Consider the following 62375-nt stretch of genomic DNA (forward strand, 5'->3'; position numbering starts at 1 on the left):
ACCTAATTAGTTCACTCATGTCACTAATCAATCTTTCATTCATGTAATTAATTCGTTTACATTCGTTTCGTCCATATTTTATCGCTTTTATGACTCATTCACATGTAATTAATGTATTAAATCACTTTCATCCGAGTCATATATCGTGATCAATCATTAAATTTCACCCACGAATACTAACGATTTGCAGTTCCGGCTTCACAGCCAGAACTCAGCCTTGAAACAGACGCAGCAACTGCTGCGCCTCTTCCAGGTTGATTTTTGTCTCTGGACTCCCGTTCTGCCTTGACCTAGTTTAATAAGTTTACGTATTAATCTACTATTATTCGTATTATCGCCTAATTTCTGTTTGTTAATTTATGACATAAATCATTAATCCATTGTAATTATTGTATTTATTATTGTATTTCTTTTATCGCATTGTTTGTATGCTTCCACACGTAATTGAACTTAAATTCCTACTTCGACCCAATTGTATGATTAAATTAGTTGTTTCACCGACTTAGTCTAATTCTCACATGTTAGGATCAAAACTTGGATGTTGCATTGCATGCATATAATCGACAACATATCGAGTATAGACGATTTTCCCTAATCATTAGTAGAGGCCGCTATCGAGGCGGGCGGGATTAGGTGTTCGATCAAAATAACTTCCTAATACGTACCCTCACCCCTTATTACTCCAGATCTCTGTGAACATCCGTGTTTATTGGCATCCACGAGAGTCATTATAGACATAGAATTCTAAGGGTAACGAGTTCTTGGTGTTCATGTCACTACTTTGTGTCTTGACATGGCACGAGGTATTCGAACGGTTTCCAATTTTCCACAATAAGTTGGTGGCGACTCCACAAATGCAAACGCTTGTTCCCAAGCGCCCCCATGGCCTATGTCCACAGCGTGCCATCTCCCTGTTGAGATGGAACAAAAGGCATATTGGGCGGCTAAGGAGCTTAACATGGATCCGAAATTGAGTGGAGAAACGCGGTTATTGCAACTCAATGAACTTCATGAATTCCGATTGCAAGCTTATGAAAGCTCCCATCTCTACAAGGAGAGAACAAAAAGATGGCATGACAAGAAGATCTTGAACAAGTAATTTCAAATTGGTGATAAGGTGTTTCTATTCAATTCCCGTTACAAGATATTTTCGGGAAAGTTACGATCACAGTGGTCCGGTCCATATACCGTCACAAATGTCAATAAGTTCAGTTCCGTTGAAGTAATGACCACCAAGGGCGAAAAAATCAAAGCAAATGGCCATCGTTTGAAGATTTATCATGAGAATGTGATCGTTGGTGTGATAGAGGAAATGACTGTAACACCTCTATACTCCAAGTGCCTTACCAGGACTACTTAAGGTATGAGAATGCTACCATCTCAGTTACCCGAGGCAATGATAATCAAATGGACAATAACGAAACATACTTAAATAAGAATAAGTTTAAGTGATACAAGCCAAACTCCAAAACTAACAAAAGAAAATATAAAGGTTCTCAAAACTGTCAACTACTCCCTCCATTCAACAATTATCGCCCCATTTCTCTAATAAATGGGAGGAGTACTATATTGAAATGGGGTGATAAAAGTTGAATGGAGGGAGTAATAAACAACTAAAAGTGCTCGATACAATGGAAGACTCCTACAACTGCAACGTGGTGACTCATCCCAGCTAACCCATGTGCATCGTCTCATACCTGCTCAATAACTGCTCACCATCCCCGAATGGATCACCATAGTTTTTAAAACATTTAAACGGGGTCAGTACTAATTACACAAAATCAAGAGCTGCAATGAAACCATATTATAAACAACTCATATAGCACAATCTCAATCTCCACAACTCCACCCTATCTCCACATATCTGACTACACACCGAAGTGTGTAGTCCTGCCAGAGTACCCATCGCAACAAGTACTCCTCACCGCCAGTGGGAGACCGCAGCCGTTCCCACCTAAGCCCCGCTCATCTATGTCGAGCGATAAACCCATGTTCATTAATGTGCACATCCCTTCTGTGGCGGGTTCCACAGAAGGCGAATCAAGGGCGTGAAGCCACTCTCGCAAGTGACTCCACTCAGCCGGAGACGCACCCCGAAGATCACAGACAGTTACACAGCAATCACCTCAAACAAACAACAATTACCAACAACCAATACCAATACGATAAGAGAATAAACAAACACCAACAATGCTATGTAATAATTAATGAGTAGGAAAACCCTACCTGAAATGCAAACACCACAGACGGTCTTAGCATCTAATCAGAATCTCTCCTCAACGAAACATCCTCCTATAACATACATACATATATACAATTACTACCACAGCCATACAAATCACCCAAAACCCTCGCCAATATTACCCAATTAGGGTTTAACCAATCTTAACGAAACATCATAAAAATTATATAAAAAGCTTGCCCTCAAAACAACGATCACAACGGCGTAAAGAACGAGATGATCCGACACTCCTAGCCTTGGGGATTTGTTAAAAGTACGAGGAACACAACTTACGTAACTCCTTTTCTTCTCAAATAGGTTTTTAGAATGATAAAAGAGTTTAAGAAAAAGTGATAGAGCCGTTATAAACTAATCCCGCATTATTAACAAAACCCGTCAAAATAACCCGTAAAACACACTTACTCGATCGATTAAGTGACTTACTCGATCGAGTCCCCAACTTACTCGATCGAGTACCCTACAGGCAGTCTACTGTTTTGCGTCAAAAACTACTTACTCGACGGAGTAAGCCCTACTTGATAGAGTACCCATAGACACATAAAACCGTAATATTACAATGACCGTTCAACCTCTATCAAAGAAAGCTTAAACTGACTCAAGCTTTTACGTCGTGCGGGACGTTAAACCAGCGCTTCTTGGGAGGCAACCCAAGCTTTTTATTTGCTTTTATTTAATTTTTGTTTTTAATTTTCCGCAATTTACTGTTTTTTGTAGATTAGTAATAAAATACTCGACTTGACGATGTTTCTTTTTGTGATTTATAGGTGAAAATAAAGAAAGGAAACTTAGAGGAAAATATGGCACGCTTCCCCATACAAAAACCCGTTCGGGGACGTAGTTTTCGTAAAACGGGACGGAATTAAAAGAAATACGGAAGCAAGTCAAAAACGCGATGGGCTAGTCAACCCAGATCGGGGTTGCCAGCCCCGATCGGGGACGTGGTTCTCACGATTTATGGCTGATGTGTTACGGGTAATAAAAAAAAGAACAAATTTTGTCTATCACTTTGCAAACCCAACAGTACCATTTCTCTACTCTTTCTCCATTATTTTATTCATTTCTTCACCTACAATCACTAGGAAACATCTTGTTTTTCATCATTTTGTAAGAATCAAATCAACCATTAACATCAACAAGTAAGTTTTCTTCCCTTTTCTCTTTAATTTCATTCATTTCAATCAATTTAATCAAGTTTTGCAAACCCTAACTCAAATTGGGGGAATTTGATTTTGTGTATTTAAGTGCTAGAAATTGATTGTAGAAGGCTCTATTCATGTTTGTAGTATGAATTAGTTCACTAATTCGTTCTATTATGTTTATTTGGATGAATTTTGGTTTGCCTTAAGATGAATTTTTGTCTTAAATTTCAGAAAAATGGCACCAAGAAGACCTCCTACCCAAGGTGCTTCTAAAAGGAGAAGAGCTGAGGTGAAATCCTCCCGGGCTGCGGAGGATGTGCAATGGAATAGGTCCCGGAATGGCAAGACCCGGATTTTCCCAGAGTGATTTTCAATTCACAAGCACAATATAACAATTGGGTCATCCTAAGGAGCAAAGGTATGAAACCGACTAAATTTATCAATCAAGCCTCTTTAAACAATATTGGAATTGAGAAAAATGTTAAGGCATTGTTTAAAAATCTTGGTATGAAGCATTGTTATACAATGGACTATAAGACCTTTCCTGAACTCACACTTGAGTTCTTAAGCTCTTTTGAGTTTCATAGGTCTAATAAACCCGGTTTTGTGCTTTTTGTGACCTTCCGATTGTTTAATGAGGACCATAAAATGGACCTAGCGGATTTCGCTAATATCTTCCAATTTCCCCATAAGGACTAATTACCTACCGAATCACCCGACTCTTATAACCCCGTTTTAACATGGAATGCCATTTCTCATTTCCCTTTTCAAAGTTGGGACCATTGCCCTCATCAATATATACATTACCCCGACATAAGGGTTTTTGGCAAAGGTTTATAGGATGGACTTTTTTGGAAGAAATGAGCCTCACTCGGTGAGGAAGGTTGAGGTGGAGATTTTGGGTGCTTTCTTGAATGTTAATGGTGATGGTAATTGGGGAATCAATATCCCCTACCACTTTGCGGTCCACTTAACCAAACAATGTAACCCCAAAAATAGTTGTATTGTCTTAGGAGGTTTGGTTACTAAGATTGCACGCCACTTGTGTAGGTTCAACCAAGAAAACACCACCTTGAGACCATTGCTAATGTCTAGTGAAAAAGGGGTTGGGCTTGATTATGAGTATTTTCTTTCTTGCAATTGGTTTAGGGATGCTTACCCTAACATGGTTTGGAATATAGGTAGACAAGACTCCATTAGTCTACCCGAGGAAAAGAAAGAAATTAAGGCTTTAGTCCACACTAAGCCTTATCATGGGAGTGCCCCTTTTACTAGACCTACTTACCATTTGGATCTAAGAGGTGAGACACGTACCACCGTTGAGCGGCATGAGGGAGGTTAACTCTCTCAAGCACGTCGTTCCACCTCTAGTATTCATTCACCCTCTAGTCTAAAAATGATGGATATTATACGAGAATTGAACTTAAGTGTTAATACATTTCGTGATTACCAAAGACTTGCATTACATCCCATATATGATCATTTTTCTAGGCAATGAATAATCCAACCCGAGAGGCCACACCCTTCATTTTATACTTATCCTCCGGGTGGATTTCCTCCTCCCATTACCATTCCCACTCCCCCTCCTAACAATGATGCAGGTACTTTTACTATATATGCACCCGGTCCGGATTTTTGTGGTTCGGATTATGGTGTTGAGGCATTACAAGGAGGCTATGGAGGCTATGGTGGACATGGAGGGTATGGTGGTATAGTAGCTATAGTGATGGTCTTGGTAGTGGCCAAAACATTGGTGAGTATGTCACTCCTCTTCAAGAGGATGATTCTAGTTCAAGTGGTCAACAAGGTGAAACAAGTGGTAGTGGTAAGAAGAAGAAAGAAAGGAAGGGGTTCAACTTTTGGCCCTTTTCTTAGATGATTGATGAAGAAGTCTCCTGAATTCATGCTAGCTTGGGGGGGGGCTAGCCAGTCGAGTAAGTTTTATTTGCTTTGCATTTTAGTTTAGGTCTTGCAACCCATTAAACATGACCTTTAGTCCTTCTTGTTTTGTGCTTTGAGCCTTTTTTATTATTTCGTTGGGTAGTTTAATTGTGGCACATTGAGGACAATTTTATGTTTAGCTTGAGGGGATATTGCATTTGCATATAGAGTAGATTGCATGTAGTGTAGAAAATTTGAAAAAATTTGAGAGAAATTTTGTGCTTTTTGCTTGTTTGTCACCTACTTTCCTCTTTGCTTATCCTAATGATAGCTTTTGGCTAATGATTTTTTCTTATATGATGGGATAATAGCTACATGGGAATGTCTTAATATAGTAGGTGGGAGATGGGAAATGAAACGAATAGGACTATTGGCAAGCTACAAATTGGTAAGGTTGAGCCTCTTTAGACCGATGCATCCATATCTGGTATCTCTTAGGTGAGTGTAGGTATCTCCTTATGATGTGTGTTTCATCAAAACGCACAAGTATGGTTCTCATGTCATCTCTTTGTAAACATGCATTCATTTGTTATAGCATTTTGGAACCATTCACATGATTATATTTGCCTTCTTGGCCCCTTCACAAACAATTTTCCCTAGCTACATTATAACTTGCCTACCTTGTTGAGTTAGTAGCTTGTTTGGTCTTGTTTGGGTGCTCAATTGGGATTTGTTTCAAAGTTTGGAATATCATGTGAGTTTGGTCTTAATGCTCAAGGAAAAAAAGAAAAAGAGAAAAATGATGAAAAGTTGAGGAAATAAAAGAAAAAATGAATGAAAAAAAAAAGCATGAAATGAAAAAAAAAAGTATGAATTGAAAAAAAAAAAAGAAGAAGAAATTGATGTGAGAAACTCTCATGCATTTTCATATATTTTGGAGAGTTTTCTTATGAATTGAATTGCAAATTGGGTTAGAATTGGGATTGAGCATCCTTGCATTTGGTTGTTGCTAGCTTGACATTAGCTCCACAATACATAATTCATTTGTTCCCCCTTCTTACCCATTACATATTGCCTTCTTTCTACCCATTTGGCTTCTTTATCATGCTTGAATTTTATTGTTTTGGCTTACTAGTTTTGATTGATTACCATATTATATTTCGGGCACATTGTTATAAGTCGGGGATAGTTGAGTGTTCATTCACAAAATTGTTCTTTCACATATAAAAGAGTTTGAGTGCACCGTGAGAGTCCATAAGTCAAAAGATCATGCAAGATCTTAAAGGTTCATTCAAAGTTTTCCATGCTACGCCGTCGTGTAAATCTCATCCATGTTTTGCTTTATTTCTTGCCCGTGTTGTTTCGGGTTTCTAAATCATTATGCATAGCTTGGCTTGGGATATTGCAATTGATGGGATGTGGTTTCTTGCTTGGGGACAAGCAAGGGTTAGCTTGGGGGAGTTTGATAAGTGCATATTTTATATATTTTTACCCCCTTATATTAGCTCCATTTTACATGTCATTTAGCACTTATCATAGCGTTTTCAGTTAATATTTGTTATTCTAATTGCAATTGCTTGTTTCAACATGTTTTGTAGGAGTTTAAGCTTTTAGGAGCCAAAATCCAACAAAAAATGCAAGCTAGAGTGCAATGGCTAAGCAAGACCAAGTATTCGACTAGCATGGAGTATTTGCATGGAGAAAGTGATTGATTAATGTGTGTAATGCAAATGTTGTCAACAATCAAAGTCAAGCCCAAATTCAAGTCCAAGTCAAGGTGCAAAGCATAAGATTCCAACATACATAGGATGCTAAGGATTAAGGTCTTAACCGGGTGATTAATCACTCAATTAATCACCAACATAGAATTCTCCAAGCAATTAAGTGAGGAATCAAGAGAATTAATCCGGATAACCACGCCCCCGATCGGGGTTGGCAACCCCGATCGGGGTTGGCTGTTTGTAGGTGGTTTACGTTTCACTTCTCTCCCCTATATAAAGGGGAAGCACTTCATAGCTGAGGGCATCTCATTCTCACGTCTTTCATACTTTACAATAGCCTTAAGCATAATTTCTCTCATAGTTTTCATATTTGTTTTCAATATTGTCAAGCTTGTAGTTCTCAAACATTTGATTCTTAATATATTTCAAGCATTTGGTTCTACTTTGTTTCTTACATACAAGTTCATTTCCACTACAATATTTCTATTTCTAGTTTACGATTTTACATTTCTATTTAGTTTACGCATAGTTTATCATTAGTACTTTATTTTCATTACACTAGCATTATATTTTTATTACATGTTATATCATTTAGTTTATATAATTCATACAATCATGTTTAGCATTTCTTACAACAAAGTTTATAATTTACATTTCACCATGAGTAGCTAAATTCCTTAGTTTAGGGGCTAGGGAAGCCATGCAATATCAAATATGTAATGTTAAAATAGGTTGATATAATATTGTCTAATTTTTTCTATCACATGTTTGCATCGTCACGTTTAATCTATGTTTAAAAGGCCTTATTCATCGATTAAGTTTGTTCATTCGTTCTAAAAGTCGAGAGACATGGAATTGAATTAGACTAAGCATGTGTAGTAGGACGGCCTAGTCATGGACGAGAGTTTCTCTAGGACCCGGTCTATGGTTGACACTAATACCGTAAGGTGGGTGTCTCTAAGCCTAAACAATTGACAATGTTATTGATATCGAGTTTAACATGATCATATATTTACCTTTGCATGTGTGACCCGACTCCCCTAGACGCCCTTTTATTATATAGTTTACACCATAATCTATATTAGTCATCAAACCAAACAAAGAAACCCAAAACGAAATCGATCTTGATAGAAATCTTCCCATAGCATTTCACAACACCAATCTCGTCTCCTTGTGTTTGACCCCTATTGCTACATTAATTTGTATCTAGGGTAATTATCTTTGCATAGGTACACGATAAGCCTATCAAATTTGCTACACATTTACTTAAAATAGTAAATAATAATATTCAATCTATTTATATACACAATATACTCAAAATTAAATAATCAAATTAAATTAAACTCGCCACAACCCGGACCTCTAACACCCACTAGCAACCACCACCTCTGTAACCACCACCACCTCTGCAGCCACCACCACCAATAATAACTGAGTCGTTCACTTTGGGATCTCCATATAAAGCTATTCCAAAAAGTTTGCTATCCACACCATTTTACATTTTTATTTGTAGTGAATGATATACTAATATATTGAACTTTTATTGAATTCGTTCTATTTTTCACCTGATGCACTTTTAAGTCAGACTAGTCATTGGTCCGCGCCCTAACGGGCGTGGTGTTCTATTGGGTTATGTTATCGTTCATCTTCGATTGTATTAATGTTAGTGTCTAATTTGTGAAGATGAGTGATAATTCCTTCTTTTTTTTTTTTTGCTTAATATAGTATATGACATATCACGTTTATGTGTTTGCCTATGGGGATTATTTGTGTGTTTTTTTTCTCAATCATTTCTCTCCAAATTTCACCACACTTCCCTCCAAATTTCCCCACATTCCCTCCAAATTTGTCTATTTAATTCCTTTTGTTTCTTATTTCCCTTTACACTCACTTTACAAATTCAGGCAAATATATAGCTTAGCGTATATACGGTGCCCCAATTTGGGTCGTCGTTCCCGATGTTTGGCTAAGTTTAATTTGAGCATCCAAGTTTTAAGCTCATCATATGCCTAAGGAACGCTTAGTTACCATATTAGGTAGTATAGTAGATGTTATAAACGCGAAAAAAATATAGCTAACAGTTCATTTGTCTAAGATGAGAAGATTTAAGACTACCATCTTTATACATAAAATTCAATAACATTCTCGTAGATTCGTAAATAACAATATTTAAGGCATACCAAAGTACATTAAAGTAAACCAATGATTACCAGTTTTTCTTACATGACACTTTGACGTAACAAATATCATGCTTCTTGTCTCTTAACATGACATACTTTTTGTCTCCTCGTAGTTGCCTTCAAAATCCTTCACGATTATGTAATATTCTGACCGGAGCCCTCCGTATGAACATCTTTAGCATCTATTGTACAACATACTATGTTAAGTAAGCGTTCTTCGTTTCATATACTATATTGCATAATATGTTCAGTCTTCGCTCTAAGGCATACAATGAGCAACACAAATTAGATGTTTCCATTACTATAAGCGAAGCTGAACAACATCACAAATTGGGACACCACGACGAAATGATAGTGTCACTAAGACATAGGCATTTGTTTTTTTGGCAAACACCGAAATAGCAAATAGCCTGATAACAAATTAACAACACGATAATACAAAATGAATGCTCACTAATGAAAACACGACATGCTTAATAATGCTTAATCTCACGCTACGCTAGCACGCCTCAAAAACATTTCAGGGGTAATTTCATTTTTGTTTTTGGTCGAGTTTTCCATCTCCCTCTCCCTACCTCTGTTTCTTTCCCTTGGTCTCTTTATCAACCTCCATCCCTTTCCCCTTCCCTTCATCCGCATTCTTCTCTTTCCTCTTCTCCTCCTTCGACTTGTCTTTTTTTCCTTAGCTAGCCCTCTTTCTCTTTAATGTTGCCACACGCTTATCCTTGTCCCTCTTCTCATCCTCCTTGTCCCCTTTCCTATTTAAGACCATACTCTTTATATACTCCCAATGACAACAATTATTACCGTCATATTTACAACCTGTTAGAACACATTGTGTTGATGATGCCAAGTCCCCTTTGTTATTTGATTGTTTGCTTTTAGTTGAATGATTAGTAATTGAAGCAATCAAATGGACTTTCAACAATGATTCAAGATGATCAAGATAATCAAGATAATCAAGAAAGTCAAGGCAATGATATTTTCTAAGCCTTAGTCGAAAAATGTAAGAGTAAGTGTAACATTCTCATTTAAGTCAAGTTATGGCAAAACCATGCAACAGTACATTGTACTGTGGTTTCTGGTACTATCGTATGGAGGATGTCTTTCGACAAAATGTTTTAAGTGTTAAAACTTTGCAAATTACAAACCTTAAACATTTGAATTTTCAAAAGCTTGAAAAACAATCTGAAATTTTTGAGTCACAAATCCACTTGACTAAGTCTCTAGATTTGTGCAAACACCTTTTACTTAAATGGTAAGAAAGACTTGTCAAACTTTTAAAGTGAGAAAAGTTTTTTGCCATTTTGGTAAAAGGTCACATGTTGAGTGTATTGCTTAAGTTTTCTGATTTCTTAAGCCCCAAGCCTATAGTCTAACACTTACCATCACTCAAAGCTACTATTTTTATATTGGATTTAATTTTCCTAAGTTGTACTTACCTAAGATTAAATCCACTATAAATAGAGTGTCTTAGTCTCATTTATTTCCAAAGACTTTCCAAAGCATTTATTGTAAAACAATGCAAATCATTTGTGCATTTAAAGCTTTGTTCTTCAAGTGTTTGCAAAACGGTTTTCAGATTTTAAAGTCTTCATTTGTTTTCGAAAAAAACTGTAAAACCTCCAAGTATCAGTTCACTGTACTATGACATAATGAGTTTGTTCCTTGATTCTCGTGTTAGATCTTAATTGCGATCTCCATGTTCATTTAGTGAACTCTTGAGATTCAAGATTCTGTAACACCTTGAGATATAACCCAAAAACTCTTGAAGCGGAGTAGCTTTAAGTTTGAGTACAACCGGAGTAGGTCGGCGAGTTTTTTCATTGTAAGGGGTTTTAGTAAGTTTGAGTAAATTTCTAGACAAGCAATAAAATAACGGTTGGACGTAGGCCTCGGAGTAGAGGCTGAACCAATTTCTAAAATGTCGTTTGTTTGTTCATTTACTTTTACGTTCTTTCACTTTGCTATTTCTCACATGTACCTAATCAAGTTCTGTGTCACAGTCACCTATACTGTGACATAGAACTGCTGTACTTTCTTGTGAACTTACATTCAATTAAGTTTCTCAAGTCTAGTATTTGAATATTCCTTACTTAAGTTAATCAATTAACCAAGTTAAGGATAAAATTTTTAAAAGGTACACCTAATTCACCCCCTCCCCTCTTAGGTGTTTATCGTTCTTAACTCTTCACAACCATAAGGACATTTTTTATACTCACAACTACGATTTTTTTGGCAAATTGGTGTTTATTAGCAAAGTAATTAGGGAGTTGGGGTTGGTTTGAAACTATTTTGCCCAATGGTGTCCACGTCATCAGTTTTTATTTTATTTTTCAGATTTTATGGTAAGCCGCTAAGTTTCGGCTTAATTTTTTTTTTTTTTTTGAAAAAAAAAAAGTGAATAGTAAAGCCGCTAAGAAACCTAGCGGCTTTACTATTCATTTTTTTTTTAAAAAAAAAACCATCACCTTCAAACATTGATGACAGCCTATTCTAGAAATGAATAACCACTAAAGCCGCTAAGAAAGTTAGAGGCTTCCCTATTTCTCTATTTTTCATAAGCTTATGGCATTTATTGACTGAAAAATGACAAGGACCGTCTTTGCCTAAAAATTGGAAAAAAAAAATGAAAGTGATGACGTGAACACCATTGGGGCAAAATAATTTCAAATGAACCCCAATTTCCTAACTATTTTGCTAATTAACTCCAATTTGCCAAAAAATTCCACAACTACAAAAACTTAATTAATCCCTAATAATATGAGTGAACAAGAAATTTATACCTTTGTAATATGAGTGAACAAGTACTTTATTAATATCTTATAATAAAAAGAGTGCCTGAGTGTATAGTAATAGGACAAGAGAATTGGTGACGCACACTTGTCTCGGACAAGTGGGAGATTGTTGGAGTATGAGTCCTCGACAATAGTGCAATCACATATTAAATCTCATAACAAGAATACAAAAGGGATGATTCAATATATTGTCAAGTGATCAACATTAATCGGTAACGATTGGCTGACTAGAGTTTGACGTTACTGTCGTTTGACGGTGGTGATCAGTTGATCCCTTAAGGTCACACCTATAGGACAATTCCATTAACTGATAAGTTTATTAATTGTATGTCGATACAGATTAATTAAATTCTTAAATTGAACATATTTTTATCAATGAGTGAGAGTTATATATCTTATTGTAATTTGATTAAATAAAATTCAATTTAGTAATTAATATGTTATATTACTAAAATTGATTAATGTTTATGAAACATTTGAGATAAGAGTAATTAGTTAATCATAATTGCAAAATGTTGTAGATTATATTAACTAGACTTAATGTGACCCATTTTATATACATGTAATTGTTAATTACTTGTTAATTTGTTAAATGTAATTTGTTTGATATATAATGATATTTAATTAGTTAAATATGCATTTATATGACTAGTGACATGTTGTGTGTCACATGTCACACATTACATATGATAAAAGACATTTTTGTAAAATGGAAGTCTATTTTCTTATGGGGGCCAAAATATTGGGTGGTTAAGGGAAATAATGGGTGTTCTTATTTATGCACTAGACACCATCATTACCCTACAAGCCTAGATACCTAGCTATGGTATTGATAAGAAAAAAAGCATGAGCATGCCTCTTTTGTGATGATGTAAACCGTGTCTCTCCTCCCCCCTCTAAAGATTGAGTTCTCATTTTTTAGGTGTAGGATAATTGATACCTGTCGAAGTGAGTACCAAAAATAATATTTATAAATTCCGAACTTCAACTAGCAAGCGGTAGTAAGGGTCGATCCGCAGGGAGGTAGGGAGATAATAGTTGCTATATATTTCAGTCTGTCGGGTAACAGTTGTGGGGGTTTTGATGTGAATAAATTCTAAAACTAATAACATAAATTAAATAAATAAATAAAAGTTTCAAAAGATGTAAACTATGATAAAAGAAATGCTAAGATGGTCGGTTCACTATAGCTGCGATGGCACATAATCCTAGGTAACTTCGAAATACGGTCACGAAGGATGGGGAAAACAAGTCCTCTCGGTCCATGTTAAATAGTAGCTACCTCTCGGCCTATGCTACTAATCCCTAAGTCTCATTAATACTAACTCTCGTTCTTGATTAATGATTCCTAATGCAAATTAAATCACGGTATCTCTCGATCTTAGCAATTTAGCCGTTTTAGTTCGTTAATTATTGTCCATTCCTATCTCTCGATCTACGGGATGGTCAAGTTTAAGCATCTATCAAGTCTCCTCTCGGTCTCATTGAAAGATAAAGCACTTAACGAAACAGACAAAGTAAAACCAGACGCGTAACCAGTCGATCAACCATGGGTACTGGTCGATCGACCATACCGTGAATCGAAATCACCTATAATTTAGGCCATCTACGCTATAGCTCCCCTACATCTTAGCAATGGTGATTTAGCTACTCATATTGGAAATAATAACAACGATAAAATTGACTAATAAAACAGGCGAATTCATGAGTATAATAGCTAAATAAACGATTAACATAAAACAAGAATTGGCTTCGGGAGATCTAACCTAGCCATTCTATATTACGAACGAAAGCAATAAAACTGGATATAAGAAGAGTACCGTGAAGGAAATCGCAGAGGAAAGATCAAAACCGATTGCAAAAAGAACTTTATTAACGAAGGAATTAACTAAACTAATGATTATTGAACTGTATGTAAAGAACTAGATGATAGAAAACTGAATGAATATTCTGAAAACTAAGGTTACGTTATATAGGAATAATCCTGCGTAACCTTTATTTCTAAACCTAATCACGATGGGCTTTGGAATTCTCGATCTTTTAATTTGCGCAACAGCTCGTGGGGTGGTCGATCGACCACTTGGACCAGTCGATCGACCAAGAGTGTTGTACAGTAATGCATTCTGACGAATTCTGTAGCGCGCACCGATCTTAAAACAGCTGCCATTTCTTCGTTACTTGGTCAAATCAGGCGTTCTACGCGGCGTTGGAAAGCTAAGAGGATAAGCTTTCACCTCCAATTGGAATCACTCGATTATCAGCTCTAGAACTCGAGATATTGCCATCTGAATGAGGCTGCAATGTCAAGAAGCTTTCTGACAGTCTATAGACCATGTAGGTCAGTCTATAGACCACTGTAGCTGGCAATTCGCTTCTAAAACTCTCGCAAATCTGTCTTTTGGGCCTTGAAATGCGCACCAAGTTCGCTTCCCGAGTCTTTACTCCATGTCAAATGCAATGCTAAGCAATTAGGGATGGATTTGGCTCATTTTCCGCTGAAACCTTCATATTTCTGCAATATCACACAAAAAGGAAGAAATACACGAAACAAGGGAAATAGTAGCATAAACTACTCAATTGAGCTCTGAAATGCGTGTGAAATGAGGTGCAAAACATCATATATTAGAAACGCATCAATAATTTTTATGATCATCTTTATCTCTCACTCTTCCTCTCTCATAAAAATGGTTTTTATGTTCAAATTTTGTTCTAAAAATCTAATAAAACACAACATTATTATTGTAGTAATAATATAAGTATTATATTTGATATTTAAGGTAACTAGTAATATTATCTAGTTAATGATATTATTAGTGTTATTAGATAGTCTTGGGTGCAACTAAGAGGATAGTTTCTAATATGGAACTTTGGTTTTTGGAGGACCATCCTAATGTTTTTAAGCTCAAGAACAAGGCATGGAAGGTGTCCTACCTTGTGCCCAAAATTTGGTCCACCAATTGTAAGGGTAAAACCGTTTTTCTCCTTATTTCATTTATTTACATATTGCATGTAACTAGATCTATTATTCTAAATTAGTGAGTAATTTAGAAACTAATTATAGGAGTCTAATTAGGGGTTAATGAACCGAACACCTTATGCGCAGATTGTCGTATTTTGCTAAAATAGATACTATGTAGTATGTACCACTATTATAAACGACCGAACTCTAGTTGATTATCATGCAACAGATACTAGTTGATTATGAAACAAATACTATGTACCACCACCTTATCATACAATCTGCCGCTTCCTCCACCAAAATGATCCAACTGCAATTACAACAATGAAGATGCCCAATGCCAAGAAACAAACAAAGTTCTTCGTTTTTAAAGCAGAAAACAGATACTATGTACCACCACCTCATCATGCAATCAAGGGTCTGGATTAGGGGCTGGAATATCTCTGGCTTGCCACTTATTCCACCTAAATGTTGCAGCTATACCTACAATTATTATGTCAACAAAGATGCTCAATTCCAAGAAGTTATAACCGTTCTTCGTCTTGAAAGCCGAAAAAGTAGTGGCTATGAACCTTCCAAAAGACACAACGATGATCACGATTTCAGTGATTTTTGGTACAGCCTGGAGCCATGTGCCAGAAATTGGTCCTGCAAGTGGGTTAAGACTTGAGTCTGGGCATCAACATTGGTCTGAACCTGAGTCACTACCTGGGTCTGAACCAGAGTCTGGGCAGCGACCTGGGTCTGGATCTCGGCATCAGTCTGAGCCTAGGTCTGGGCAAGGGCATCATTCCGGGCCTGGACCTGGGTCAGTAACAGGTCTTGTTCATGAGTCTTGGCTTGGACTTTGGCCAGGTTAGTGGACTGATCATGAGTCTCGGAAAGGGCCTGGGTCGCAAGGGCAAGGGCCTAGACCTAGGTCGCAAGGGCCTGAGTGTGGGCTTCGAGGAATCTTCAAGAAGCTTAATCTTTGTGTCTATCACTTTCAAAGCTGCATTGACAACAAAAAAAATGACACGTGACAGTCAATCAAGCGATCCTAATGTGTTCACATACTAACATCAGATAAGTACCATTAAACATATTAATCTGAGTACAAATGTAATTCAACACTGCATTGTTCCCAACATTTACAGACTCCTTGGGAACAAAATTTTGATTTGGAATAAATCATTTTAAATCTGGAAAGTGAAATAATCCAGTCATTCGGGTTTCATCCATGTCTAAATCCTTATTATAATGTGTGCTTACATCCCCTATTTACTAAATGAATAGGTGAAACTCCAACATTTTCCGCCTAAAACATATTTTCTAGAATAATGCTTGGAATTTTTCTTTAACATATACTCTAGGTGTGGACATGATAAGTTATAAATGGACATAATCCTCTATATTTGAATATTTATTAACATCTAATATTTCACATTCTGCACAAATTTATCTCCGATCTTTTTAGGATAAGGAAATTCTTTTTTTTAAAGAACTTAATGATACCAAAGTTGGCTGGTTCGAGTGGTAAGGGTTCTCATCTCTTAAACAAGTGGTCAGGGGTTCGATTCCTGACTCTTGCGAATGAAAAAGCCAAACTTGGGAGGGGTCAACCCATTAAATTGTCTTCAGTACCCCGAAGGAGATTGCCCCAACTGTCGGTAGAGGATACTCCTGGTCGATCAACACCAAAAAAGAACTTAATGATAAAATTTATTGACTTTTTAGTAAGAAGTTACGGCTAAAAAATATGGTATTAGTAAATATTTGTTAAAAATTCATTGACTTTTTATGATAAAAATTTGCAGCTAAAAAATATGTTACTAGTAAATAGTTTTAAATTAACATTATTAATTTCTCGGTAAAAAAAATAAAAAAAATACTCATTTTATTACTTTTTACAATTTAAATTTTTATTTATTTCTCCAATCGAAATACATTAAGGAGAAACATGAAAAATAAGTGAATTGTCAATTTAAATTCTATAAATAATACACTAGAAAGTAAAACTCTATAAATACCGTGCATATATTGCACGGGGTCTATATTAGTAACTCTATAAATACCGTGCATTCATTGCACGGGATCTAAACTAGTTAACTATTGATCATTTACAAATTCTGGTACAAGATGATCCTATTGACAAATTCTATATCCACTAGGACCACCACTGCTCCATACTCCCTCCTCACAGAATATAAAAGATATAACTTAACAACTCATCACTAATTCCCTTTTGTATCTCAATCCATCCCATATTCAAATAACTCAAAATTTGTGTAGAACATTATTAGCACTACATACATACACAATTTAACCAAAATCACTAATTCCCTATTGTATCAACCTTATAAATCCAAGAAATCAAATTCAACAAAATCTTTGCACCATGTGTCTAACACATACCCCTTCAGTCCTAATCATTTGTTTACCTTTAATTAATACACCAATCATAATGAATACAAACGAACAAATGAGTGAGACGGAAAGAGCATCACCTTATAACTTCACAACTCAAAATAAAAAAAAAAAACACAATCAATCCAAAATGGGTATTATTAGTAAATTAAAAATTAAACAGAAAAGCAAAAAAATTCCAGAATGAGGGAGGTGTTAGATTCATTAGCCCAATGCTTTTCCTCCAACAAATGACCAATAGAAAAGCACAAACATATTAAACTGAAAAACATAGATATTACAGTCTCTGTATCAATAGGAGATTTTTCATGCCGTGAAAATGCTATTTCAAACATCTTCACTAGTTCGATCTGATCACGAAGTATATCAAAGAGAACAAACCTCGTCAATACATCACTTTAACTTGAAAATCATAAGGCATTTAAACCTCATCAATACATCACTTTAACTGGAAAATCATATCATTCCGAGGAGAAGATAACTATACGTTATACATTATAATCGATTTTTTAGACAGGGAAATATCAAGAACATGAATCAAGAACAATTAAAGCAACATAATCGAAATGCAAGAACAAACGAAGAAGATTTAAATAATTGTGGAGGAAAATAGAAGAATAATTAAAAGAGAGTAAACAGGTGAGAGCAATTTGGGGAAAACTGAGAGAATAATGCGCAATTAGTGGAGACAAAGATTATAAAAGAACTACATATCGTAGAAATTGGGGGCGGGGGGTTGTGATTTTAGGGATTGGGGGAAAATTTTAGGGATTTCGATTTTGAATTTCCGTGATTCTTGAGGTTAATGATTGAGAGTATATATACAGAGCTTTAAGTGTAAGAGCGGGAAAAAAAATTTGATTTTACATTTTTTTTCCCAAAAAATAATACAAAACTACTCTAGGTGTAATTCGAACCCTGGTGGTTTGTTTAGAAAGTAAAGGTCCAACCATTTCATCCACTTAAAGATTAATGCTATTACTTAATAAAGATTAATGCTGTTATTATGACATGGAAAGATCATTTTAGAAAATGTTAAAATAAAAGTTAATTGAATTCACACAAAATAACAAAACTCTACTGTTATTTTCTTATTATTATCAATCTAAAATTGCAGATCTAATGTACTTTTATATAAAATAAAATTTATAAAATCTATAAAATATTATTAAAAAGGTATTTAAAACATTCAATAAATGTGGCGTGGCAAATTTAATCTCAGGTCTCTTGTTTACATCAGTCGGGTTCTCCGCCTTGTCTTCCTTTTCAATCTCACGAATGACCTTATCTATCCTCTTTCCGCTGCCTTGAAACCTCTGATTGTACAAGGGCGATCCTAATACCATATGCTCCAAAGTCGCTGTTACGCTAGATATTACTTGTTGATTGAGATTCGAGACATCCCTCTGAAGTCCATCAATTTGCTCCACTTTCTTCGCGTTCTCTTTCTTTAGCAACTCCAGTTCTAATGACTTCAGAAGCAAGTTCTGGAGGTTCAAAGATAATTTTTCAGCAAAAACATTGAACACTTCTTCGGATTTTGAGTTAATACAATTTACCCAACCCCTTTCAACTCAAAAAAAAAGTACAACAAATAACCTGATCTATGCTCGTCTGCTGCCTCGAAAGCTCAGTAATGTCAGTTTTGTACTCCGAAGATGTTTCTCTTGCTCGACTATCTTAGAACACAAATAATATTCTAAACATATGCGAGGATTGTTGCCTGATACAGCCAAAAATTGTTAGTCTAGATCAGACAATTTTGCCGCAAAACCATCAGCTTTTTCTTTCAATTTTTTTATCTCTTGAAGGGATGCTGCCAGGTCAATTCTTTAGCAGCAAACTCGCCATTGCTAAAATGAAGGTCAGTATTCTTCGTGTCCGAGTTTTCAAGATAAACTCTCATCTGAGAAGGGCCTTTTCCGTCATTTTTATCTCCATACCTGTTACATATGCCTCGGGATTCTTAATTAAAACATCTGATGATAAATAACAGTTTAGGTATAATATCAGGTAAATTTGAGCATTTCGATACTTTGCCTAGGGAGACCAAATTATCGTGAGTCCTGATCCATCCAGGAACCAATTGATGGTCCAAGTATTAAATACCTAATATTAGAAAATCAAACCTATAGAAAACTCATTTTTCTGGAATAATAGATCATCTATAAAACTATATTAAAAGGGTAACCTTAAAAGGCCACGTAGACAAAGCCACATAGGCGAAGAAAAAGCCACGCGTGCATTACGAATGCCACATCTATAAATCTATATAACCTATGCTATATAGTTAAAAGACAACTTAATACATTTAATTTTTTGCCATGTAGGATTATCATAATTAAATTCTATTAATTTATATTGTTAATATTAAGTCTACTTTAATAAACTTATTAAAAGTTATTATAAGGTTTAGTAATAACTTTTTTGTGTGGAAACCATAAGATCATGATTTAAATTATGAAAATAAATTAAGAATTTAGTCTCATCATTTAAATCATTCAATTTGTTCATCTAACTCCTCCTTAACCATAAATATAGTAGCTAAAAGGTCTTATTGAGTAAATAAAAAATCTAATAATTTGGATTATAAAGCTACTAATATCTACAAATTTATAAATATAATTAAAAGGGAAACCAAAATATCTATCATCATCAATATGTCATATTTTAACTATATAGTTAAAAGGCAACTTAATACATTTAATTTTTTTGCCATGTAGGATTATCATAATTAAATTCTATTAATTTATATTGTTAATATTAAGGCTACTTTAATAAATTTATTAAAACTCATTATAAGGTTTAGTAATATTTATTTTTGTGTGGAAACCATAAGATCATGATTTAAATTATAAAAATAAATTAAGAATTTACTCTCATCGTTTAAATCATTCAATTTGTTCATCTAACTCCTTCTTAACCATAAAGATAGTAGCTAAAAGGTCTGATATGTAGTAAATAAAAAATCTAATAATTTGGATTATAAAACTACTAATATCTACAAATTTATAAATATAATTAAAAAGAAAACCAAAATATCTATCATCATCAATATGTCATATTTTAATTACATAGACAAGATAACTTTTTTCTCATATTTATGTTTATATTAAACTTCATAATAATGAAAAATGGATGCTCAAAAGTCATGAACTTGATCTTTATTTATACCTATATTAAATTTGATAATAATGAAAAAAGAATATTTAATAGCCATAAAACACATCCTCAATTGTTTATATATTTTTTATGGAAGGCGAAATTTGTAAGCAAAAAATTTCTTATCTCTATCGTTAGTAGAATGGTATGTGGCACAAATATTATTAACTAATTTTTTTATTTTTTTTATTGGAATTTTCATTGGGTTATGAAGTGTTCATCACATTTTCAATTTCGCGTATGTGTTTGTTTTGTTCTCATTTAGGTGCTATCAAGTGTTAAGCTCTTCCAAGGTAAATATACTTACATCTCTACGATTTGATTATCATTCCCTCTTTTTTTCATTACTTAAGGTGAAACTAAGTTAATAACGATAATATAGCATAAAACAAATTCCACAATTATTGTGTTACTTTTTTTCAATAGGTATGATTTATTGAAGAAAGAAGATTATAAGGAGAAGTGAAATACTAAGATTGCTTAAACAACTACATTTTACATACTAACTAAAGATTGGTGACATCAATGTGGAATCGTGGATGATTAATAATTTTTGAGCATTTATTATATATATTTTGAAATATCACAAAAACTCCGGAGAGACGGTCTCTCAATAGCGTTATTGAGAGACCTATCACATGATGGGTGGAGGGATCCGCTGAATTTCTTTTTTTCCTATTATGTCTCCCACTAAATTAGTGGGAGACGGTCTCTCATGAGACCTACTGTTGAAATATATGGCTAAAAGGTGGAAAATTTAAGGGGATGACATAGCATTTTTTGTATAATATTGTTTAATAGGTGAAGTATTCGGCAATAATGATTCAATTGTTGTTCAAGTTGTTGCTACTTTAAATTTTTTAGTTCCGCAATTTATTATTGTATTAGCTTCAATTTTATGGGGGTATGAAATGTTAGTTTTGTCATAACATTTCTAATTGTGTGTTTTATGTTATTTGCAGAATTGTTGATGAAATTTTGATATCTAGTGCTCTATCTTTGGGGATCTTTGTTTGATAATATAGTTTTGTTTAATTTGATTATATGAATACTTATATTATTAATTCATTTTAGCTTACATTGAGTTACATTAGTTTTGATAGGGGTATCTTGGTATATCTAATGTATGAAATTTTAATTTCTGATAAACTATTGTATAAAAGACTAATTGAATTTATACAACCCTTAAAACATGAAAATCGTAAATTGAATTGATCGTAGTATGTTATTGTATTAAATCACTAAAGTATTACACTAGAAACAGAACAACCCGTGAATTTCACGGGTCATAAAACTAGTTTCCTTTGAAAAAACTTTCGGTGTCATACTAAATGGACAACTTGTGTTGCATACTTCATTTCTCAGCTCCTAAATCCTAGCTACAAGCTAAATACACCATTTCAGTAGCCTCCGTCAACACAATGTTACATACTCAACCCAAGATCAAAACAGGGGAAAACCTAAGGTTATCTAACAGCAGTAACAACTTCAACAACAAATGACAACAACAACGGACTTGAAAACACACAACGTTGAACAAAAGAAACTAAGGAAACAAATTTCCGACAAGCAATTTCACAAGAATTGTATGATTGACATTGTACATGTGAATAATTAGTTATAGCCTTATAGGTGAGACTAAATTACACAAGAAACTAAGGAAACAAACTTCCGACATAATCTTTCAACAACTCTCTGCTGCCAATTTTTCATCTAATTAAACATAATATTTGTTTCGAAGCTCTCAATTCACATAGGTCACTTCAACTTAACATTGGCTAGAGAAATAGCACTCAATTTCTGACATTTTCTTTGATGCACATTAACCTACGCTTCATTTCAATCATTAAACGGTCCATGGACTAAAGTCGAGCGAAATTTGAAGAACAACAACGTTGAACAAAAGAAACTAAGGAAACAAAATTCCGACAAGCAATTTCAAAGGAATTGTATGATTGACATTGTACATGAGATTAACTAGTTATAGGGGGGACTAAATTACACAAGAAACTAAGGATACAAAACTTCCGACGTTAACTTTCACCAGACTGTTGTCGATAATTTTTCATCTAACCAAGCATAATTTTTATTGCGAAACTCTTAATTCACGTAGGTCACTAACAATATACATTTACTAGCATTCCAATTCTGACAGTTTCTTTGACGCACTAAAATCTACGCTTCATTTCTTTTTGGTGGAATGTGAATTGTATTAATAATTAGCAAAGAGGTTACACCATACAATGATCAATTTTACCATCCTACAGATACACCAGTAGAAATACAACCAAATTACTCAATCTAGCTCAATCTTTTATCACTAATCCACGCATTAATACTATCCAGCTGTTTAGCAAAATCACTCCTTTGCAGTCTCCATCTGATAGCAGCCTGAATATGAGCAATTACTGCCTCAGGTCGTTTCATCACCATATCTGCCTTGCATTTGTTTCTAACTTCCCATATGCAATGCAATAACCCACTGATGGCAGCCATTACAATCATCTTTTTGCATAGAGACTTACATCTCCATTTGATAACCCATTCTACACCTAACCATTGCTGTAAGAGATGTGCACACCTCTGACTGTAGCAACAATAAAAAAACAAATGAGCTTGAGTTTCCTGTTGTGCACCACAGAGATAGCATATCCCATCAGTAATGACTCCAAACTTAAGTAGTCTGTCCTGAGTCAAACATCTCTTCTTAACAAACAACCACGCCAGGAAATTGTGCTTAGGTAAGGATAATCTATTCCAAACAAATGGTTGCCAAATGACCCTCTGCTGAGATCCCAGGATCCACTCATAAACCTTCTGCACAGAATAACCACACGCAGACCAACTATGTGTTTCAAAACCAGGCATCGGCTGTTCTTTCACTTTGCACACTTGCCTCCAAACCCAACTTGTATTAGTATTAGGCTGATAAGTCCACCAATCACTATGTTTTATATAAATTTGATGCACCCATTTGACCCACAAACAGTCCTTCTTATTTACCACCCACCAAGTGTATTTCCCAATGGAGGTCACATTCCAAAGAGGACAATTAACAATCCCTAGCCCTCCTTTGTTTTTGGGCAAACAACATTGTTCCCATGCCACATAAGGGACTTTATAAGATTCAGCACTGTCAGCCCATAAGTAGCTCCTGTACACACTCTCCACTTTATGAATAACAGTCTTGGGCAATAAGAATACTCTGGCCCAGTAGCTATGCATCTGTGTAAGCACAGACTGGACTAAAATCAAACGCCCTGCATAGCTAAGATGTTTAGCACCCCAGCCTCTAATTCTGCAAACAATTTTATCCACAACTCTATTGCACTCAGCCACACTAATTCTTTTATATGAGATAGGGATCCTTATATATCTAAATGGAAATGTCCCAACATGAAACCCTAAGATGTTCAGAATGTTATGGACTTCAGTACCTGTGACCCCATTCATATAAAGATCAGATTTATCTCTATTCATATGCAGCCCTGATACTGCAGAGAAGGATAGGAAAGCCCTCATCATTACTCTAACAGACTGTGAATCTCCTCCACAAAACAGAAGGAGATCATCAGCAAAAGCTAGATGACTCAACTTTAAAGTTTTGCAAAGAGAGTGGAATCTAAACTCAGGCCTCTCCGTTACCAGATTCAGAATCCTTGTCAAATACTCCATACAAACTGTAAATAGAAGAGGGGACATGGGATCACCCTACCTGAGTCCTCTCCTACCTTTAAAATGCCCAAACTGAGTTCCATTGAGTGACAGGGAGAAAGATGTGGTAGTGACACATTGCATGATCCAATCCACCATTTGATCAGGAAACATTAATGCAACTAACATCTCATGAAGAAATCCCCATTCAATAGTATCATAGACTTTTCTCAAATCAATCTTCATCAACACCCTGGGAGAACAACTCTTCCTATTATAAAGTCTTACCAAATCATGAAATATAAGAATGTTATCAACAATCTCTATGTCCTGAATAAACGCACTCTGATTCATGCTTTACGCTTTATTTCATCATTAAACAGTCGAAAGCCGCTAAAATCGAGTGCAATTTCAAGATTATATCACTCACAGTCTTTAACATGACGATGCGTCTCCAATAAAATTTCGGTAACGTGATTGCATAAAGTGATGGAAAAGAATTCCCCCTCTAGTTCTTGCAACAACTCCTCGCATTCTTTCTCGTTCGAAACCTACACATCTATATATAATATAAAAAACAAGACTAAGCATTACCTTTTGACATTCACCTTTTAAGACTATTAGAGCATGCCACATCATCATTAATATTTTAATTTTTTTTGAAAAAATCATAACATTAAACACAAATTATAATTCTCAATCATAATCTTTCAAAATAATGTTAATCATTCAATCTACCTTGAATTATAGTTCACAAATAAAAATACAGAAATTTCTATTTTGAAAAAGTTCTTTTAGGTTGAATTAATTAACTACATAGCTAAAAAAAATTGAGAACAATAACAATAATAAAAATAATCGTGAAAAAACACTAATAAACGTAACAATATTCGTGCAAAATACTAATAATCCGTGGCAAATGTTTTTTTTTTGGGGGTACATATGAGGGGCGAACCCCGAATGGCAAACGTTTAGTAAATTGTGAAAAATATATTTTGACGATATAGTATGACAATATAGGTATTGATTAATAAAAACTTTTATTCTTACGAGTCCCTTTTTCATCGACGACCTCAAATCCGGGCTTGCATAACACCGCCAACATGACAATATAACTAACCCCGTGAATTTCACGGGTAATAGAACTAGTTATTTAATTAGAAAATCAATTAAAAAACAAGAATAATGAAGGTCATAAATTCGGTCGAGTGTATAGTTACGAAAATAAAACCTCCATCGTTGTAGTGTAAGCTTGTAAAGAAGAGTGAAGAAACTTGTAGAGAAGAGTGAAGATTAGAGAATCAATCTTATGAGCTAGTTTTAGGACTAGAAGTGTTTATATAGGATGAGAGTAAGGTAAGTCAGTTACAAACTTGTAACTGAACTGTAACGAGCTATCTAGTGACTCAATTAATTAATACTCCGTATTATTCTAGTATGTATACCTACATACTCCCCGAAAAGTATGCCAATGCTGGTCTTTTTTTTTCTTCAAACATGAAAATCGAAACATAAAAGAATTGTATTTTTTAATCTATAATTAATTCCATCTTTATGTTAAGCAATTTTTATTGAGTAACATGTGTTATGTTAAGCAATTTTTAAGTGTCACATTTTATGTTAGTTTTCTTTTCATTTTATTAGGAATAGTAAGAGATTATGAGTTTGTTAAATTATGATACAATGAATTATCATAATTAAGTTTATTAATGTAATTATGATACAATGAATTATTAAGTGAATTTTGTGGTGACTTTTGAGTTACTTACTAACTTTGTATAAATACCTTCCAGGATAAGAGAACCAAACAATAACAAAATTAAATAATAAAGTAACTCTCTAAAATCTAACACATTTTTATGTCACTCATCCTTAATTCCCCATGGGTCATGTGAAATGTGTATTGAAGATCAAACATTTCATTCGCCCCTTTACATTGTGCCTTGAATACTAATGGTTTAACTTCATATAAATTTTGGCTCTTAGACCATGCCCAAGCAAGGTCACCAACCGGGTCGTGACCTTGTTGGGTCATGCTAATGACATAATTAACTAGTAAATCAATGGTATTTAGGATGACCTTAAACTAGATAGGGGCAATTGGTGACCTTGAGTTGAGAATGATGACCTTGTTGGTGACATTGTGTGTGGCGCCCTCTCATTGCTTGGACACAAACAAAGAGGACAAGAAGGAAAGAGGTTTTGGTGGGTCAGTGAATGTGGTAATGATTGGAAATGTTGGAAAGTCGAAAAATGATTGGGTTGGTGACTTAGGTCGTGACCTTGTGCTTGGGAGGGTGAAAGTGGGTTAAGATTAATAAGGTGTGATTAAGAGGAAAAATTTTGGTGACCCGATTAAGTGGACCTTCTGCTTGGGGATGGTCTTAAAGGTGTTACATTGCTACTTAAGCTTAACGTCTTTCGTTTGCTTGTATGTTAATTCCTTATCATTGTTCATACTTTTATTGTATAAAGTTTTAAAATTAAAATTTTAGTTTTAAGTTATGCGTAAAATAAAATTGGTTCAACTTCGAAGTTATGAGGTAAAATAACCAACTCGGGTTCCTTCCTTGCTAATTTCAAATCACGTGATTCGTATTAGTAATTTGTTTATTAGGTGATTAATTTGTCTACATGTATTTTTTTTTGTTGACGTGCAAGAAGCTAGTGAAGTACGTGGTCGTATAGATTAGTACTTTTTTTAAGGGAGTATAGATTAGTACTTGAACAAGCCAATATGAAAGATGTTGTGCATTCATTAAATAGTTTGATTAACATTGTCAAGTCAAATTTGCTTAATTTTAAGATTATGCATATGATTTGAGGCAACATTTTTTTTAGAAAGTTGCATCATCATGTTTAGAATGTTATGTAGATTATAGGTCTAATACAACTCAAATATAATTCACAAGATAATCAACCAAAATGAATTTAATTTGGCATATTTTGTCATTAACCTAAGAGTTTCCACGTAAATAAAACTATGTGTTACTTCTTTATTTATAATGTCATCACATTATGTACACATCGACTTACTAACAAAAAAATATACTTCGACTTTACAACCCACTTTGAATAAACACATGCATGAATATATTTTAAGAAGGATTATACTCGGTATTAACTAACCCCTTTCCCAATTAAATTCTTCCTTAAATATAAAATCTTGCCAAAACATGAACTATTTCACTAAATGTGTCAACCATTTTATATTTTACTGTGAAACTTCAAATATTTTATTTATAGGAGAAAAAATAATTTGGTTTGAAGTAGGGGTGAATAATTGTCCATTTTCCTTCCTCTCCATGAAATTTTTGTATCAAAACAAAGCTTTAAGGAAGTTTCTGGATAGAACTCGTGCATAGCACGGGTCATAAAACTAGTTTACACTGGGGTTGGTCAAGCGCTCATAAAATCGCTCATCTCTCCCCTTACTGTTATTGATATACTTATATGTTATGTATGCAGGCTTTAGTTTTTAATTAGAATGAAACTGCTGCATTCCCTTGGTTTTGCATACTATGTAGAGACGCCCTTTGTACATCTCGTTGTTGCCGCAACTCTTTGTTTCTCATCGCACTGAGGCTATGCTCATGCTTATGTATCTTTCATTTCGAGCTCATTTGAAAAGGGAGTTGTCCCTAGGTAAGCCCAATCTCAAGGGATTGGTTTCATGTGCTTCAACCCCGGGAACAGGTTCTCTCGCTTTCCCTTAACAACAAGATTTCATTCTTATGCTCGAACTCTAGTTAACTCTCTTAAGCAAGCCTCGTTGTTTTGAGAACCCAAAGTCCGGAAAGTCCTTTCGAGCAAAATCTTTAACAAAGGGAAAAAGTGCTAGTTGGACACATTTAGGATTTAAAAATGTGGAAAAAGGAATTCATTTTTGAAATAATGGTCAAAAATAAAATATTTGTCGTTTTGGGTCGGTTTTGAAAATATTTGTCAAAATGGTGTCCACGTAGGCTCGGGATTTCTGGACCTAAAACACGCCACTACCAATGGCGTGTTTATAATGAGTACGGAAAGAAACTTCATTAAAAAATGGACTAAAACAAACACGCCATTGGGAATGGCGGGTTTCGGAGGGGAAACACGCCACCCCTAATGGCGTGTCTTATGTAATTTTTTTTTTTTTTTTAAGTTTAGTCAGTTGAGGAAAAAAATTGTTATAAAGACACGCCACTACTAATGGCGTGTTTCCTTCACAAAACACGCCATTAGTAGTGGCGTGTTTCAGGTCTAGAAATCCCGAGTCTACGTGGACACCATTTTGACAAATATTTTCAAAACCGACCCAAAACGACAAATATTTTATTTTTGACCATTATTTCAAAAATGGACTCTGAAAAAAGTGGAAACTCTTTGAATTATTCTAATGACTAATGAAAAGGCTTTTCTTCCAGTGATGTTGCCAGTTCAAAAAAAGAATATGCTTTTCGGGAAGCATGGAATCATAAGCACTTGCATCCTTAACCGCGCCTAAAGCAAACAAGCATTTTAGTACGGGTTCAATCCATTCTTCAAATCAAACCCAAGCCAGATTGTTTACAACCCTTGATCTCAGCCCTCTTCACTAATGTTCGAGCAAGTTTCACTCCCTTAGATCATACAAAAAAATGTAACACCCCAACTATCCGGCCAAGATAATTGGAGCGTTACCATCTCGGTTTCCCGAGGTAGGGTTTCAAAACTCCAATCAAAGAACATTTTATTAATTTAATGTTTAATGATTTACATAAACGTAAAAAATGAATAAATAAAATACAACTCGTGACATCTATACTCTTCTAGCCAACTAGATTCGTCTCGTGATATCATCAAGCTTGTCCCGTCCCCCGCGTACTATTCAAACAACCTGAACATAACCTGCTCCGCATATGACCAAAGGATATCATATGGATCGACACAGGCCATCCCAAAAGAGATAGGTGACAATTACACAGACACACAAACGTCAGTTTCATTAAACAAATAAAGTGTGACTCGACTCGAGTGTGTACATGCGACATGACTATGATACGAATGAACCATCATCAACAACCACCACCACAGTACCGGGACACGCCCAGACATACCAACAACCACACTGGTACCGGGACACACCTAGACATACCGATAACCACAAACAGGTACCGGGACACGCCCAGACGTACCAGGTCCGGAAGCCAACCGGATTCCCTACCAGACGTCGTGTCTCAACCACACGAGTCCCTCTGTGACTCAAGCCATTAATGTGCACATCCCTCTTGGAGTGGGAAGCTCCAAGAGGCGACTTAAGCGCAAGACGGTCTCTCAACCGTCTTACGTCTCCAAAATAATCAACAACTACAAAACCTCCAACATATACAATCACAACCGTCACAATATGAAATGCATGAGAGACCATATACACCATGACATGCCAAACATGTCATGGATGCCAGTTCCTCAAATATCCCGACTCGTCGAGACGTACCGGGCTCGGAAGCCAACCGGATCCCCTGCCAGACGTCGTGTCTCAACCACACGAATCCCTCTGTGACTCAAGCCATTAATGTGCACATCCCTCTTGGAGTGGGAAGCTCCAAGAGGCGACTTAAGTGCAAGGCAGTCTCCCAACCGTCTTACGTCTCCAAAATAATCAACAACAACAAAACCTCCAACATATACAATCACAACTGTCACAATATGAAATGCAGACAGACCATATACACCATGACATGCTAAACATGTCATGGATACCAGTTCCTCAAATATCCCGACTCGTCGAGTCGTCATGACCAACAACATGCAATACGACTCACACTATGCAATTAAATGACAAAAGACTCATTTTATAAATAAATACGACAATGAAACTGAATAGGATAAACCTACCTCACAGCAAATTCGCATAAGCAAACTGTCACACAAGCTAGGCCCATCTCGTAAAACCGTCTCACAAAACCCATTTCCTGAAATACGATAATAATACAAATACGTATAAATATACTCATCGAATCATACAAATACGTATACAAATATGTATAAATATACTAATATACTTATACAAAGACATATAAATATACTAATATATTTATACAATTACGTATACGACCAAATAAACCCGTCATGTATAATTACCCAAAACCTGACTCACCCAAGCTCTCACTACACCACCTCCTCTGCCACCGTGAACCACCACCACTAGCCGTGGTGGCCAAGGCCAGCAGCAGGCACCCACGGCCCCCACCAACAACACCTGACACTTACAAACCCCAACCCGCAACAACCACTCACACACATACACACAAGCACAAACAGCCAACACCGTGGCCGCCACCACTACCACTGTGCCAGCCTGACCATGGTGGGTCCAAGGGTGGCCACCATGCCAGCAGCCACTACCCACAACAGCAACAAACACGACAGCAGCAACAAACAACAACACGACAACAACAACAACCCGACACCTCCATTTTTCCCTGTGAAACAGCCACCTCCATCCACCCTCACGGCCACCCACAACCACCACTCTACTCCTCTCACCACCCTCGACCCAGATCTGCCTAAACCCAGACCCAAACTGTAACACCCCCTCATACCAAGGTACCTTACCAAGGACTACCCTAACATGTGTTGGGAAATGTGTCCTCAACAATAGTGCGATCACATGATTTAAATATCATAATTAAATCTCATACTAAGAATACGTGAGGGATGATTCTTTATACAGTCGATTGACCGTCATTAATCGGTAATGATTGGCTAACTAGAGTTTGACATTACTGTCATGTGACGGTGGTGGTCAGTTGATCCCTTTAGGTCACACCTATAGGATGACGCCCAAATAGATATTTAATTAATTGTATGCGATACGAATTAATTAATTCCTTAATTATGGGAGTGCAATTTTGCGTCTTATTTTAATGTGATTAAATAAGATTAAATTTAGTAATTAAGTGTTATATTACTAAATTTGTTGAGGTATTATATAAGTTTTGAGGTAGAGGTAATTAGTTATTTAAAGTTACAAGAAGTTGTAATTTTAGCTAACTAGTAATTATGGGACCCATTATATGATGATATAATGGTAGTATATTACTCAAAAAGTGGAGTGTATATTATATTATTATTTGTAATATTTAAGTGTTAAATGATTACATTAATAATTAAATATGTAAGATAGTTAAACATATGACTTATAAGCATTTGTGGGACAAATGACAAAAGGCAAAAATGGACCAAATAAGGACCAAATTTTTGGCCATAATAAGAGCACATAAGATGCTCTTTTGTCTTATGTTGATGTTGGTTATTGTGTGATTGTGACATATCACACTAGCCTTTACATGCTACATCTTACACCTAGGCTTCCTACACTCTACCTACACTAAACAATAGAGTAAAAACAAAAGCACAAGATTCCCTACAAGTGAAAGAGGCCACCGGTTTTGGCCTTAAGTAGAGAGCATCATTTGCTCAATTTTTTTTTAGAGTGTGTGCTTGTGTTGTTTTTCTCTCTATTTTTCCTCATATGCTATTGCAATAAACTATCTACAATACTAAAACTCTCCAATCTATTACTAGAAGGTAGTAATACAAGAACATTAGTATTATTAAGGTAATATTTCTACTACATATCTAGTTAATATTAGTAGGAATTTTTGGGATTAATCTTGGGTGTAATTTATTGGAGTGGCTTCTATACTTGGAGTCTTAGGAGGATCATCCATCATAATTAGCTCAAGAACAAGTGAAGGAAGATGACCTTACTTGTGCCCATTATTTCGAAACACCTTACAATGTAAGAAACATTGTTTTTTCTTATAAATCTTTCATTTTGTTATGTATGCACTAGATCTAAAGAACAAATAATTAACAAGTTAATTAGTTCACTATTAGAGGAGTCTAATAATAGGTATATACATCTAACAAGTGGTATCAGAGCATAAGGATGTTGCATGCATAATCGGTTATTGTTTTTCCGAGTTAAAAGGTTAACATATAAAACTTAAAAATTTGTGATTTATAAGTATAAGCCACGAAATCATCATGCATGTTATATATTCTGGTTCTAAAATGTTTTTAGGTCATTTTTATGATTTATGGAAATTTATTGCTCATTTTAAGGATTTTTGGTCATTTTATTACATTTTTATGACTAAAATGGGATTAAAATGCTAAAAATAGTTAAACTTCGTTTCTAACCTTGGAAATTTTATATGACCTCACATGCATATTTTACAAGTTTTGTATAAAAGGTCAAGTTAATTTGATTAATATTGCATGATTTATGATTTTTATGAGATAAAAATGGATTAAAAGAGGTAAAATGGTTAAAATTAGTTAAATTCCGAATTAAGCCATGATTTTTTAATATGATGTAACATGCAAGATTTACAGAGTCTATGTAAATTTATAGATTAAAATATCTTCTTTAGCATGATTTATGGATTTTTGAGTAAAAATGGCATAAATAGTGACTATTTTAGCAAATATTAGCTAAAACGTATTACATGGCTTGAGAAAATTATTTTAAGTTGCATAAATATCCCACTAATCATATCTAAAGTTGTAAAAATTATTGGATTAATTTTCGGATACTTTATGTATTTTATGAGATAAAACCGATAAAAATGCAACTATATTTTCTCAAAATAAATTCGAAAATTTTAACCATGTTTTTTGACATTATGAGTGTCAGAGAATTATTCCAGAATGTTCAAAAATTCAAAATTTAAATTTTGAAATTTTTATGATTTAATTTGGATTTATTTCATAAATATTATGTTTTTAAGGTCAAAGATGAGTATAAAATTAAATCAAGTTGAATTATTGTCAAAAATTGAGTGATGACTAATTTTTGAGTCCTAAAATGTGTTAGGATAATTAACTTGAGTTTAGATGTGATTTAAGTGTTAATTAGTGATTTTAAAAGGTTATTATCACGCATTTCCATGAAACCGGGTTATATGTACGACATAAGTTAAATAGGGCGATTTGGCACATAATTTTGCATGATAGGTACATATTATAATGCTTCATATTTCAATTGTTGAATGTCTTTTATTTATATAATTTTGAATTATGTAATTTTATCTTAGTATGGCCTTAGTTTTAATCGATATTTCCCGTAATGAAAGGGAATATTGATTCGGTTGTAATTTAATGTGATCTCGTATCACTTTTATTTTTATTTCATTAAGTTTTCCATTTTACAAATGTATAATAGGAATAGCTTTGTATTTTTATTATTATTTGTAATTATGGAGCATCTTCAAAGACGGTGCCATTCGGAAAGGTGATCCGACGAAGACGGTGTCTTGGGAAGCGTGCCAATTGAAGATTCAAGGGACCAAAGGAGTTGGTTTCCGAATATGTAATAGATTATTTGATTTTCTATTTTTTAGGAAGGCCATACTAGGAATTTTATTTATTGTTTTGCATTTCTTTTAATATGTTGCATGCATTGCCAAATCGCCATAACAACACATGCATATCATATCGAGTCATCGACCGTGTCAATTATAATTATCGTAGTTCACCGCTTTAGTTCACTTAAAACGTGATAGATAATAAATTGACAAAACCTCTCACATAAAATAATTGAGAAATAGCCTTACCAAATAGTAGAAACCCACGAAGTACCAATTTCATAAGGGAGTTGAGCCGGCTTTACCGTAATACAAACCTTGTTACGTTGGCGAAGTGGGGTAGTAAATGTTATTACATCGAAATTTGGATTGAGCTCAACGAAAGTATTGTTGACCGTAGTCTCATGTGTTTCGGGCTAAAGATGAAAATTAAAATAACTTTTATCGACCGAGAGTTCTAAAAGTAGAATCGATTAAAAGGTTAATCCACCGAGTTATATTAATAAGGGATGACTCGGCTTACCGTACCCGTATTGATATGAATTTGGATCTCGGAATCATTTATGTAGTTGGGTGGAGGTCACTATATAAATGCAATACTTGTAGTTAAGTTTACGAGTATTATTAAAACGATAGATGTTAATTATTTCCTTCATTTCCGTTTTTGTAGTTAAATTATACGCAATTAATTCATCTTATACTCCTACACCCATCACCTTAATTCATAGCTCCTATCATACGATGAAAAATGCTCCGATTATGACAATGATACGATTAGAGAATTACGCATTGGCTTTAGTAAGGATGGAAATCTTTGTCTTTTTACTACTTCTTCACCTCCCACTCCATACTCATGCCTACCTCTCAGGTAAGAGGATCATATGAGGCGAATCTCACAAATTCCAAGATATCCTTGTTGGATGAAACAAGGAGAAATATCAAAGTAAGTGGGAGTTCTAGCAAGAGTGTCCTTGCAACTTAAAGGAGTATTGGTATTAATAAAGGAAAGGCAAAGATGAGTGAGAAACCCAAATTCGATTGTAAATTGGAAGTTGATAGTGAGACTACCACAAAACCAAGAAGGGTGCTCTATCCAACCATGAATGTCATTATTCTAATGTCATGGGCCATTGGAAGCGAAATTGCCCCAAGTATTTGGAAGATATCAAAGTTGGGCTTGTTACTCCAAGTGGGACTTGGAAATGTGGAAAAGCTAAACAAGAGTGATATGAATCGCCGACAATGAAATGGAGCTCAGGTAGCCGCCACTTCAAGAGAAATTTATATACTTGTTTAGTTAAAAGCTTTGAGTTATAATTTACATAATTATTATTATGTATCCACTTAGTCTAAAACATTATTTCCATTTCTATGTGAGACATAAATGGATTTGTATTTTGTCTTCAAAGACAATTGAATTGACATGGTTGTGAGCCATGTCACTTATCTTTATGATACACAAGTTTTAGACAGTTCCAACTCATGTAAAGATATCTACATAATGCGATCCAAAAGACTCATAACTAGTAATCCAAATGATTTGTACATTTGAATTTTAAATTAGGTTACGTAAATGAGAAACGCATTAAATGCTAGTGTCGACTAGAATTATTGGACCATTTGATTTTTAATCATATGGAATATGCGAATCTTGTCTCCTTTGCAATATAATTCGTACTTCCTTTAGTGGTAAAGGAACACGAGCAAGTGATTTGTTAGGACTAATACATGCCGATGTATGTGGTCATACGAGCATCACCGCAAGGAGAGGTTATTACTACTTCGTCACTTTTACCAATGATTTAAGTAGATAAGGTTATATTTACTTAATCAAATAAAAGGTGAAGCATTTGAGAGATTTGAGAAATTTCTAAAATGACATAGAGAACCTACGACCCAATCGTAGTGGCAAAGATCTAAGTAATAAATTTGATTTATTAAAGATGGATTATGACCTAGCGTCACTACCCATAAGATCAAACTTATATGAGTTGGTTGAGTTGTTGAACTCAATTTTGGGAAATTGCAATCCAATACGGACAAGTAATTCTAAATTGATGGTCAACCATAAGATACCTAGAATAGAGAGTCTATTAAACCAAATGACATGGATCAGACTGTCATATTATCAAGCTGCCATGTTAGGATGGCCTTTTGAAAGCTAATACACAGTCTAAGTAAAACTCCTAAGATTCCGTTAAATATATATGTTTGTGACTCACAATGCTATCTCTCATGAATATTGATATATTTCTGAGAGATAGAGTGGGAGTAGGATGAATCGTCACAAACATCTCTTATAGTTGAAATGTTACTTTGTGAAAGTAATAGAATTATAGAGTGGGAGTTGGTATTGAACTATTATCTATGAATATAGTATGAGAGCATAGTTCAGTGGGAGTTTATCGCACATGTCTTATTATTTAAAAATATTACTTTGTGAAAGTGATAGTATCATGACCTTGTTACATACGAGTCGAAGCATTACAATCCGAAAATTGTTACTCAAGAGTAGATTTACTTACAGGAAAGGGTCTCCTTAAGGTAAATAGAGCTTTAGAGCACACAAATGCATAAGATTTACATGAAGATGTTGATCAAGATAAATTATGTTAGGAATTGCCGCATTTCATTTTAATGAAGAATGGCAAATTAAATTCGCTTTTCTAAAATGGGAATTTAGAGAAGGAAGTGTTTGAAACACAAAATCTTAGATGAAGATCTAAGAATCTTAACATATTATGCGTAGCTTAAAGTGATCACAAGATGGTCTTAAGCTAGCATTAAAGGATTATACTTTTCATTCATGTGATAATAGTGAATTGTTTCATTCACATGATTGAAGAATCATGATTATACATGAAGATAAGTGGGAGCTAGAATTATTTCTCCATGTCTTATATGTTGATAACATATTACTTATTGAGAATAATGTACCAATTCTCTCTTCTGGCAAGAGTGATTGGGAGACTAGGAAAAGGTGCAATATACTTTAGATTACCGAATCTATGTGAGAGTATATTGGCATAGAGTTGAGAGTCTTATGAGGATAAGATCTTTCGTATCTGTTGTAACATCAACAAGGTTGAATGGCTTATTCATGATGATGAAAGTGGAATTACTATTATGGAATCATAGTCGTTCATTGAACCCATTAAGTTGTTGATTACATGAAATTGATTGCTAATGTTTCCGCCATTAGAACGATTATATATGCCAACAGACGCACATGCTGTGATGAAACATATGCCTAGGGCATTATAAGTCAATAACAAGATAATCCCCATCATATGGCTTGTGAGAGCCTTAAATAACATCCTTGAGATTCTTGAGAAGAGTTAAGGATTCATTCATATGTTTGGATGATAAACTAAATTAAGTGTTGAAGGGTTGCACAAACTTTAGTTTCCAAACTATAAAGATTTGTTGAAATCCAAGGGTGTCTTGTTGACTAAGGAGTAAGAGACTAAGAAAGGTGTTTTAGTTTCATGCATTGCAATATCTACAAAAGGAATCTAAGTAAATTGTGATAAAATCGTCAATGTAGGGATTTAGGGTGAATCCCTCTATAAATGACTTTATCACAAGTTATGAGATAACAGTGGGAGATCGAATCTTTCAAGTTAAGGAGCCCAAGTCTAGCAATTAGCCTAGAAAAATACTTAGAAATGAATTCATGTCATTAGAGATGACATTGAATGGAAAGAAATAGCAATTAATAAAGTTGGAATATATGGATATCGGGTATATCTATTAGCCAAGCTTGTATTGCATTTTAACTAGTGTTAATAATACACTAATGATTTTAGAATATGAAGTAGTAATAGTGTATTGATTATTCATATGTGATAATCACATTTATCGTTTGAGTTTTATTAAACTCACCCGCTACCTTGTCGTATCCGAATGGGTTGTAGAGACAAATTGAACCCCATTAAAGTGAACTGGATTGACATGGTATTCGCCCCTAGTTACTTATATGAGGTGACGTCTCGAAGTGACTAGAGTGTGATGCGATTGATGGCAAGTTCAAGTGCCATAGAGTCATATGGGATGACTAGTCGATCACGAGGCGATTGTATGGGACAATCGTCGGGCGTGTGACCGCTTATAGAGTTCTAGTAATTCAAAAAGCCTGATCGTGGCAAGAGCTACTATAGTATTCTTATGAGTCAATTCTTTTGACTAGAGACTATTCGCCCAAGTTGGCACAACTTCTGATTAGCTTTGATTTATACTCTACGATTTTGTAAATGAGGTCAAACTGGGTATATTTTGGGTTATGATGGCATGTGGCTAAACGAAGGGAATAGGGCGATAGGAATTGTCCACCCCTTGTCAGGGTTGCTTGAAATCTCAAGGCCACTCGAGGAGTAGTTAACTGGAAATGCGTGGCCACGCTCGGAAGGCATCTATGATAGATAATTCCGGTCAGTCAGTTAATCTCCAGATCGAGAAAACCACTCAAGATATGATCAAGTGTAAGTACGACCTGCAAGACACCTTACATTGAGTGGGAGATTGTAATAGGACAAGAGAATTGGTGACGCACACTTGTCGAGGACAAGTGGGAGATTGTTGGGAAATGTGTCCTCAACAATAGTGCGATCACATGATTTTAATATCATAATTAAATCTCATACTAAGAATACGTGAGGGATGATTCTTTATACAGTCGACTGACCGTCATTAATCGGTAATGATTGGCTAACAAGAGTTTGACATTACTGTCGTGTGACGGTGGTGGTCAGTTGATCCCTTTAGGTCACACCTATAGGATGACGCCCAAATAGATATTTAATTAATTGTATGCGATACGAATTAATTAATTCCTTAATTATGGGAGTGCAATTTTGCGTCTTCTTTTAATGTGATTCAATAAGATTAAATTTAGTAATTAAGTGTTATATTACTAAATTTGTTGGGGTATTATATAAGTTTTGAGGTAGAGGTAATTAGTTATTTAAAGTTACAAGAAGTTGTAATTTTAGCTAACTAGTAATTATGGGACCCATTATATGATGATATAATGGTAGTATACTACTCAAAAAGTGGAGTGTATATTATATTATTATTTGTAATATTTAAGTGTTAAATGATTACATTAATAATTAAATATGTAAGATAGTTAAACATATGACTTATAAGCATTTGTGGGACAAATGACAAAAGGCAAAAATGGACCAAATAAGGACCAAATTTTCGGCCATAATAAGAGCACATAAGATGCTCTTTTGTCTTATGCTGATGTTGGTTATTGTGTGATTGTGACATATCACACTAGCCTTTACATGCTACATCTTACACCTAGGCTTCCTACACTCTACCTACACTAAACAATAGAGTAAAAACAAAAGCACAAGATTCCCTACAAGTGAAAGAGACCACCGGTTTTGGCCTTAAGTAGAGAGCATCATTTGCTCAATTTTTTTTAGAGTGTGTGCTTGTGTTGTTTTTCTCTCTATTTTTCCTCATATGCTATTGCAACAAACTATCTACAATACTAAAACTCTCCAATCTATTACTAGAAGTAGTAATACAAAAACATTAGTATTATTAAGGTAATATTTCTACTACATATCTAGTTAATATTTGTAGGAATTTTTGGGATTAATCTTGGATGCAATTTATTGGAGTGGCTTATATACTTGGAGTCTTAGGAGGATCATCCATCATAATTAGCTCAAGAACAAGTGAAGGAAGGTGACCTTACTTGTGCCCAATATTTCGAAACACCTTACAATGTAAGAAACATTGTTTTTTCTTATAAATCTTTCATTTTGTTATGCATGCACTAGATCTAAAGAACAAATAATTAACAAGTTAATTAGTTCACTATTAGAGGAGTCTAATAATAGGTATATGAACCTAACAACATGAAAGGCTGTTACCATCTCGGTTGCCCGAGGTTAGTATATCAAAAGCAACAATCCAAAACACATTTATTAAAGTGTAACTGAGTTTAACGATTACATGTTCCCAAAACCAAAACCAAAGTACAACTGGAAAAGCTAGACAACTAGAAATGAATGCTAAGTCTTTTGACGGCGGAAGCTAGACTCGAGTGATGACTCCCCACGACTGCCCATAGCTAAAGGACTGCATCACATGTGACAATCTGCTCACCATCCCCAAATGGATCACCACAGATTTTATAAAACAAAAACGGGGTTAGTTACTGAATAATCAAAGCAAGACAAGTACAAAAGGTAACCAGCTGATCATCCTCCTCCTCCGGTCTCCCGAACTCACACAGTAACCGACTACACACAGAAGTGTGTAGCCCTACCAGGTTACCCATCGCAACAGGTAATCCTCGGCGCCAGTGGGGGATTGCAGGCAATCCCCACTAACCCCCGCTCATCAACGAGCGATATCCCTGTCCCTTAATGTGCACATCCCCTCCCGTGGCGGGTTCTATGGAGGACGAACTAGGGTGTGAAGCCACTCCCGCAAGCGACTCCACCACAATTATCACAACACCACCACACCAACACTCCAACAATGATCAGCAAACAACCAATCGTACGCAATACCACATAATCTCGAATCAATTAAACAAGAACTGAGTAGGGAAACCCTACCTTTTCGCAATCCGCTACGCTGCAATCAATCATACACACGCATAACAAATACCACGTCGTCACCTACAACAATGATAATCAACAATCAACACACATTTGATGACCAAACCCTAAACCCCCAAATAACCCAAACTAGGGTTTGTTAACTTATAAGAACGACAATAGATCAATAAGGATGAGACACTTACTACGACGATTGACACGGAATAAGATGCTAGAACCCACGATCGACGGCCTTTGCCTTGGAATTGATGAAGATAATTAGAGGAGAATGAAACGTAGTTTATGTTTTGGAAGAAATGGCTTTAGAAACTGACGAACGATTATATATAATTTCTAATCATTTTAATCAAAACCGCGGAAATAACACCCGTCAGACCGGATACTCGGTCGAGTATAGACTATACTCGGCCAAGTACCCTCTACTCGGTCGAGTATTCCACATACTCGGCCGAGTGTTCCTGGGTAGTAGCCAAACCAGGTTACACGACACCCCTTACTCGACCGAGTAGGCCATACTCAGTCGCGTACCGGCTTAAGAAAACCGTAGTATTACAATCTTCTCCCCTTAAAAATAACTTCGTCCCCGAAGTTCCAACCCAGCCTATAAAACATGGACACCTAACATTAACTCCACCAACCACGCTTCCTTCCACAACATGGCTCACGATATCGTCTCAACTACAGCATAGTCTCCCAATACTAACTCCATAATACTATCGGATACCCACAACATAAGTGTTGCCAAATCTGTCTTACTTCCATAACGCTCACTAGCACCCTCAATTACCAAGACAATCCACCGGACATGATCAACCATCAAGACGGAATGTTACATTCTACCAACCTTAAAACGAACTTCGTCCTCGAAGTTTACTCACACACATAAACATCCTCACACAATCCGTTAACACTATCGAAGTTTACTCACACTCTTAAACATCATACTACTACGAGCACTGCCATTACCTGTAATAAAATCAACCACAACACAAATCCATCCTTTACTCTACACCAACACTCAAACTTCCAATTGTACTATAACATGTACAACCATCAAACTCTCTTTTCCTACCTTCTACTCCTCTTAAGATAAATGCTACGTCCTCGTAACTCACTAATACTAGGTCATTTGCTATACCTTCCATAAACCTCATTACCACCGCATGACATCGATAACCCACTATAGCCTCAAGACCTACAACCATTCCTATATCCAGGGCTCTCTTTCTCTAACAGTCCTCATATCTCAATACATTCTGCACTCCATATACCCTATACCATAAAATCCTCAGCATAACCACTACCCCAACTCTCCAACATTACCGTAAAACGACATACTTCTATATATATATACCCTCATCCCCACGATCATAACTCACGGTCCACAACTGTTACACACACTCACACTAGCTTCTCAAGTTCATCTATTTTATTACCACAAAACTCACCCTTAACTTAACATGATACTAAGTCCCAATAAAAAGGGTTATAAACCACCTGTAGTTTCCCGTTCAATACCACACATGTTCCACAATTCCCTTGCCACAACTATGTCCACCAACGCCTCATCTAAAACAAGATTAGAAGTACTCTAATAGCCTCTCACAACTGTGTCCTATTAACAGAATATTACTATACCATGACAACAACATAACCATACCCGACTTTCTTTCATATCATACTTTATTCTTACTCCCAATCCGACACTGGTAAGAAATATCGGGAAACAAAACAACGGTCTATATGTCTCGGCCGACACTGACAGAAAATAGCAGTAAACAAACAACAATCTATGACAACACGAAAATACTCATATCACAACACGAATTACCGTGTCCAGATCGCCACTCGAGGCACAACAACCATATCGATAGCCATCACAACTTTTACAATCTCATAACACTGACTGAGTACCACATCCTTGACCAGAAGAATTTCTTAAAACCGCTTTACTAGATCACGACGCAACATAATAAACGGAATCACAAATACCGACCTTCTGAATATTATCCAGACCATGACTCATGAGGTCAGAACCTCACACAAACATTTACATATATCATGGACCCATAATCGAATGTAACTAGCCAATCCTGATTACGTAAGCTTCCACCTGATAAAGGTTACCTCTTGCCCGTGCTTAACTCATATGTCCCGCCTATCACATCCTCCCATTCACGTAACTACTACTTCCTGACAAATGTAACCGTACCGTTAATACTCAACTGCTAACACCCGCCTCCTATAACCATATTTCATATCCCCTCACAACCATACATATCAATCTGGCCTCTACAACAATCAACCTCCTTAGGATATCTATCTTTCCTATTTATCCTCACCCTTAACCACTAGTGACAACACCACACCACCATCATTGTTCATGTGGCTACTCTCTTACTATCACTTCTTAATGTAAGAATCGTTTCCTCTCTTTGGTTGTCATCCCAAATAACGAACATCAACTTCATCAACAAAATTTACCTTAACATTATTTCCAATTCTATAGTTTATTATATCGTCACCTAACTCTCCACCAAAATCTCATATCGTGCAAACACTCTGCCAGCTTCTTACCCCCTTAATACCTCGAAACTCACGGCTAACATGTCGTCCTAAACTCCTATATAACTATTAGCTCACCGCCTCTCATGATGTTATCGTGTCTTTCCATGATTCCTTATTTTCATGTCCCATAACTTTGATCAACGTTCTCCCAACTTACTTCCATCCAATAATACTAACTAATAATTCATCTCCTTCCTTCTTCTACCTAACTCTTTGTTATCCGATTACCTTCTTGTTGCTTCACAACTCAAATTCTATTAATTCATATCATTATCTTCTCATTCTTTCTTATCACTTATCCCCTCTTATCTTGCTTTTCACTCACCCTTGTCACCATCAAGTCCACACACTAACGGTTACTCTTCAATTAGTCGTATCTCCCTTTCGTATCTCTAGAAAACCAAAACTTCACCTCATCCGTCAATTGCCCAAAGATTTACACACTAGGCTTAACTCATCCTCGTCAATTCCAGATTCCCAAACTCGACCACTGCCTACCCATCGCAGCATAACTCGATCTCACTATACACCATTCGTTTCCATCCCTCTATAATGACCTTTCATCACATATATCCTTAACCAACACAATCCTAACCGTCTCCCTCCATAAACCCTTACACATCCCAATTTAACACTATCCGCATCTCTCATCTCAACCACTGCATTCTCACATTTCTTTACACTTATATCACTCTTGCCGATAAACACTTACTTTTATATCACTCAACACACGACTATATCACTCACCATATCTCACAAAACATGCTCTTTACCTCATTAGCTCATCATTCTTCCCTTTCCTTTTTTCCACCATCCCTCACAACCACATATAACTCATGTCCTTCATATCCAACCTTATCCCTCATAAGCCGGCATTCTCCCTATCATAGCAATTGGTAACTTACGTATCAAGACCGTCACATATATAAAAGAATGCTTTAAGACCCAAAACATACATGTGTACATACCCTACGACTCAAAACAAATGTAAGAACATAGCCATCGGCTCAAAATGACCGCCCAAAGAGGTACTCGATCGAGTACATGGCGTACTCGGTCGAGTACAGGATACTCGGTCGAGTAATGAGACTACTCGGTCGAGTTCACGACTCCAGAAGCTGAACAGAATTATCACAGAAAGATTACTCGGCCAAATATGGAATACTCGGTCGAGTATGAAAGATACTCGGTCGAGTAGGGCCTACTCGGTCGAGTATCGGCACAGTTCTCAGCACCGTCCAGTTTTCGTAAAACAGTCATATCTTACTCGTTACTTGGTCATTTTTGGGCGTGTGACCTATCGTTAGAATCGTAAGAAGACAAGTTATCACCTCCAATTGGATTCACAGCAATATTATTTCTAGAACTCGACTTATGACAGTTTTAAGACAATCCTTCCATAAACGGTTTTCATACAAATCAATTTTTCTTTACAAAACCACTTAAACACGAATAAGACAAACAATAACAACCCAACACTTCTAAAAACCAGTACATAGCTGAACTTTTATCATACCCACATGAAAATTAAACACGACAGTCATATATATAGACGCATGACCTTTATCACATGCTACTACCAACAACCAAACATTAACAGTATCATGATCATATACGCTTGTACCACTACCCTTTTGAAAGCCACATAATACACACTTAACATGTCAATATATTCCATGCTCAAAGTTTAACATCAATAAATTTCCGATACATCTTTCAACTACTATCACATTCCACTTCCTTCGTCATTTCATTCAACCATGCACAATACTCATGCCACAAGTACTTCACACACATGATTCGACACACAACCGGTTCCCCCCTATGTGACCGGCTTGAGATCGTAAGGGCCTTAATGCGACTTCGGGACGTCTCCCAAGTCTTTGTGGTAGCTCCAAACAACTCTCCCCGAGTTCATTTTATTTAGACTCCCTAAGTTCATTGGGTTCATTAGTTTCAGGTGCCAGAATCGTCGGCTTTGATACCACTTTGTAACACCCCCTCATACCAAGGTACCTTACCAAGGACTACCCTAGCATGAAAGACTGTTACCATCTCGGTTGCCCGAGGTTAGTATATCAAAAGCAACAATCCAAAACACATTTATTAAAGTTTAACTGAGTTTAACGATTACATGTTCCCAAAACCAAAACCAAAGTACAACTGGAAAAGCTAGACAACTAGAAATGAATGCTAAGTCTCTTGACGGCAGAAGCTAGACTCGAGTGATGACTCCCCACGACTGCCCATAGCTAAAGGACTGCATCACCTATCACAATCTGCTCACCATCTCCGAATGGATCACAACAGATTTTATAAAACAATAACGGGGTCAGTTACTGAATAATCAAAGCAAGACAAGTACAAAAGGTAACCAGCTGATCATCATCCTCCTCCGCTCTCCCGAACTCACACAGTAACCGACTACACACCAAAGTGTGTAGCCCTGCCAGATTACCCATCGCAACAGGTAATCCTCGCCGCCAGTGGGGGACCGCAGTCAATCCCCACCTAAACCCCGCTCATCAACGAGCGATATCCTTGTCCCTTAATGTGCACATCCCCTCCCATGGCGGGTTCCACGAAGGACGAACTAGGGTGTGAAGCCACTCCCGCAAGTGACTCCACCACAATCATCATAACACCAACAACAACACCACACCAACACTCCAACAATGATCAGCAGACAACCAATCGTACGCAATACCACATAATCTCGAATCAATTAAACAGGAACTGAGTAGGGAAACCCTACCTTTTCGCAATCCGCTACGCTGCAATCAATCATACACACGCATAACAAATACCACGTCGTCACCTACAACAATGATAATCAACAATCAACACACATATGATGACCAAACCCTAAACCCCCAAATTAACCCAAACTAGGGTTTGTTAATTAACTTATAAGAACGACAATAGATCAATAAGGATGAGACACTTACTACGACTATTGACACGGAATAAGATGCTAGAACCCACGATCGACGACCTTTGCCTTGGAATTGATGAAGATGATTAGAGGAGATTGAAATGTAGTTTATGTTTTGAAAGAAATGGCTTTAGAAACTGACGAACGATTATATATAATCTCTAATCATTTTAATCAAAACCGCGGAAATAACACCCGTCAGACCGGATACTCGGTCGAGTATAGACTATACTCGGCCAAGTACCCTCTACTCGGTCGAGTATTCCACATACTCGGCCGAGTGTTCCTGGGCAGTAGCCAAACCATGTTACACGACACCCCTTACTCGACCGAGTAGACCATACTCGGCCGAGTACCGGCTTAGGAAAACCGTAGTATTACACAAACTAACCCGCAACCCGTTCAAAACCTCAGCCCTAACCCGAGTCCCCAAATACCCCCAAAACCCCTTTTTCTAACTCGGTCAAACCCTATTTTAGGGCGGTCAACGGTGGTAAACAGGTGGTCAAAGGCGGTCAGAGGTGGTTCAAGGCCGGGACGGGTCAACGGTATAAAAATAATAACATAAAGGCTAGTATAAGACTGTTTACCTTACGATCTCAAGGCGGAGGGACAAAAGACGATCTCTATTATCTTCCTTTTCTTTCTCTTTTTCTCTCTTCCTTCCTCTCTCTAGTTTGATGGTAGATTATGGTGGATTACAAATGGATAAGGTTAAGGGATAAGGGTGGATAAGGGTAGTATGTATATGTATGGTGGGAGTATAAATACATGTACAATGTATTATTATTATTATTAATTATTATAATCATTATTATTCCGTCTCAACATAACTCGTATAAATAAAATATTATTATTATATAATTATTAAATACGGAGTATTACAAAAAAGCAGGAGGCGAAGCCAAAGCCTAATAATTTTATGCTTTATGATCAAGTATAATATTAGGGAAAAAGAGGCACGTTCTACTTATACTGCCCAAGCCCCAAAGCCAGCTACTGAGACTCATTAATTACTAGTTTGAATGCCCGTGCATTGCAACGGGGTAATTAACTTATTATAATGCAAAAAAAAAACGTTATAAGCGTTTAATGTTTACATTATATGTCTAATGATTTGTTTACATATTATTAAAATATCTCTTTCAAAAAAAAAGATTAATATATACGTGGGTTAACTCTTATTTATAATTATATAATCACCCTACCTTATATTAATCTTTCGATGTGGGACAATTCTACTATTTATAAGTAATATATTCACAAAAATTGGATTTTTTTTCTGATGTGGGACAATTCTAATATTTATACGTAATATATATTTATCAAACCTGCATTATTTTTCAATGTGGGACAAATAACATACTCATAATTACACCATCTTTTTTGCACTTAGTTCGACATCCAACCAGATCTCGAATACCGAATACAGACAATTGCTACTCATTATATCTAATAGTTATATTTAAATTTAATAATATGATCAAGTACTCTCCATTAATATTTGTACGTTGTTTTTCTTCAAAAAAAATTAAAATAATTGGGATACGGAAATTTCCCGTAGTACCCCTTAGTTTTGTTAGATTTTCCATGTTACCCCTACTTTTAAAAATCTGCCCATGGTACCCTTGAGGTTCCATTTTTTTGCCCATGGTACCCTCTAATGTAAAGGCTGTTAAATGGACGTTAAGTTTGATGGCGTGACAATAAAATAACAATTAAAAAATAATACCCCCTTTATTGTTTTATTGGTACGGATATCTCTCTTTTAAATGCAAATTTAACTAACTATATCATTATAATATTGGAAATTTCTCATGGTAACCTTGAACTTTGATAGATTACACATGCTACCATTGACGTTTGTTTTCTATTTTTTTATCATAATTAAAATATGTGCAAATGATAAAAACCTATACTCTAATGATAGAATATTTTTTAACACAATTCTAATTATATTATTTAAACATTGTATATTTACGGATTTACCACACCTACATTATTTTTCAATATGAGACATATAAATTCTATAGGTAGAAAATATAATGATATAAACTTTTAAGAGCTCTCGAAGACAATACTTAAGCGACTCAAAAGATTTTGGGTTGATGTCTAAGTTCCAAGGATGCTCATAGAACCACCCACCTTATGCTATATTTTGATGTGGGAAAATTCTATTTTTTATATGTAGTATATTTATCACACCTATATTATTTTTCAATGTGGGAGATATAACATACTATGAAATACACCATCTTTAATATGTGCAAATTATATGAAATCTATATATACTCTAATGATAGCATTTCTTACCATGAATCTAATAATATTATTTTCATAATTTTTTTACCGACATTATTTTGTCAAATGAAATTTAAAAGTTTTTATATGAAAATTAGAAACATCACTTGAATATAAAATAAGAAATACATAGTATATATTATAATAACTAAAAGATTTTTCAAACATTAACTTAGGTTAGAAATCATTATTTGAAAAAAAGTAATATAAACTCTTTTAAGAGTTATCTCTGACAATACTTAAGGGAATTAAAAGATTTTGGGTTATGACTTCTATTTATAATCATAAGATCACCATGCCTTACGGTAATCTTCCGATGTGGGGCAATTTTAATATTTATACATAGTATATTCACCACACTTACGTTACTTTTCAATGTAGGACAAATAACATACTAACTACTAAGTACACCATTTTTTTTGTACCTACTTTGAGATCAACCCGATTTAATAATGAGAAAATACAATACAATACAATATACACTCTAATGATAGCATTTTTTTGTCACGATCTAATTATATAATTTTCATACGATATTTTTTTTCAAATGAAATATAAAGTTTTTATATCAAAATAATAAACATCACTTTAATATAATATAGAAAATGTATATATATGGGACATTTCTATTATTTATACATAATATATTCACAACACCTACATTATTTTTCAATGTGAGACATATAACATACTAAAAAGTCTATATCTTTTATATCAAAATTTTTTTGGATTAATACCTAAGTTTCAAGGATGCCTCCTATTTATATTTATAGAATCACCCTACCGTATACTATTATTTCAATGTGAGATACATAATTTAATTATTTAGACGTAGTATGTTCATAATGCCTACATTATTTTTCAATGTGAAAGATATAACATACCAAGAAATACATGTTTCTTTTTAAAAACCCACTATTGTATACATATTATTTTTCTTTGAAGGTAAAAACCACTTAGTCTCGATCATTAGATATGGATCTCTACATCGTACATATAACGACTCATTAAAGCTCTATTACTGCATTCAAAAGACAACCATTAGTAAAATCTTTAGTTTTGTATTGTGTCAGAAGACTACCATTAGTCAAACCTTTTATTTTTTTATTTTCTTGTTCAACCTTTAGTTATTTTTTGATTTTCTTGTTCATATTCTTAACTCTTTCCAGAGTAATTCCCAACGATTTCCACTTTATTTTTATATCTATCGTAGATAACGATAGAAAATCTTAAGAGCTCTTTAAAACAATATTTATGAGACTCGACAAATTTTGGTGGATACATAAGTTCCAAATATGCATCCTATTTATAATCATAGGATCACATCACCTTATACTAATCTTTCGATGTGGGACAATTCTACTATTTATATGTAGTATATTCACAACACCTACTTATTTTCCAATGTGGAACAAAACATACTAAAAATTATATAATTTTACGTATTAAGAAGTACACCATCTTTAACATGTGCAAATAATATGAAATTTATACTCTAATGATAGCATTTTTTAACACAAAGCTAATTATATTATTTTCATAATTTTTTTAAGGATATTTTTTTGCAAAATGAAATGTAAAAGTTTGATATAAAAATTGGAAATATCACTTGAATATAATTTAGGAAATATACATATTATAATAATTAAAATATTTTCCACTTTATTTTTTACATCAAAAATTATACTTTCCTAAATTGATTTTTGATGATGTGGACGCTCTCAAATCGCTCGAAAAAACTCTCTTTTATATATATATACTAGTTTGAATGCCCGTGCGTTGCAACGGGGTAATTAGCTTATTTATAATGCAAAAAAAAACGTTATAAGCGTTTAATGTTTACATTATATGTCTAATGATTTGTTTACATATTATTAAAATATCTCTTTCAAAAAAAACTAAAAGATTAATATATACGTGGGTTAACTCTTATTTATAATCATATAATCACCCCACCTTATACTAATCTTTCGATGTGGGACAATTATACTATTTATAAGTAATATATTCACAAAAATTGGATTTTTTTTTCTGATGTGGGACAATTCTAATATTTATACGTAATATATATTTATCAAACCTGCATTATTTTTCAATGTGGGACAAATAACATACTCAGAATTACTCCATCTTTTTTGTACTTAGTTCGACATCCAACCAGATCTCGAATACCGAATACAGATAATTGCTGCTCATTATATCTAATAGTTATATTTAAATTTAATAATATGATCAAGTACTCTCCATTAATATTTGTACGTTGTTTTTCTTCAAAAAAAAATTTAACATAATTGAGATACGGAAATTTCCCGTGGTACCCCTTAATTTTGTTAGATTTTCCATGTTACCCCTACTTTTAAAAATCTGCCTATAGTACCCTTGAGGTTCCATTTTTTTGTCCATGATACCCCCTAATGTAAAGGCTGTTAAATGGACGTTAAATTTGATGGCGTGACAATAAAATAACAATTAAAAAATAATACCCCCTTTATTGTTTTATTGGTACAGATATCTCTCTTTTAAATGCATATTTTATTAACTATATCATTATTGTTCCGGGTGTAATTCCAGAGCAGATATTTGTTACCACTCGTAGCTTGTAGAATGACGTCTTTGGTTGAACCCTCCTCGCGGTCTCCTGAAACGATGAACAAACTGAGGGCTCGGCTTTGGGCCGAGCGAACTCACTCCGACGCTCAAGTCAGTAAACTTAGAGGGATAAGTTGTTACTTGGCTAAATGTATATTGTAGAGAGATAAGGAAGATAATACCAGATGAATAATGATTCTTAGGTTAAATTGTGGATCCTTTCCTCAATGAAGGTTGAGGAGTATTTATAGACTTTCACCTTTTGTCACGTAGTGGCCAAGTGGCCAAGTGGCTAGCAGGTGGAAAGACCGTTCTACCCTCGGCCGATGGACCTATGGCAGGCGGACCGAGGGGTCTTGGATATGAGTTCGCGGATGCGTGCCCCGGCCGCGGGTTGCTGGCCGAGACCCAGCCGACAGCCGCCGGGTCGCATCGGCTAGGCTATCTAAGTCGTTGACTTCTTGTGGATATCTTTGACCTTGCTTAATATGTTGACTTGGTCGGCGGTGCGCAGAATATGCCCCATCAATTTGCCCCCGCCGTAGTCTATGCCGTGGTATGGGCTCCGATGTATGTTTGAGCGTATATTCTGCGCAAGTAATTTGTAAAAAATTTTCTGCATCGGCTTCTTCTACTCCGGCCTGGTTCTTATTAGGCCGTACCATATATATCCACCCTCCGCATGGATGTGCAAAGGGCATCCGATGTGGAAAAGAAAATGACGCTGGCCGAGACCAGGGTTGAAAGTGCCGGTTGTTTTTGATTGCCCCCGGCCGGCGCTACCTAGCTTGGTTGATCATATGGCCGGCGGAGAACAGATGCTTGGGAATTTGTTGAGGAAGGTGAATAGGCGGAGAGATGTGAATGGGCGTGCTGAAGACGCTTGGTCACTGTTGCATTGATTGACGTTCAACTGTTACAACGATTGACATTCCGCGGTTGCATGTCCGACACGTGTCTGTTCGCTGATTGGCTGACGCTTCATGGGCTGTGCCCTGATTGGTCCTTCTTCATGGGCCTTTTTCCTATAAATAGGGCAGTTATTCCGTGAAATTGGCCACCAATTTCATTTTCTCCAAAATTTTCTTCTCCCTAAACTTTCCAGGGCTTCTTTGTCTTCTAATTTTCAGAGTTGTTGCTCCGGCGAGTGTTTTTCTTCAAGGTAAACAAATAAATTTCTTCACTTCTTATTTTGTTAAATAATCATTGCTATCATGTCTTCTGCTGACGCCAGGACTAGCACTTCTGCGCCGGGGGGTTCTCCGTCGCGTCTTGATGGGGAGGGGATACTAGATGCCATCCCGATAAGGTTTGGGGGCCCTAGGTCTCCTTCTCCCGTAGTTGATCCACCAATTTTGGAGGAATGGGAGGATGAGGATGATGATGCTGATGATGATGAGAGGACTCCTTCTGATGGTGAGAGGCCGTCTATCCCGGATCATGGCGAGGCCTGCACGATGGTCTTGACCGTGTCCGGACTAATAAATTCGTCACTGTTCAGTGGGACTTTTCGGAGGCCATTTCTCCTTCGGTGAGGCGTACAAGATCGTTATCCCTGAGGAGGGTCAGGCGGTCTGTTGCCCTCCCCCGGGTCACATCGGCGTGTATATCAGGCACCTGGAGTATGGGCTCCGGTTTTCTTTGAATGAATACGTCATGGCCATCATCAAAGCGATGAACGTCGCTGTGGCCCAACTGCATCCGTTGGCCATGAGGACGATAGTCGGCTTTGTGTGGCTCTGTCTCTTTAGGGGGGAGATCCCAACAGTTAACTTATTCCGCCGCCTTCATCATCTACGGCCGTCAATCGCCGGTAAAGTGGGGTGGTACAGCGTGCAGGCGGAGCCAGGCTTCGTCTCCGTGTCCAAACTTACTTCTTGCAAGGACTGGCAACGGCGATGGGTGTATGTTCAAGTGCTGGAGGACTACCCATTGCCTCGGTCTTTCCAGAGCCCTGTTTACTTGCGGTGTGAGAACCGGGAGGAGTATGAGGAATGTATCTCCCGGGGTAAAGTTAAGATGGACGCTTCGATGGTTCCTCTTCATGCGGATGAGAAGCGGCGCGCACTGTTTGATGATCGAGAAGGGATGGCTGCCCCCGACTCAGATTATTCTTCAGGATGAGCTGCTTTGCCACGTCGGCCTCATACCGGCCCTCAGCCAGGGTGAGTGGGGTCGGTGTGAGGCCCGCCTTTTCCTGTTATGCTTTTGTTTCGGAGCTTTGTTTTACTCCTTTTATGTAACCTTTGTTTGATTTTTTGCAGACTGGGTTGGCCAGGATCTGTCTGAGGGGACCTTGAAGAGGTTAGGGCTTGATAAGGACAGGAAGGTTGTTCAACGGCATCCTACGGCTGACTTGCGTGATCGTAGACCGTCTCCCAACGAACTCATGGATAAGCAGCTGAAGTCACTGGATCCGGCGGCGGCCCAAGCGCGGGTTCTCGGAGGCGTGCCGAAGAGAACAAAGAAGGCAGCGTCCAGGTTGGCGACGGCGTCTGTGCCAACTTCCTCTTCGACCCCAGTGGTTCAGAAGAAGCCTGTGGAGGTTATCGATATCACTGAGGGGGTGATGACCGTTGCTAAGGGCTTTTCTCCTCTGAAGAAGAGAAAAGAGCCACCGGCTGCTTCCACTGTTGTCGGGGAGAAGACTGACCCAGCCGGCCCTCCAACTAAGAGGGTCCAGACTGGTACGGATCTAACTTGTGGTTCGGATTTAGCTGGTTCGTTGGACATCCCTGATGACAGACTTTCTGATGTGTCAATGCATGGTGACATGGATGCTCAGTGTAAATTTTTTGTAGATCCACCTTCGGCAGTCGCCGTTACCACTGAACGACAATTAGGGAAGCAGCCTGAGAAGGCTATTGAGAAGGTGGGTGATAGAAATGTCACCGTTGACTCCTCAGCTCAGAAGGTTCCTTCCGCCGAGCTCGTGGCAGAGGGTGTGAAAATATATAAGAGGCTGGCGAAGTGGACCCAACTAGCCGGCTCCCACATCATGGAGCAGGAGAAGGCCATGGCCCAAGCTGGGCCACTGATCGCAAAGCTTAAGCTTGATCTCTCTGCTGCAAAGGGGGAAGCTGGGAAGGCTAAGCTGGATCTCTTTGCTGCCAAGAAGCGTGTGGAGGAAGCTGAGAAGCTGCTAGCGGCCGAGAGGGCCAAAGTTGAGGGTGCTGATGCCGCTACTGCCAAGATGATGGAGGAGCGGGACAGGTATAAGGGTGCTTATGACGCCGTGGTTGCCAAGAGGGAAGAGTGGAAGGATCTGTTCCATAACCAGGCGGAGGCGCTCAGGGACACGCAGGCTACCCTTGCTCAAAAGGAGAAGGATATTGAGATGCTTCAAGATGATCTCCTCCCTAAAATGTGTGCCCAATTCCGGGACCAGGCCGAGGAGGCGACCAGGGAGGCAATCAAGAGACTCATCCCAGAAGGTTTCCCGTGGGATAAATTTGACCAGCTTCTGGATGAGATGGCTGATGCTGCGGAGGCAGCGGCTGCGGAGAAGTCAGAGGCGGCGAAGGCGGCTCAGATAGCTGAGGCCAAGGCGGCCTATGATGCAAAGGTGAAGGAGGCTGAGAGGCTAAAGGCACTTGAAAACGTCGAGCCTTCTTCTGAGCCGGCCACCGAAGATGCTGCTATGCGATGGAGGGCAGCAACAGGCATAGGGAGACGGGCGGTCGTCACCAGACTCACCCGGCATCTCGGATAGCTTTAGCTGTTCGGGGGCCAACTATTGAGCCTTTCCTCCCTGCCATTTTTTTTTTGGCGCTTCAAATGATATGTTTGTAATCTTTTGCTTTTCTTTTCCTTGTTTTGTTGTAAAACTCTTGGTAGGTTGTGTTTAGGCTTACCCCTATGGGGGCGGCCGTCGTCTGTATTCTTTTTGTAATCATTTTTAATAAAGTTTTGTCTTTTTGGTCCTCGGCTTGGCCGGGGCTTTGATCAATTATCTTCTTGCGTTATTAATTGAGTGCCTTTGTTTTTATCGTCGGCATGGCCGAGGCAGTTAGAATGCATATCTCAACTGTGTTTAACGTCTTTTTAAACATGTTAGCATATTGGTCGCCTCCTCTTTCACTCTCGGTCTTGGCCGAGGCGTCCGATTTGCGCTTCCCAACCGCCGTTGTGGACATGTTAGCGTATCGGTCATTGTGTCCCCGTCGCTCTCGGCTATGTGTCCCCACAGACGGCGCCAATTGTTCCGGGTGTAATTCCAGAGCAGATATTTGTTACCACTCGTAAGCTTGTAGAATGACGTCTTTGGTTGAACCCTCCTCGCGGTCTCCTGAAACGATGAACAAACTGAGGGCTCGGCTTTGGGCCGAGCGAACTCACTCCGACGCTCAAGTCAGTAAACTTAGAGGGATAAGTTGTTACTTGGCTAAATGTATATTGTAGAGAGATAAGGAAGATAATACCAGATGAATAGTGATTCTTAGGTTAAATTGTGGATCCTTTCCTCAATGAAGGTTGAGGAGTATTTATAGACTTTCACCTTTTGTCACGTAGTGGCCAAGTGGCCAAGTGGCTAGCAGGTGGAAAGACCGTTCTACCCTCGGCCGATGGACCTATGGCAGGCGGACCGAGGGGTCTTGGATATGAGTTCGCGGATGCGTGCCCCGGCTGGCAGGTTGCCTGGCCGAGACCCAAGCTGACAGGCCGATGGGCTGCATCGGCTAGGCTATCTAAGTCGTTGACTTGCTGTGGATATCTTTGACCTTGCTTAATATGTTGACTTGGTCAGCGGTGCAGAATATGCCCCATCAATTATAATATTGGAAATTTCTCTTGGTAACCTTGAACTTTGATAGATTACACATGCTACCATGGACGTTTGTTTTCTATTTTTTTTTTATCATAATTAAAATATGTGCAAATGATAAGAACCTATACTCTAATGATAGAATATTTTTTTAACACAATTATAATTATATTATTTAAACATAGTATATTTACCACACCTACATTATTTTTCAATATGGGACATATAAAATCTATAGGTAGAAAATATAATGATATAAACTTTTAAAAGCTCTTCAAGACAATACTTAAGTGACTCAAAATATTTTGGGTTGATGCCTAAGTTCCAAGGATGCTCATAGAATCACCCACCTTATGCTATATTTCGATATGGGAAAATTCTATTTTTTATATGTAGTATATTTATCACACCTATATTATTTTTCAATGTGGGAGATATAACATACTATGAAATACACCATCTTTAATATGTGCAAATTATATGAAATCTATATATACTCTAATGATAGCATTTCTTACCATGAATCTAATAATATTATTTTCATAATTTTTTTACCTACATTATTTTGTCAAATGAAATTTAAAAGTTTTTATATAAAAATTAGAAACATTACTTGAATATAAAATAAGAAATACATAGTATATATTATAATAACTAAAAGATTTTCCAAATATTAACTTAGGTTAGAAACCATTATTGTAGAGACAGTAATACAAACTCTTTTAAGAGTTATCCCTAATAATACTTAAGGGAATCAAAAGATTTTGGGTTATGACTTCTATTTATAATCATAAGATCACCATGCCTTATGATAATCTTCCGATGTGGGACAATTCTAATATTTATACATAGTATATTCACCACACTTACGTTACTTTTCAATGTAGGACAAATAACATACTAACTACTAAGTACACCATTTTTTTTTTGCACCTACTTTGACATCAACCCGATTTAATAATGAGAAAATACAATACAATACAATATACACTCTAATGATAGCATTTTTTTGTCACAATCTAATTATATAATTTTCATACGATACTTTTTTTTCAAATGAAATATAAATTTTTTATATCAAAATTATAAACATCACTTTAATATAATATAGAAAATGTATATATATGGGACATATCTATTATTTATACATAATATATTCACAACACCTACATTATTTTTCAATGTGGGACATATAACATGCTAAAAAGTCTATATCTTTTATATCAAAAAATTTTGGATTAATACATAAGTTTCAAGGATGCCTCATATCTGTATTTATAGAATCACCCTACCGTATACTATTATTTCAATGTGAGATACATAATTTAATTATTTAGACGTAGTATGTTCATAATGCCTACATTATTTTTCAATGTGAAAGATATAACATACCAAGAAATACATGTCTCTTCTTAAAAAATCACTATTGTATACATATTATTTTTCTTTGAAGGTAAAATTACTTAGTCTCGATCATTAGATATGGATCTCTATATCGTACATATAACGACTCATTAACCCTCTATTACTGCATTCAGAAGATAACCATTAGTAAAATCTTTAGTTTTATATTGTGTCAGGAGATTACCATTAGTAAAACCTTTAGTTATTTTTTGATTTTCTTAGTTCCCAATGATTTCCACTTTATTTTTTATATCATATCGTAGATAATGATAAAAAATCTTAAGAGCTCTTTAAAACAATATTTATGAGACTCAAAAAATTTTGGGTGGATACATAAGTTCCAAATATGCATCCTATTTATAATCATAGGATCACATCACCTTATACTAATCTTTCGGTGTGGGACAATTCTACTATTTATATGTAGTATATTCACCACACCTACTTATTTTCCAATGTGGGACAAAACATACTAAAAAGTACACAATTTTACGTATTAAGAAGTACATCATCTTTAATATGTGCAAATAATATGAAATTTATACTCTAATGATAGCATTTTTTAACACAAAGCTAATTATATTATCTTCATAATTTTTTTAACGATATTTTTTTGCCAAATGAAATGTAAAAGTTTGATATAAAAATTGGAAATATCACTTGAATATAATTTAGGAAATATACATATTATAATAATTAAAAGACTTTCCACTTTATTTTTTACATCAAAAATTATACTTTCCTAAATTGATTTTTGATGATGTGGACGCTCTCAGATCGCTCAAAAAAACTCTCTTATATATATATATATAGATATAGACTAGATTTAATGCCCGGACGATGCCCGGGCCAATTTGTAATATCTTATAATACTCTAAGACCATTTCTTTTGCACTTAGGGTTTGCTTGGATTGAGGATAAAAGGGGGGATTGAATAGGGGGGAGTAATATGTAAGGTGTATTTTCCATGTTTGATATGAGAGTAATTATTCACCTCCCGGATCTATTACCCTCATCAAAGGGTAATACATTACTCACCCTCCCCTAGGTAATGATTAAAGCAGTAAAACATTTTTTTTAGTAATCATTACTCTTATATGTCAAACATATTATCACGGAACGCATTACCCAATTAATTAACTTTCCCATTAATTATCACCCAATTAAAATTTACTCCTTGATTATTCCATGAATTCAAGACACGCCCTTAATTTTGATGAACTGAACATATATGAGCTGAACTTAACTTATATAAGCTTAGTTTATAGAAAAACGGGAATAAATTGAGCTTTAACTGTTCTAAACTGAACTTATAAAGGTTAAAATAAATTTATAAAATTATAACTTTTCTAAACTGAACTTATAAAAATTTAGAAGAAAAGTAATTTGCCGACTATATAAACACATGATGTCTAAAGATCAGTCCATCATACAACCATCATATTAGGCTCAAAGAGCTCTGTAAGTTATTCAATCATCTTTGAGAAGACATGCTCTTAATATCATAATTTTGATGTAAGATTTCTTTAAAAAAATATCACTGAACAAAATATCAAAGAGACGCAGTAAAAAAAGTAATCCATAAGAAGTAACTCTAAAATAAAATATGTTAATTTATATCGTCATCCATTACAGAGAGTCCAACTTTAATGAATAATTTAAAATTAATAATTTTATCACAATTATATCCTAATAGTTGTACCAACCCATAAGAACCTGATACACACATATACGTTGCAGATTCCTAAACTGATTGGAACACTGCTTTGAGGCTGCCTATAAATATAAGAAACCTTCATTAAATTTGGTAAATTTGGTCTATATGTATTTATGTAGTTTTGTACGTAACTTTGTTCTTCCGTGGAATTTGTAATGTAATGTTGCATTGCAGTTTTCGTATAAATTGATTTTACCCTTTTTTTTTGGTTCTTTTAGAAGTAATGTATTGTTGCATGGTAGTGTTTGCATAAATTGATTTTATACATTCATAGTTATCATACCAATGATATACATAGAATGATAAACCTAAAAGGAGATAACTATTCTATTTTACATATATCACATAGCTATCACTTATTTGACGATGAAGGTTCCTTATTCTTATCGTTGGCCATCATGGCCTGCACTATTGGCCGAAATTTTACTTCCATGATCGCAAATCCAAGCTTAGTTGATAAATCCTGTTTTAGACGATGATCATCCAATTAAAAAGATATAACAAAAATATTAGTGAAGTACTCCCTCTGTTCCGGTCATTTGTCGTCATTTTCCATTTTTGGGTGTCTCGGTCATTTGTTGTCATTTCTATTTTAAGAATGGACTTGATGAGTAATTTGATCATTCTCATTCAATTTATTCCACTTAGTCATTTAGTTATTGCCCTTTTCCTCATTCTTTGGTCTTTGTGCCAAAACGAAAGGACAACAATTGACCGGGACAGAGGGAGTAGTTATTTAATTTGATTTTTTTTGTTACTCTTTTAAACTATAATTAAACATATATATAATCTCGACGTAGCCGGCAGTGAAGCAAATTTATATGCAGTACGTGTACAATTTGCATCTTAAGCTAATTGATTCCTTCAATTGCCTGCATTCAAATTTGATTAGGAGATTATTCAATTACGTTATCCTTTATTTCATACCGTAATTATTATGTGAGACGGTCTCATACGGTAAAACATCTATTTAAAAGTAAAAAATCACCCTTTTATTATTATTAGGGATAGATAAATGATTTTTATTCTAGGATTTGTGTATTTCATACCTTTTACCTTTTCGTGCATGCAGAACTATTTGAAACTTCATGCGGTTATGAATTAAGCGACCATGCTATAGCCTCAAGCTTATATTGGACTTGAAATCAACGATCAGTTACATACTCAACCTCAGGGGCGAGGCCACCTTTGCTAATGGTGTAGCAGGTGCTACACCGAAAACGAAAATTTCGGTTAGAATTTTGTAATTTGCTACACCAATATCTACGACTTCTATGCCAATATCTAATAACGTTACCTTAAAGTATATATTTTGCTACACCGAAATTAAAATCCTGGACTCGCCCCTGCTCAACCTCATATATTACCTGAAAATTTCACACCAAATTGCGTTATTAGTAAGTTTAACGGACCATATAGTATTGCATGAGATAATAATGATAATAGATAAACCAATAAGCAATAACGTAATAAAACTCCACAAAAAGTCGAACGATACATGTAAATCAACAATCAACAAAACATTAAATCATATAGACCCTAATAAAGAACGCACGTATATAACAATCTTACGTACAAATTTTAATTTGATACCTAATAGATTAAGCGTATATATATATATATATATCATATATGTAGTATGAGGTTATAGTGTTTGGTTTGACTTCTTATTGCTCATTATCGGTTGCATGCAAAGAAGAAGTATATAAATACTTCCATAAATTGTGGTGCAAGTAACATGTTATAGTCCAAGTAAAATACAATTTATTATCTTCTTTATCTTTAAAATATATCAATTTATTTATGTATTTATGTAGTTTCTAAATGTTGGACTCTCTGTAATCGCTCGGAAAAAGCTTCCTTTATTAATATAGACTAGATTTAATGCCCGGGCAATGCCCGGGCCAATTTGTAATATAGTATGATTATGATGTAATAATACTCTACTTCCCTGTTCTTGGACTTAATTTTACTGAATTGAACATATAGAGGCTTAACTGAACTTGGAGGAGCTTAACTTTTCTGAACTGAGCTCATAAGAGCCGAACATAACTTATAAAAGATTAATTTATAGGATAATGGGTATGTATTGAGTTTAACTTTTTTGAACGAAACTTATAAAATTTGAACTAAATTAAAATAGCTTAATTTTTTTAAACTGAGTTTTTTGAACTGAATTTATAAGAGTTAAACTGAATTTAAAGGAGTGACTTTAAATCTAAGAGAGCATGGCCTCCTACTTAAATATAGCTTTTAAGTTAACAAATACTCCGTACTCATTAGGACTATGATTCTATGAGTTTGGCCATAAAAATACCTTGTCATTGATATTGTAAATGGTACTCCCTCTGTCCCGGTCATTTATTGTCCTTTTCCATTTTTGGGTGTCTCGGTCATTTGTTGTCCTTTCTATTTTAAGAATAAACTTGATGAGTAATTTGATCATTCTCATTCAATTTGTTCCACTTGTCATTTAGTTATTGGTCATTTCCTCTTTTCTTGGTCTTTGTGCCAAAACAAAAGGACAACAATTGACCGGGACGGAGGGAGTAATACACTTTACTAAATTGCTACAACTGTCTTCTTCATCCCATTTTTATTGTCCCAATTTTTATTTGGGGAGGATTTAAGGAAAAGTAGTGAATTATCAACTTTACTTTTTAAATGTATGAAGAGTTAAGCTCCCAATTTTATGGTGGTAGTTAGTTATTTAGGGGTATGAATAAGAAAAGTTTTTCTTTTCTAAATTTAGAAAGGGAATATTAATTATGAGATAAAATTTGAAGTAAAATGGGATAATAAAATTGGAATAAAGCAAATATTTATCCTAATCTTTATTCTTTACCAACTTCACATGAAAGTATAGTTGTTTCTATCTTCTCGTTCTTTTAGGTATCTCATACCTTAAGCGTCTCATACTTGTATTACTTTTTGTAAGTCAAGCTTTATGAAACTCAACTAAAATTACTACACTTATGCCAACGCCCAATCTATGGTAAACATTACAATTTACAGAGTATAATTGATAGAAAGTTTTGAGTCAATTTCAGTTTTTATTGTCCTATTCATGTAAATAATCTCAATTCATATTGTATTGTCATTATACTTGATTTAAGTTAGATCATAAAATATTCTCCAAATGTCCATATTAATCTATAAAATACTATTAAAAGGCTAGATTAAAATGACTCATAAATGCCACGTAGACAAAGCCACGTAGGATTATGAAATGACACGGTTGATTAAGGAATGCCACGTGCGGTTAAAATTGCTTGAAGCTGAGCAAAAACCGATGATTGCATCAATAGTTTATTGCCTGATAAATAGTTTATGAAATCGACAATAATTTTATGTTCACCTTTTAAATCTATAATCTATAAAATATAATTAAAAGATTACTCTAAAATCTATCTATATTATTAAAGGAAGCTTTTTTCGAGCGATTATAGAGACTCCAACTTCTACCGACTACCTATGTATTTAAAATATGTTATTTAAATTATAATTCCAGTCTTTGATCGTGTTTTAACGTCTAATGCATCTAAGTGATCAAATTACAAAAGGCCATTAATATTCTATTCTAGAGCCCTACAAAACTACACCAACTTACAATTTTAAAATATGTAATTATATATGTCAATAAATAGTATAGCTAAATACTAACAATCTATTTCTAGCTAAACAAATGATTAGAGATAGAGGGTGTACTATGTTTAGTAAACAACTGAAAGTATATGAGATGATAATTTCTCATGGAAAGGAAGAGGTATCGCTTCAAGATAAATAAGATGATGACCACTTCATACCCTCGCATGCCTTGATTTACATAGACACAAACTTGCTTGGGAAGATCTACTCCTTTGTGAAAGTGAATTATCTAATCTCGTAAACAGAAGCAAATTTGCATAAGTAGTTTTATGTGTATCTTTAGCTTTCAACAATGTCGGATATGTATATGCTCTGTGTTCTTCAATATATTTTTCCTAAAAAAAGTTCCATTAACATGTATCATATAAATAATTAATCAAT

The 62375-nt window shown here is 35.6% G+C and overlaps 1 protein-coding gene across 1 annotated transcript; it reads right to left on the reverse strand.

Annotated features, from left to right (window-relative positions):
- Window positions 1-17481: 17481 nt before the first annotated feature.
- Window positions 17482-24496, reverse strand: LOC141588817 (uncharacterized). The gene is made up of 5 exons (XM_074410239.1): window positions 24220-24496; window positions 22828-24168; window positions 18926-19005; window positions 18562-18813; window positions 17482-17676 (listed from the first exon to the last, which is right to left on the reverse strand). The coding sequence occupies exons 1-5, from the start codon at window positions 24494-24496 to the stop codon at window positions 17482-17484; spliced, it is 2145 nt and encodes a 714-aa protein (XP_074266340.1).
- Window positions 24497-62375: the final 37879 nt, after the last annotated feature.

Source organism: Silene latifolia, chromosome 6 (assembly GCF_048544455.1).
Source record: "Silene latifolia isolate original U9 population chromosome 6, ASM4854445v1, whole genome shotgun sequence".
NCBI lineage: Eukaryota > Viridiplantae > Streptophyta > Magnoliopsida > Caryophyllales > Caryophyllaceae > Silene > Silene latifolia.

Excerpts from the sequence above, each read along its gene's own strand:
- LOC141588817 (XM_074410239.1), bottom strand. The coding sequence starts at position 24,496 with ATGAATCAGAGTGCGTTTATTCAGGACATAGAGATTGTTGATAACATT. Across the intron at positions 24,169-24,219 it reads TCAGTTTGGGCATTTTAAAG|TTTGTATGGAGTATTTGACA; the intron begins GTAGGAGAGGAC and ends TTCTATTTACAG. Across the intron at positions 19,006-22,827 it reads TTTTGCTAAACAGCTGGATA|ATAGTCGAGCAAGAGAAACA; the intron begins GTATTAATGCGT and ends TTGTGTTCTAAG.